The sequence below is a fragment of the Triticum urartu genome, chromosome 4A (assembly GCF_056163025.1).
Source record: "Triticum urartu cultivar PI428250 chromosome 4A, HENAU_Tu73, whole genome shotgun sequence".
Taxonomy (NCBI): domain Eukaryota; kingdom Viridiplantae; phylum Streptophyta; class Magnoliopsida; order Poales; family Poaceae; genus Triticum; species Triticum urartu.
This window is the reverse complement of record NC_141876.1, coordinates 195,572,758-195,644,846: the sequence shown is the minus strand read 5'-3', so window position 1 is coordinate 195,644,846 and position 72,089 is coordinate 195,572,758. Positions and strand designations below refer to the sequence as shown.

General features: G+C 49.8%; 1 protein-coding gene across 1 annotated transcript; it reads right to left on the bottom strand.

Moving 5' to 3' along the window:
• Window positions 1–30,510: 30,510 nt before the first annotated feature.
• LOC147975358 (protein FAR1-RELATED SEQUENCE 5-like) lies at window positions 30,511–54,691 on the bottom strand. The gene is made up of 6 exons (XM_087520377.1): window positions 54,518–54,691; window positions 32,914–33,407; window positions 32,427–32,809; window positions 32,315–32,331; window positions 31,035–31,311; window positions 30,511–30,920 (listed from the first exon to the last, which is right to left on the bottom strand). Exons 1-6 carry the CDS (start codon window positions 54,689–54,691, stop codon window positions 30,511–30,513), a joined length of 1,755 nt encoding a protein of 584 aa, XP_087376503.1.
• Window positions 54,692–72,089: the final 17,398 nt, after the last annotated feature.

The following is a 72,089-nucleotide window of genomic DNA, read 5'->3' as shown; positions in this document are numbered from 1 at the left end:
TGAACCCCTCACGTTTCTAGCGTGGAATCGACGCTAGTATTGCTGATAAATGGTCAACCGGATCAAGGCCATCTATCTTTCCTCCTCTAAGAGATCGACTGAATCTTGTCGGGCCTGCTCTGCTTCCTCTTCGGAGAAGAGATCGACTCGGGGTGCGTTGTGGAGTAGGTCACTTGGCAGAACAGCTTCGGCTCCATAGACCAAAAAGAAAGGAGTTCGTCTATTCGATCGATTGGGAGTTGTCCTCAAACCCCAGAGAACTGACGGAAGTTCATCGACCCAAGCGCCTACTGCGTGTTTGAGATCATGCATCAGTCGGGGTTTCAGTCCTTTGAGAATTAGGCCATTCGCTCTTTCTGCTTGTCTGTTCGACTATGGGTGAGCGACTGAAGCATAGTCGACTTGTGTGCCTTGAGAAGCACAGAAAGGTGTAAACTCATCAGAATCAAAGTTTGACCCGTTGTCAGTGATGATGCTGTGTGGAACTCCATATCTAAATGTCAATTCTCTGATAAAACTGACAGCGGTGCTGGCTTCAAGATTCTTGATAGGTTTAGCTTCGATCCATTTGGTACACTTCTTGACTGCTACGAGCACATGAGTGAAGCCGCTCCTACCAGTTCTCAGTGGTCCAACCATATCCAATGCCCAAACAGCAAAGGGCCAGACGAGGGGAACAGTCTTCAGGGCTGACGCTGGCTTGTGAGACATGTCAGAGTAAAACTGGCAGCCTTCACATCTGTCGACTATATCTTTTGCCATTTCATTTGCTCATGGCGAATAGAATCCGGCTCGGTATGCTTTAGCCACGACGGCCCGAGAGGACGCATGGTGACCACAAGTCCCTGAGTGGATATCGTTGAGGATCATCGACCTTCTTCTGGCGTTATGCATCTCTGACCGACTCCAGTCATGCTTTCGCTGAACAGTTGTCGTCTTAACACAGTAAAGGCCTTGGATCGACAAACGATCTGCCGAGCCTCTTCTTCGTCCTCTGGGAGTTCCTTCCTAAGGATGTAGGCAATGTACGGCACTGTCCAGTCAGGAGTAATGACCAGAACCTCCATGATTAGGTCGACCACGGCTGGGACCTTGACTTCAGTCAGATCTATGGCGCTCCTAGGCTGCGGGGGCTCTTCAGTAAAAGGATCTTCCTGAACTGTCGGTGTGTGAACATGCTCCAAAAACACATTGCTGGGAATGGCTTCTCTCTTGGAACCTATCTTTGCCAAGTCATCGGCTACTTGATTTTTCAGATGGGGTATGTGATGGAGCTCTAACCCCTCAAACTTCTTTTCCAACTTCCTCACTTCATTGCAGTAACCAGTCATAGCTGGGCTTATAACGTCCCATTCTTTCATCACTCGATTGACCACCAAATCTGAGTCGCCATAAAACCATGAGGCGACAGATGCCGAGTGAAACGGCCATACGTAACCCATATAGGAGTGCTTCATATTCTACTTCGTTATTGGAGGAATCGAAGTGAATCTGGAGGACGTATCTGAGCTTGTCTCCTTGGGGAGATACCAATACCACCCCAGCACCAGAACCATTCAACATTTTGGATCCATCAAAGAACATGGTCCAATGCTCCGAGTGAACTTGAGTTGGCAGTTGTTGTTCGATCCACTCGGCGAGGAAATCTGCCACTTCTTGGGACTTGATAGCTTTCTTTGCCTCAAACTTGATATCTAAGGGAAGGAGTTCAATCGCCCATTTTGCCACTCGATCTGTTCCGTCTCTGTTGTGCAGAATCTCCGACAATGGAGCGTCGCTGACGACTGTAATAGAGTGATCGGAGAAATAGTATGCAACCTTCTTCGTGGTCATGTAAATCCCATAAACAAGCTTCTGATAGTGTGGATATCTCTACTTTGATGGAGTCAGAACTTCAGAAATATAATAAACTGGGTGCTGAACTTTATAAGCTTTTCCCTCTTCTACCCGCTCGACCATAAGTACTATACTGACGACTTGTCCAGTGGCTGCTATATAAAGTAGTAAAGGCTCTTTGCTGATCGGGACAGCAAGCACTGGCTGGGTGGAAAGCAAGGCTTTTAGCTCTGCAAATGCTGCATCAGCTTCAGGAGTCCACTCGAACTTATCTGATTTCTTCATCAGTCGGTAAAGAGGCAGTGCCTTTTCACCGAGGCGAGAAATGAATCGACTTAGAGCGGCCAAACAACCAGTAAGCTTCTAGACATCATGCACACACACAGGGCGTTTCATCCGGAGTATAGCACCCACTTTCTTTGGGTTAGCATCGATCCCTCGTTCGGAAACGAGAAAACCGAGTAATTTTCTGCCCGGAACTCCAAACGTGCACTTTGATGGATTAAGCTTGATATCATACCTTCTGACGTTGGCAAAGGTTTTAGCAAGGTCAGCCAGTAGGTCAGAATCTTTACGTGGCTTGACCACAATGTCATCCATGTACGCTTCCACATTCCGAGTGATCTGAGTGAGCAGGCACTTCTGGATCATCCGCATGAATGTGGCTCCAGCGTTCTTCAAACCGAATGGCATAGTGAGATAACAGAAGCACCCAAATGGGGTGATGAAAGCTATTTTTATTTCGTCAGGTCCGTATAGACAGATCTGGTGGTACCCGGAGTAGGCGTCCAAAAAGGACAAACCCTCGGACCCCGCAGTCGAGTCGACTATCTGGTCGATGCGAGGGAGAGGAAAGTGGTCTTTCGGGCAGGCCCGATTGATATGTTTGAAGTCGATGCACATGCGAAGTGAGTCGTCCTTCTTTGGGACCATGACAACATTAGCTAACCACTCGGAGTGGTAAATCTCACGGATAAACTCAGCTGCCAAAAGCCGAGCCACCTCTTCACCGATTGCCTTCCTCTTCTGTACGGAGGACCGTCGAAGATGTTCTTTGACTGGTTTCACTTTTGGGTCGACTCGCAAACGATGCTCAGCTAGTCCCCTGGGAACACCTGGCATGTCCGAAGGTTTCCATGCAAAGATGTCCCAATTCTCACGGAGGAACTAGGTGAGCACTTCTTCCTATTTGGAGTCGAGTGTTTTTGAAATGTGAGTCAGAGCAGCATTGGGGTCCATCGAGTGAATGTGAATCGACTTTGTTTCGCTAGACGATTGGAATGCTGAATACGTGGCGGGCTTCTTGGCTCGCAACAAATCACTCGGATCTGCATTTTTTATATTCCTGCAATTCTACTACAGCCATCTGTGCGTCGGCGATCTTTGAGCCCTTCTGGAAGCACTCTTCCACCTTCTTCTGACTACCAGTGATAGTGATCACCCCTTTGGGACCAGGCATCTTCAATTTGAGGTACACGTAACATGGTCGAGCCATAAAACGTGCATAAGCTGGCCTACCCAGAATAGCATGATAGGCACTCTGGAAATCAACAACTTCAAATGTCAACTTTTCTTTGCGGTAATTCTTGGAATCACCGAAAACCACGTCGAGAGCAATCTGGCCGAGTGATGCAGCCTTCTTGCCAGGAATGACCCTGTGGAAACTCATATTACTTTCACTGAGTCTAGACATCGGAATGCCCATTCCTTTCCACGTCTCTGCATACAGTATATTCAGGCCACTGCCACCATCCATCAGAACCTTAGTCAGTCGGGTGCCTTCGACTACTGGGTCGAGCACCAACGCTTGTCTCCCACGGGTGGCTATGTGCGCTGGGTGATCGGACTGGTCGAATGTAATGGCAGTCTGGGACCACTTCAAATAACTGGGTGTCACCGGAGCGACCATGTTCACTTCTCTGTTGATGACTTTCAATCGACTTTTACTCTCAACGTCGACGAAAATCATCAGAGTGGAATTCACATGGGGATAACCATCGTCATCCTCTTCCTCATCCTCAACCGTGTCTGCTTCTTTCTCCTTTTCCTTGGGCTGTTTCTCTTGGAATTGTTGGATTAGGAGTCGACACTGCCGAGTGGTATGCTTCGGGTAAATGAAATTACCCTCTTCATCTTTTTTGGTGTGGATGTGGCATGGCTAATCCAGCACATCATTTCCATCTTGATCTTTTACTTTCTTGGGGTTCCACGGTCCCTTGGGCTTCCCCTTGAACTTTCCTTGAGTCACGGCTAAGGCTTCACCAGGAGCGGCTGGCTCGGCTTTGCGCTTCTGCTTCTGACTGGAGTTTCCTCCTCCGGTTTCATGGGCGACTGTTTTGTGCTTGCCACTCCGGAGTCGGTCTTCTTCTTCACTGTTTGCATACTTGGTGACAATTTCCATCATCCGAGTCAGAGTCATATCTCCTGTCTGAACGAATTTCAGATTCAACTCCCGATACTTGACGCCTTCTTTAAAGGCACAAATTGCCTGATGATCAGACACATTCTCCACCATGTGGTGCAATGTGATCCATCTCTGGATATAATCTCTCAAAGTCTCATTCGGTTTCTGAATGCAACACTGTAATTCGGTCAACCCTGCCGGCCGTTTGCAAGTACCTTCGAATGTTCTGACAAATACTCTTGCAAGATCTTCCCAAGTATAAATACTACTAGGTGCTAACTGATTCAACCATGCTCTAGCCGAGCCCTCCAACATCAGAGGAAGGTGTTTCATGGCCACTTCATCATTGCCGCCACCAATCTGGACAGCCACTCGGTAGTCTTCAAGCCAAGTGTCCGGCTTGGACTCACCAGTGAACTTACTGACTCCAGTCGCCAACCTGAAGTTGGGGGGAATCACTGCATCCCTGATGGCTCTGCTGAAGCACTCTGGACCTGAGACATGCACCCTGCTGCTGGTTGGTAGATCTCTGTCATGACCTTCTCGGTGACCCCTGTTTCTGTCGACCAAGCCCTGAACGAGAATAGATCTCGCATCAAAGCCTGGTTCTCTGGGGTCGACTGGAATCCCTCGCCCCATACTGTGAGGGCGCCTGTCATCATGTTGCCGAGGCACGTACGACCCACTCCTTGGGGGAGGCATGGGCACTCGACGACGATCATCATGATCGACTCGGTGATCATACTGCTCACGGTTTCTTTACTGATCTCGTTGATCTCCACGTCCCTCACGCCTCGGGGGCGATCTTGGGCTATGAGCCGACTGAACTGTGTCCGCAACCACGGATCTGCTATGGATCTTATTCCGTGACTGAGATACTGCTGTATTCTGCTCTCTCGCAGCACGGAGCAAGGCCCGGATCTGCACTAGACCTCGACCAGCTTCTGACTGGGAAGGTTGGATCGACTCCGCTATCAGGGCTGCAGCTACGAGATTCTGGATCGAAGTTTGGTATACCTGAGTCGGAGGCGGAAAAAGTTGACGTCGACTAGGTTCGGGAGCACGCTGCCGAGCACGCTCGTCGAGTGCGCGCTGGAGATTCTCCAGTCGAGTGCGCTCAGCCAAGTTGGCCAAGCGCGCCTCCTCCAAGGCCTGGGCCTCAGCGGTTTCTCCAACGATAAGAGTGTGAAGTGCATCCATGTTCCGGCGGCGAAGTTCTTCTCTCCGCTGCGAAGAGAGGGGTTCGGGGTGGTACTGTTCATGAATACGCGATGGATCGCCGCCCCCATCGCCTCCGTCTTGACGGGTGAAGCCAGGAGGACTGCGTGGTCCATTGACCATCAAAACTTCCACCGCTGGGTCGCTGCTGTCGCACTTGGATGCAGTCTCTACGGAGCCAGTCGACAGATCGAACAGGACGTAGAGGGTTTCGTCGGGCTCGATTGCCGTGACTTGAGGGGTGGCCGACTGGCGAGCCACCGCATGCTTCACCCACCGCTGAAGCCTTGATCGACCGTAATGCTTGCTCCGGCGGGCCACAGGGAGGGGAAAAGCTACAGGAGCCGACTGATACTGGGTCAACGGCTGCCGCAGGAGGACGCCGCAGACGCACGCATGAAAGTGCGTTGCTCCGCGTGCGAGGAGTGTGTCGACGTCGAGTGGAGCCTCCTAAAGCCAAGCGGAGTCGTCGGCGACAAACACGAGCGCGCCGAGACGGATCTCGCGGCCCTCAGCCAAACCTCCGCCTGAAACCATGATGAAGGGGATCCGAAAAATTGCAACCTCTCCAACAAGTCGCTAAGACACCTGCCCCACGGTGGGCACCAACTGTCATGGTTCTAGGTCTGACAGTAGAATGGGGGGGTAGGAATGTAGAGGCATGATCCTAGCTATGGAGGAGTTGTACACGCAAGTTTTACGAGTTCAGGCCCTTGTCGGAGGAAGTAACAGCCCTATGTCTTGGAGCCCGGAGGCGGTTGACTGGATTATACGCGTGTGAGTTACAAGGGGTGCGAACCCTTGTCCCTGAGGAGGGGGGTGGCTTATATAGAGTTCGCCAGACCCCTCCCGCCCTCAGTTACAAAGGGTTTAAGGTACATAAAGGTAGAGACATTACTGGTAGCGCCTGTAATAAAAGTACATAAATGACCATTAAAGCTATGACTTAAATCCCGACCGTTGCAGAGTGAGTGGCTCTTAGTCTTCTGGTAGTCGAGTGGTTGTTCGTATGGTCGAGTGTCTTCAAGACTGTCGAGTGTAACATGGCTTTATGGTCGAGTGGACGATGATTTTTCTTCCACTGCTTTTGGTTCTTTAAGAGATGTCCTTGGGGAGGGTATATGATCAGATCCATGACCCTACCCTAGGTACATAGCTTCATCAGTCTCCCTCGCGGACGGCGAAAACCCACTGTCGGCACGACCCTATCAGGGGTCCCCGCCGTTCTCTCTCACAAAGCCGGTGTGGTTCCCTTCGTCCCTTGCTCACTGCCGCGACATGGGCAGTTGCCGGCTCCCGCCACCCTCCTCTAGGTTGAGCTACGTCCCGATATCCCTCAAGTACAACTTCCTTGCAGCCGGCTTGCACTGTAACGCCTCGTATGTAACTTGCCATATTTGTATTCCAACTCTTGCCATTTTCGGCATTAAGTTAAGATATTCCTCGTGGTTGGGTTTTGTCTTTGTTTTGCATGTTGTCCATGTCATGCATCTCATATCATGTCATCATGTGCATCACATTCGCATACGTGTTCGTCTCATGCATCCGAGCATTTCCTCCGTTGTCCGTTTTGCATTCCGGCACTCCTACATCCTCCGGCGTCCCCTTTTGCCCCTTTTCGTGTGCGGGTGTTAAACATTCTCGGATTGGACCGAGACTTGCCAAGCGTCCTTTGTATACCACCGGTAGGCCGCCTGTCAAGTTTCATGCCATTTGGACTTCGTTTGATACTCCAACGGTTAACCGAGGAACCGTAAAGGCCTTGTGTGTGTTGCAGCCCAACACCCCTCCAAAGTGACCCAAAACCTAGCTAGACCCCCTCCATCCTCTCGGTCGTCCGAGCATGATCGCGTGGCCGAAAACCGCGCCTCATTTGGAATCTCCTAGCTCCCTCGATCTATAAATATATGCCCCCTCCGAAAATCCCGGGTCCAAACCCTAAAAATTCCCCTCCGCGCCGCCGGACACGTCCGGCCCGAGATGGACGAAGTCGCCGCCGCCCCCGCAATGAATCGCCGCGCGCCACGTGGTCCGCCGCCGTCTCCCACCGCGTCGGCCCGCGCGGCGCGGTGCAGCCCCCCGCGGCCCGAGCCTGGCGCCGCGCGGATCGCGCCTCTGCCCCCGCGCCCAAGCCGCGGATCCGCCCGCCGGCGCCGCCCCTCGCCGCGCAGCTCGTCGTCGGCCGCCTCTGCTCCGCCGACGGCCATCACCAACCTCGCCACCACCGGCCGCCGCCTCGCCGCCCGCCTCCACCGACGCCGCCTCCACCGGATCCAGCAACCCCGCGCCTCCTCCGGCCTCCTCCTCGTTCCAGCGCCCCCTTCTCCCGCAGCTCCGGCGAGCAGCTCCGGTCAACCTCGGGAAGCGTGTCCCCAGATCCAGATCCAAAATTCTAGGGTTGACCCCGTTTTCTTCCCAAGTCCCTAACATTTTCTGGCATGTTCATCGCAGCATAACTTTGCATCTGTAGATCCGTTTTGCGCGTGTGATATATCGAATTGTTCGTCTGGATTCCCTCTTCATTTTGTTCCATTGCACCATGCTTGTTTGAGTCCATCTTGATGCCCTAAATGCTGTTGCAAGAGTGCTATGTAATGTTAGTTTATGTTTCTTATCAGATTATGGAAATTTGTCATTTTTGCCATGATTAATGTGTGCCTCCTTTGAATGTGAGCCCTACATGTGTTTTGGGCTATTCCACGCCATCTTTGCAGGGGTGTATGCCATGTATTTTTGTGATCAATGTGGTGACTAGCACAAGCATGCAAAGTAGCTCTCGTGATGTTGCTGATTTCAGGGACTTAGAATTCTTCTAAGTCTTTTCCCTGATGTTATTTTTATGCCATGTATTCTTGTTGCTATAGAGTGATACATGTCACTTTTGAGCATGTTCAGTAAGGATATTTTGAGATATAGTTATGTTCTATCCATCCATGTCTTTGTTTGCAATTATGGAGTACCCTAGCATGACTCAATCTTGCTCTACTTTTGCTATAAAATGTTCCTGGCAGATTGTTTACGTGTTAATCAACTTTGCCGACGTTGTTGTAGTTGATCCTTGCATGCTATGAGATTGTTCTTCCCATGGTTAGCTACTTTAACATATCTTCTTGCTGGGTGTATTCTTAGTTTGTCATGCAATGCCTTGTGGTGAGTGCATCGAGCTTGCAAACATGCCTACGTAACTCTGTTTTTGCCATGTCCAGTTTTCTGCTAAGTCTGAATAAGTTTACATGGGTGCCGTCATATGTTCTGATCCTTTTTGGCTTATGGTCAGTAATGGACTTTTGTTATATGCTTTGAGTAGTTTGATGCCATGCCTTTTTTTGCCATGATATGTTCCTGTAGCATGTTGTTATCTTGCTCTAAACATTGCTTCCTGATGTTAATTCCTAACATGTTATTTTCACTAAGTCTGAGATGCTGCTATCTTTTGCACTTTTGCCATGCTTATTCGAGCCTGCTATTGTGTGATTTAGCCGTAGCTCAGTGTTAATCTTTTGTCAAGCACCTTGAGTGGATCACTGCCATGTGCTTTATTGCTATGTTGGAGTGCAGTAGCTTAGTTTCTTGTTGCATTCTAGATGGCATCGTGCTGTTAATCGCAGAATAGTGCCATTATTGTTTTGCTTGCCATTTGCAAACCGTGCATCCGATTCCGGTGATTTTTATATCGATTTCGATCGAAATCAACTCACCTTTCCAGCGGCACTCTTGGTTTGCCAAATTGAGGCCGTTCCAATCTTTCCTTTCCGAAGCACGCATATGCATTGCATATTACTTCTCGCATATCATGCCATGTTTTGCACCATGTTGCTTGCGCATTGCACCGTGGTTGATTGTGGTTCCCTTTGCTTGTGTTCTTGCTTTGGGTAGATCCGGGAGACGAGTACGTGATCGAGGAACCCATTGAGTACGCTTACGAGGATCAAGCTTACGTCAACTCGGAGAACTTTGCAGGCAAGATGACCATACCCTCGAAATCACTTCTATCTTTGCTTGCTAGTTGCTCGCTCTATTGATATGCCTATGATGCGATACCTACCACATGCTTTATCATGCCTCCCATATTGACATGTCAAACCTCTAACCCACCTTATCCTAGCAAACCGTTGATTGGCTATGTTACCGCTTTGCTCTGCCCCTCTTATAGCGTTGCTAGTTGCAGGTGAAGATTGGAGTTTGTTCCTTGTTGGAACCTGATTATTGTTGGGATATCATTATTATATCTTGTTTACTTTAATGCATCTATATACTTGGTAAAGGGTGGAAGGCTCGGCCTTATGCCTGGTGTTTTGTTCCACTCTTGCCGCCCTAGTTTCCGTCATACCGGTGTTATGTTCCTTGATTTTGCGTTCCTTATGCGATTGGTTTATAATGGGAACCCCTTGACAGTTTGCCTTGAATAAAACTCCTCCAGCAAGGCCCAACCTTGGTTTTAACATTTGCCACCTAGCCTTTTTTCCCTTGGGTTCCGTGGACTCAAGGGTCATCTTTATTTTAAACCCCCGGCTAGTGCTCCTCTGAGTGTTGGTCCAAACTAGAGTCCTTTGCAGTGCCCCCTCGGGGAAACTCGAGGTTTGGTTTTAGTTGTACGGAGCGCTCATCCAGTGTGCCCTGAGAACGAGATATGTGCAGCTCCTATCAGGATTTGTCGGCACATTCGGGCGGCTTTGCTGGTCTTGTTTTACCATTGTCGAGATGTCTTGTTACCGGGATTCCGAGTCTGATCGGGTCGTCCTGGGAGAATGAATATCCTTCGTTGACTGTGAGAGCTTATGATGGGCTAAGTTGGGACACCCCTGCAGGGTTTTGAACTTTCGAAAGCCGTGCCGGCGGTTATGGGCATATGGGAATTTGTTAATGTCCGGTTGTAGAAAACTTGAAACTTAACTTAATTAAATGAATCAACAGCGTGTGTAGCCGTGATGGTCTATTTTTGGTGGAGTCAGGGAAGAGAACATGGTCTTGTGTTATGCTTGAACGTAAGTAGTTCTATGATCACTTCTTGCAACATGCCTACAATGCGGTTATGCCTCTAAGTCGTGCTCCGACACGTGGGAGATATAGCCGCATCATGGGTGTTACATGCACCACTGCTCCAGCTGCCCACATCACTCCATGTGGATATTTCTCTACTTTTTTGCCCCACACGTACCTCTACTAGCCTCTACGTACTATATTTGTGATGAGTTTATGTCTCATCAACTAGTCCCAGTAATCTTATTTTAATCACGCTTCTTCAACTTCTTTGCCACCGGGATCCTCGTCTCAATTTTGGTGATACTGCACAAAATGATCCGATGGTCAAAGGGTTGCAAACTTCCTTTCTTTGGAAGCTCCAACGTTGCCAGCAAATTAAAGCATGGTTATGGTTTAAGGTTCAAGGGCTAGGGACTGCATGGATCATTTTTTTCTTTAGCTATGTCTATTCCAAAATAAGTGTCAACTTTAGTAGTAGCACAACTTTGTACTTAAGTTTGGATAAAGTTGAGACACTTATTTTGGAACGGAGGGAGTACATATTGGCTATGATCTGTCAATCATTGAGATGCAATAGCATGCATGTTAGTCTCCTTTGTATTTGATGAAATGTTACAACGGGCAACCTTGGACGCAAGATACGTGAAACAGAAGCTGGAAGCTTCATAGCATTGTACAAATTTATTTCCCTATTAAATTACAGTACGTACCATACTAGCAATATGTTAAGAGTTAGGTGTCGCACGGTGTCCAGAAAATATGGTGATAATGTGAGGTGGGCCATGTAATCACTGAGCCTGCATGTTTTCACTTCTCTCGCACTCCTCCATTGTAAGAATGGAGAAAATTGTAATCTAGTAGTACCTCCTTTCGCCGAAAGCGTGGGATATCCAGAAGTCCTACCACCTCAGTAATAATGACCAATGAGCCATCCAGTCACATAGACCCAGCAATAAGTTCGACGGACGAAGAAACCATCACTCTTGAATCCACTTCTCTGTTCAACGCAGCGCCAGTGAGAGGTTGTGTCCGCTCTGCTCGGGCATGAATACAACACTGATTCTTTGGAGCGGCGCTAACCGTTTCAGGTGGGAAACACGCGCAGGCGATGGAGGGGCTTTGGGTGGGCCAGGCCGGTCAGGAGCGGGTGTGGCAGCGGTCCTCCTGTCCCAACCGGACGCCCGGAAACGAGAGGATGCACCGACTCTTGCGGCTAAATCGTACACTACACACCATCTCTCTGTAAGAGTAGGTCGATGTGTCGCTCTCTCTAACACACACATGCTGTTAAACACACACACACACACACACGCACACACATAGGTTCATAGAATAAGAATATCGTGTGAGTTACTTAGGGAGCGGTTGGATCCTTAGCAAGAACAGTTTATAGCCTAGCCGGGCAAGGTTAGGCATTTGGAACTGTTAAAATATGTTAGCTTTTGTGGGCCAGGTAGCTTGGGTGGGCTAGAAAAACCTTGCTAGCTTAGGAGAGCCAGATCGGCTCGCTTCTGATGGCAAACTTCGCGTACTACCTCAGTCCTGGTTTATTGGTCCCCATTGTATTTCGTGTCAAATTTTGACCATAGAATGAACTAACAAAATGTTCATGCATGTGACAAAAAAATATATTAATTTGCATTACGCGTACTAACATTTTTCTTATTAATTTGTTTGTTTCACCCTCTGACTTGTGGGACCCAACGTACTACATGGAGAGAGGTAAGGTGACTAAGGCTCCATTATTTATGTACTACCAACACTGCTTTTAATCCCAAAGACCTTACCACCAAAGCCACATGACACGATTATGATTTAAATCCCAATGACTCCCACGCAAAAAAACATGGCATGCTTATCACACGAATGCATCAATGTATAAAAGGTTACTTTCCTCTCATTAAACATAATGTGAGGGTGATGTAGCTGGTTAGCCTCTTCGCTCATCAAACTAGAGGTCTCGGGTATGATAACCACACTTGAGCATAATTTTGTTTTTGTTCAACTTCTTTCTTCCACCCAATGACAGGTAGGCCCCGCATGACAGAGAGAAAGTGATCTGGGGCAGTGCCAGGAGGATTATTTGACTGGTCAAAATGGATGGATACTGAGCTATACGATCACGGCCTCGGCACTTGTTTTCTAGGGTTTGCACTTTTCACACACTCTCTCCACTATATATATACACGCTAGAGCCTCAGCGCTTGTAGTTGCTCTCTTCAGCCCTCTCCCAATCTAAACAAGACTTGGTTGGCCTCTCTCTCTCCCATCACTGCTGGTCAAAGAGCCGACATGATCCGTCTGTCGGGAAGGGAAGGAGGCTTAACGTTGTCGCCGTCGGCGAGGGAGGCAATCCACTACCGGCGCAGCTGTTCTCTTTCACCTAGTGGCAGCTTGGGAGGGCCTCCGACCCCTTCTTCCTCGCCGCCGTACATAGTGTGGGCAGAACGGCCTCCGGTCACCCACCAAACCACACCCCAAGAAACTTAAGGTATAATTACTTATTCCACTTCTGCACTCAAATCTTGGTGTTGGATCAAACAGGAAAGTAGTGGGGAAAGTTGTATAGCATGAATCTAGGACGTGGTTCAAAGAGGAAAGTTGTATAGCTGCATGGGGGCTTTTTCCACTTCTGCACTCGAATCTTGGTGTTGGATCAAACAGGAAAGTAGTGGGGAAAGTTGTATAGCATGAATCTAGGACGTGGTTCAAAGAGGAAAGGAATAGGGGGAAGTAGTGGGGAAAGTTCTATCGCATGAATCTAGGACGCGGTTCAAAAAGGAAAGGAAGGGGGCAAGTAGTGGGGAAATTTGTATAGCATGAATCTAGGACGTGGTTCAAAGAGGAAAGGAAGGGGGGAAACTAGTGGGGAAATTTGTATAGCATGAATCTAGGACATGGTTAAAATAGGAAATGAAGGGGGGAAGTACTAGTATAGACTGGCTATCCATCACCTACGTTGGTCGAAAAGGCAAAACAATGACAAACGCAGTATGCACACGTCTGTAATGAACTTATCTTTTTGTTTTGGGGGACAAGGTTATAGAGTTTTAGCAGGACTAGATTTGCTGCACTCACAAAGGGAAAGGTGTCTAAAGATAACAAAACTGGGACCAACACAAATATGCTCCCTGGTTGTTTGTTCTTTGTTGCAACAGACTATGCATCACCCCTTCATACATCGGTAGATGCACATGGTGATGGTGAGTTCATTGTCCCGTGCAACTCTTTAGCTGTTGTTAATCTAAGGCCCTGTTTGGTTAAAAAGTCCTAGGACTTTTTTTAGTCCCAACTAAAAAGTCCCTAGTCCCTACCTACTTGGTTCCAAGGAATATACATGGACTTGAGGTTATTAAATGACATGCTAAAAGACCATGTTACCCCTAGTAATGAACTAATAGAGATAAGGTGTGATGCGGGGCAGGGGCAACTGTTGGAAAAAGTCCACTCTCCCTCGGGGTCTTCTTTCTTTAGTCCCAAATGCCTACTTTTAGTCCCTAAAAGTCCCTCCTGTTTGGTTTAGATGGGACTGAAAGGGAATTTTTTTAGTCCCTACACCAAAAGGTCCCTGTAAACAAACACCCTCTAATAATGCCGCTCGAAAATTGATCCAATGCCACAGTGAAAAGAAAATTACATGTTTGACGAATTTTATTGTTACTATAATCTCTCTGTTAATATGAATCAATGCCACCATTTGAGAAATGCTACTGTCTTGCTTTATTTCCAAAGTAGATAAGTTAGATGCTTCTTTTTTTGGCTTCTGTGTCATCCAATATTATTGACCACTTGTTGTTTCCTTTGCACCTCTGTGTAAATAGGGTTATCTACTTCACCTCATTGCTATTGTGACCTTTCGTTGCACTGCCCAAAACACTTTTGTTTTAGGAGTGTTTTGTGCGGTTCAACCAAAATGTCACACCGAAAATGTTGCTTGATTGCTTGATCTTAGTGGAACTGCACAAGAGGAGATCTTACTTCCTACCCGTGTTGGCAAATTTGGTTCATATCTTCTTCTTGTGAGTTGTTTGAATTCTGCATCATGAGAGGTCAGTACTAGCCTTCTTTCACATGATTGTGCAGTGTGCTTTCATATGATGTGCTACTTGTACGGTAATGTTGCTTGATTTTAGTGAACTACACAAATGGAGACAAGACTTCCAATCTGTATGTGCACCGTAATATCCCATTGAGGTAAGATAAGGATATTGTACAACTTTTGGCTTGTATTTTGCCACTTCCATCAAGAAAATTAATGTCGTTGTTTAGTGCTATACTTGTGCTCCCTAATTGACATGCCCAATCTTACATTGAGGGAGAAGCTTGTCTGTTATTGAACAAAGTGATGAAGGGGAAGAACAAGTAGAAGAAAAACAAAAATCAACTCCTGGTGCTATAATGAAGCACTGGAACTGTGATGACACAAGTAATGATATAGTTCTGTGGTTGGAATGAGCAATTGTTTTGCCACTTATTTGATACCACTCTTAATGTAATATGTAATTATATCTACTTGTGCAAACAGGGATCTTCTTTGAAGATACCATATATTTTAGTGGAACTGCACAAGAAGATGTTGGAAACATTAAACTAATCGAGGAGTATATAGTAAGCATGGCAACCACAGTAGATAAAAACAGATGGTTCCGGAGAAGTGCTTGATCTGTATGCTCTACACAATAAGCCTCCTGACAAAGGTTGTTACTCCCCACAGATTTCATCCATATGATTGAGCTTTGTCATCTCTATTGGTGTTGTGCTACTCTTTAGACACTATCATAAGAAAGTGTTATTGTCCATGAGAAGTGCTTCATATGTGATGTTTTAAATATTTCATTTCCTTTTCTTCGAGAGAACAGGGATACTAGCATTTAGTTGTCCTCTCGTCTTTGCACTACATGATCATCCTCCTCTAAAGAAGAATATGGAGTACGTGAAGTGACTAGTTCCGATTATGCCAGGATGAAGAAGCCATGTCTATCTTCTCATCAGAAGGAGCAGTTGAAGGATGGTTACATTACTCCCCACAAGACCAAACTAACTTCAGCTCGGAAGGATTCTTTCTAGTGAGTTCCATTTTTTAAAGTGTGCTCTACATGAACCATGCGGTGCTTGTTTAAACTGTCAATTCATAGTATAGTTTTCTTTATACTAATCACTTATTTTGTATTTATGCAAAAAGGGGTGTTTAGCTTGATTTCAATGGGAACTGCACAAAATGTTCATGAATATATCGAATCATTCATTTCCACCACAAGAAAGGAGGTGCGGATATGTTCAAGGTGTTGTAACACATAAAGGCAAAATCATAAAAGATACACGCGAATTTGGTTGATTTTGGTGGAACTGCACAAAAAGAGCAGTATCGATCGATATTTCTTTATTTTTTAGTTGTGAAGTAAATATTGGCTCTGACATGTGAATCACTGAGATGCATAATCATCGATTGTTTTGAATGTTCTCTATGAATTGCCAGGCATGTGTGTTTGATTGCAATGTACAGGAACGCTAAAAAGTAGCTCAAACTCTTTATACTCCCTTTGTTCCTTTTTACTTCGCATATTAGATTTCTTGCAAGTCAGTTGATTTTACATTGTGAATGTTCATACCTTTTTCTAAAAGATTGGTCAAAGTAGAGATACTTTGACTGCAGACAAAACTTGTATACAAACTAAAAAGGACCGGATGGAGTACATGTGAAACTGCTGCAAACGAGGTGATCACCCTGGGAGTAATCCTAGTACGTATTGTTTTGCATGTTCTTCAATGCCAGTGGTACAAGAAAGCGGACTAAACGAACTAAATTCATTCATACACAGTCGTATTTCATATAGACATGTCGGATTTCATTACATTTCATACATTTTTCAACGAAAAAGGGGTGCGCTGGAGGTCTAATTAATAAACCGAATCTACCCATCTGTGTCCGGCTGTGCCGAACAGAAAACCTATTCTCCAGCGGACTAAGCTTCAGTGACTTAATTGCAGGTGCAGTTGCGTAATTGACATGTGGCCTAGATGCATGTTGGGCCCACGTGTCAGTGACCCAACTGCACCACCGGTGAAGTATCTAAAGTAGCGTCCTTCTCCAACATAGCTCTCCGACTCCACATCACCGCCAAGAAGCTAATCAGCCGTCAATGGTCCAAACAAATTTCCATTGAGACTTTTATAGGCATTTGGACCAAAGAGATCCATATGAAGTAGCTCGAGTGGTCTTCTCGTGGTCATGATGTTCTTCATGGGGTGGCTTCCTTGAAAGGATTGAGATGGACCTAGAGGGGGGTGAATAGGTACAATTACAAATTTTAATTATTACTTAGCAATTTTAGGCGATAATGCGGAATATGAAGATGAGCCTAACAATTGCAAGTGTAGTACTAAGAGCTAAGCAGGATAAACAAGTAGCACAAGTATGTAAGTAAGCAAGCATAATATGATAAAAGTAAGTGCTAAGAGACAAGTAACCACAAGTAGAGAGTTAGGGTTAGGAATAACCGCAACTCCGGGAGACGAAGATGTATGCCGATTTCACTTCCTTGGAGGGAAGCTACGTCACCATTAGAGAGGTGAATGTTACCACGAAGGCACACCAACGCCACGAAGGCTCACCCTATTCTCCCTTTGAGACAACACCACGAAGGCGTTTCTCAACCACTAGTGGTAGAACTTGAGGTGGTCTCCGAACCCTCACAAACTTTCCGAGGGTAATCACAATGGTTGATTCCTCGCCGAATGACTCCAACTGCCTAGGAGTCTCCAACCTCCAAGAGTAACAAGAACAATGGAGAAAAAGCTCAAGACTTGCTCAAATCACAAATTCCTTTGGTGCAAAGGTGGGGAAGGAGTGGATCTATCACTTGATCGGACAACTTCTCTCAAGTGCTCTCAAATCCCTTGGGATCTAAGATTTGGTGTGGAAGAGTGAGAGAGTGAGTGAAATGTGTTCTTAGCAAGGTCAAAGTGAATGGTCAAGCCTATCCCGTGGGGGGAGAATGCTATATATAGTGGAAGTGGAAAAGTAACCGTTTGAGCAACTCAAGTGCATATGAGGCGTTGAACGTCCGGACAGGACCGGGCGTCTGGTGGCACAGATAGGTCCGGACGTCGGACAGACATCAGTTGTTCAGACGATCGAGAATCACATGCCACGAATCAGCATACAGCTAACGGATGTCCGGACTGTTTCGGTCGTCCGGTGACCAGACGTCCATAGAAGACCGGATATCCGTAAAAACTATTCTGTTGAGAAAGTGTCGGACGTACGAAGGAAAACGGACATCTGTCGACCGGACATTCGGAGAAGCTCGGACATCCGTGAATATTGTTCTATGAATAAACAACGGACGACCGACGAGAGCCGAACGTCCGGACAGCTGAAAGGGATCGGACGTCCGTAACGTATCGGACGTCTGGTGAACAATGGAGTTGTGGATTTTGAGCAAATCTTTCACTAGATCCATCGATCCCCTCTTAATAGTGCGGGATTCCTATACTCAAGAACAAATAGTAAACAAAGCCAACGCTATTGTCTTGTATCTCCAATCTTGAGTTATATGCATTTGTCTTTAGTCATGATCCACACACGTCCTTTGAGACATAATCCTGAGATATACTTGATAAGCATGATTAGTCCCATACATGCATGTTTTCATCAACATCAAAATAAGATTAAGGGCATGATTTCACTTTCAATCTCCACCTTTTTGGGAGTTGATGACAACATACATGTACTTCTTAAAATAAAAACTTTGAGTATCGAAGGGATTTGTTGCGGAGCTCCCCTTAACAATGTGCACAAATAAAAATAAGCATGAGAGGAGCTCCCCCTCAGGGTGATACCAACACATTTAAGTCACAAGTTGCACATGATAACATTCAAATAGATTCATCACTCACATCATAGAACATAAATTAACAATGATCATAACAAGATTCATGGTACGATACATATCATAGTGCAATACAAGTTAATATCACATATTACAGTACTCAATGGATACTACAACTCCCCCCTGGCAGCAAGTACCCAAAAGGGGGCCAAGAGGAGCAACGAGAACATCATCATCATCAGAGTCCTGCCTCATAATCATCATGAGCACCACTACCACCGGCCTCGTCAAAGAAGTCAGAGCACTCAGGGCCCGAAGGAAAGCCAAAGTCAGAAGGGGGCTCATCAGGAAAACGGTCATCATCACTCACATCGAACACTACAAATTCTCTCAGACGAGCCTTCAGAGCATTTTTGGAGGTGATAAGGTGCGTGACAACATCGTGATTTTGGGAGCAGTTAAAAGTAACAGCTTTCATCAAGGCAGAGTGGGCATTCCCAAGAAAGTGAGCAATGCGACCAAAGGGTGCAGATCTGAAGGGAGCAGATCGAGGAGTGCTAGCAACAGTTCGGCGTGGATGAGCAGAAGAGGAAGGATCCTTGGGAACATAGTCATCGGCCATGTGTGCGGGAATGACCCATCGCTCATGCAAATGGGTGCGGACAATAGGAAACAGAGCCACACTTTCGATAAATGCCTAAAGAAAGGGAGTATGAGGAAAGGCCCGCTTGTGCTGGAAAGAAGCGAGGCGAATCTCATGCCATAGAAAATGAGGCACATTGATCTTCCCTTTCAGAGAAGCATACAGGCGATGCATGAGATAGATGCAGTAGCTACTGCAAGAGCCCTTGTCACCCATCTTAGGAGAAATGGTGCGAATGACACATTGATAGATAAAGAAGAAAGGAGCGCGCCAAAAGGAGACTTGGTTAAAACTCTTATGTTTCTCCTCATCAGTCAGGTCTGCTATGGGTTTGATAAGATCAGCACATACATTAGTGCCCTTGGGTCTATGTTCCGGGTCATCATTGTGAATTTTGAACCCGGTGTCAGGAAAACCAAGGGCAACAACAAATTGAGAATAGGAAGCCGAGAGCTTTGTGTTGGAGGGCATCCAAGTAACAATGTTATTTGGACCGAAGAAAATGTGGCATAGAATTGATGAATAGCGGCTTGGTTAAAGTCATGTTGAAATGCAAATGGAGCAATAAGATTGGACGACTCAATGAGCTCAATATCCCCAGAATATTTCTCCAGGTGAGTACAAATATGTTCTAAATCAATGCACAAATGCAGAGAAAGACCCTTAGGAATGATGACAGTGGTAAAAATGTCAGCTTGGACATTAGTGCGAAAATGATTGTCCTGGGAGTCACGAGCAACCGTAAATTGATCAACATCACGACGCAACTTAAGATAGGAAGCAACAGGAACCTCGTTGAACCGCTTAGCATGGCGGCCGAGGGGTAAAGGAGGTTCAATAGAGATATGACAAGCATCACCGTGAGTTTGCACCGGAGGAGGAGGAGGCTTGAATGTGGGACGATGAGTACCCGTCTTGAGGTGCGAACGGCGACAAACTCAGGATGCTCCAAATCATCTAGCTCATCCTCATAGTCAGAGCCCTCCGACGAGGAGTTGCTAGTAGACCTGTGAGGGCAAGCAGCATGCTTCCGAGGACGATCCCGCTCCTGTGAGTCATGGCCCACCAGTGACCTGCTTGCGTGCGGAGTGCTTGGTCTTGGGAATCTAGACCTTGGAGTGAAGAACGCGAAGGAAGATGGTGACCGGAGCAAATCAGGCAAGGGACCGCGCCAGGGACTGCGGCGACCAGAGCGATGTGGCGTCGGCGAGGGGCACGAGCAGCAAGCGACCACGACGATGGGCACGAGTGGCCGCGGCTAGGAGCACGAGCGCCGAGCGGCCGTGGCGAGGAGTACGAGCGGCGAGCAGCCGCGGCAAGGAGCCACGAGACAGGGCCTGCGACGGTGGGGGTGAAGGGATTAGGGTAAAATGACCCGAACCGCACCCCGCGCTATATATAGGTGCCCGAGAAAATCCCGGACGACCAGAGTCCTACGGACGGCCGGTGCCTGAGCTAGGAGAGGAATTAACGGACGACCGGATATACCGGACGTCCTGACTGAATGTAACAGAGAGCTTTCTATGGACGTCTGGTGCCAGTGAAAGTCCCGGACCACCGGTGTCCTACGGACGTCTGGTGCCTGAGCCAGTGGAAGAATTAACGGACGACCGGATGTCCGGACCGAGTGTAACGGAGAGCTTTTTACGGACGACCGGAGTTCTTTGGATATCCGGTGCCTGAGAATGCCTGAGCCAGGGGAAGAATTAAAGGATGACCAGATAGACCGGACGTCCGGACCCAAGGTAACAGAGAGCTTTTTACGGACGTCCGGACAGTACCGGACGACCGACACACAAAATTTCTTCTATCAAAAGACAATTTAGACGATGACTAGGGGGAGACGATGATGACAATGATGAATTGGTATAATATCAAGTAGTGAGTAACCTATGTCAATACAATAACAGCACCAAAACACAAACCGCTCATATATTGCTCTAGTGACAAGAGCAGTGGCTACGGCCACCATGTATGAGTATACGTGACATGGTTCCGCAAAGAATGGAACTTTGGGTGCATAATAACTTTTGCATCATTGAAAGATCCATAGTTAGAAGAACATGATAGCTTTGAGAGTGTTTGTTCTTTTTATGCATTTCATAGGGTGAGAGTACTCGTTAGTTGAGTGTCTCCCCCTAAATATATGCGTACATCGAGACAAGACATTATGACAATGCATGCATGGGTACTAGTTTTCACATAATGTTGTCAAGCTCCAAGATACCAAGTTCACGCCTAAGTTGACAAAACCTTGCTTCTTCCAATGGCTTTGTGAAAATATCTGCAAGTTGCATATCTGTCCCAACATGAGCAATATCAATATCACCCTTCTCCACATGATCTCTCAAGAAGTGATACATAATATCAATGTGCTTGGTGCGGGTATGATCTTTGGGGTTGTCAGCAATATTGATGGCACTTTCATTATCACATAGAAGAGGCACATGTCTATAGGTTATACCGTAATCCTTCAAAGTTTGCCTCATCCATAGTAATTGAGAGGCACAACTGGCAGTCACAATGTATTCAACTTCTGTGATGGAGAGAGCAACACAATTTTGTTTCTTCGAGGACCAACTTACCAAGGAGTGTCCAAGAAACTGAAAAGCACCAGAGGTGGACTTACGATCCACTTTGTCGCTAGCCCAATCCGCATCCGTGTACCCAATGAGATCAAACTTAGCATCCTTGGGGTACCATAGACCCAACTTTGGGGTGTGAACAAGGTATCTAAGAATATGCTTAACGCCTTATGATGACTTTCCCTACGGGAAGCTTGAAATCTAGCACACATGCATACACTAAACATGATGTCTGGTCTAGATGCACAAAGATAAAGCAATGAACCAATCATAGAGCGGTAAAAAGATGTTTCGAAAGGAATACCATTTGTGTCTTCAGTGAGTGCAATTTTGGTTGGCATGGGTGTCTTACATGGACTAGCATCAGACATGCCAAACTTCTCTAAGATATCCTTGAGGTATTTTGCTTGAGACAAGAAAATTCCTTCTTGAAATTGTTGAATTTGAAGTCTGAGGAAGAACTTCAAATCCGCATTGAGAGACATTTCAAAATTCTTGGTCATGGAAGCCGCAAACTTCTTGCACAAATGAATCTTAGGGGAACCAAAAATGATATCATCTACATAGATTTGGCATAAGATCAAATTACCCTTGTCCCTCTTAGTAAAAAGAGTGGGGTCGATCACCCCTCTCACAAAACCATCATTGAGTAGAAACTTGTTAAGATGATCATACCAAGCACGAGGTGCTTGTTTGAGGCCATACAAAGCCTTATGAAGTTTATACACATAGTATTTGTGATCAGGATCAACAAACCAAGGTGGTTGTGATACATATACTTCTTCTTGTAGAGGACCGTTAAGGAAAGCACTCTTCACATCCATTTGATGTAATGTAAAACCATTGAAAGCAGCATAAGCAAGTAAGATGGGAATGGATTCAAGATGGGCAATGGGGGCAAAGGTCTCACCAAAGTCTGAACCATCAAATTGCGAGTACCCTTGTGCCACTAACCTTGCCTTGTTACGGATGATTACACCATTCTCATCTTGCTTGTTCTTGAAAATCCACTTTGTTCCAATGACGTTGTGCTCGGTAGTTGGCCTCTTGACTAATGACCACACTTGGTTGCATTCAAAACCGTTCAACTCTTCTTGCATAGCAACAAGCCAATCATTGTCCATCAATGCATCTTGTACCTTGAGAGGCTCAACACTAGACACAAACGAGAAGTGGGAATAAAAGTTTGTCAAGTGTTTACGAGTGACTCTACCTTCCGATATGCCGGTGTCGGGTGGTTGGTGCGACATACGCCAATGGATGGCCTATCATTGTGGGAGCCAATAAAACATCGCCGGTGCCTAGAAACGGGATAAGGCGAAGACATGCACGCCAGCGAATCTTAACCATCTTCATGGCTCTCCGTGGAGATAACACCCCTAATGCTGCTCTGCGGGGTCTCCGCATGATCACTAGCTCGATGGGTAGCTACAGAATGCTCTTGGAGCTGTTCGGTGAAAGGATGAAGGAGGGCAAGGCCAGCCCGCTCCTCTTCTCCTTGTGGTGTCTAAAAACTGTCCAAAGAGAGATCTCCCTGCATGGGAACCCTGGGGGTTTATATAGGCCTACCCCCCAGGGGTACAATGGTAATCCGGCTTGGCGTGGGCCCTAGCCATCTGTGTCTACGCCCGCCGGCTTCTCCGCCGACTGGTGGGCCCGCCGACTGGTGGGCCCGCCGGCTGCCGTCCCTTTGGTCGACAGGTTACTATTGCCTTGCCCTGGTGATGATGGCTTTGTCGTGGTAAGCATGGCAACAGTGCCGCCGTGAGGCGGCTCATCGCTGTAGCCTTACCTTCTCTTGTCTCCTTAATGAAGCACCTCCTTGGAGGGAGAGAGCTGGCCGGCCATACCCTTGGCCGACTGTGGGAAGCCTGGCCGCCTTTGCGATCTCCCTGACCGAGGGGGCCCGCCACCCACGGGTCGTACTTACCGCTCGCCGTGGGTGACATCACGATCATCATGGCAACAGTGCTGTGTCGGACGGGTGATGGCCGCCCCGTACGGTGCTCTGTGGCCATGCGTGCACCGGGATTCGCGGGTGGCAGGCTTTACTGTAGCCATGCCCTGTCGCGTCGCTGTTATGTGGGTGCAGACTCCGAGGGCAAGATCCTAGCCGCCTACTGAGGGGCTGGCTCCTGGGAGTCGGCCTTTTCATGGCCGGCTTCTGGAAGTCGGCCTTCTCGTGGTCTTGTCTCTCAAGGATTTCAGGGCTGGGCCGCCCTTGCGCAGCCGGCTTGAGAGGTAGCCGGCTGGGGGAAGGCAGCCCCATGTCTTGGACGCTCGAAGGCTTGATCGGCCTATAATTTTTCTGAAGTGCCAGGGGTAGCCGGCTAGGCTACCCGTGCTCATTTACTCCGATAGTAGTCCCCGAAGCTGGTTGGGCTCCGAGGCAGAAAAAAGACGAGGATCTCAGTCAACTTCCTATCTTGAGGAGCCGGGAACTAGGAGCCGGTTTGGACTAGGCGCGCCGTATCCTAGAGATCTCGAAGCTTGGAGGCGGGTGCCAGTCGGCGCGTGAGTCCGGCAGTGAGCTGACCGTTCGTCATCTACGCGCCACGTGGCACCCACCGGCTGGAGGGGCCTGCCAGCCCACGTGCGCGACGGGACGGCGCCGCAGTCTGGGGCCCGCCACTAGAGGGCCTCGGCCCATGCACGGATCTTCTGCGGCCCGGACAGACCGCGCGCGCCCCAGCGGCGGTTTCCTCATGCCGTGATGGCGCAACAATCGCGGGCCGTGGGGGAGTGGGTGCAGTTAATCCCACGCCCCCCACGTCCTGCCTCCTCGGCTTCTCCGCATGAGGCTATAAGTAGGGGGAGAGGAGGGGAGCGCCAAACGCTCGCGCGCTCTCCCTCGCTCTGCCCCCTCCTTCTTCTTCCTCCTCTTGTCGCGACAGCTACTTGCCGCCGCTCGGCCTTCCTGCCAATCTTCTTAGCTTGCCGTCGCTTCGTCACAACTGGGTCGTGCGCCCTCCTTTCACCGCACCTTTCTTGCCGCCGCGCCGTCCCCATGGCGTTGTCGAGCTCCTGGGATGGCTCCAATGTCCACGACGACCACGTCAACTTCCTCCGTCGGACGCGGCGGCTGCCGGGCGTGGATCTCGTGCGGGTCTGCCTCACGCCGGAGAGGGAGATCTCGCCGGTGCCGGAAGAGGACGAGCGGGTAATCTTCCGCTCGCACCACCTGCGCGGTTTCGGCCTGCCGGCGAGCGGGTTCCTCCGCTCGTTCCTCGAATCTATCATCTCCAGCCGCATCACCTCACTCCCAACGCGGTGATGCTGCTGTCGGCCTTCGTCACCCTGTGCGAGGGTTTTCTTGGCGTCCTCCCCACCCTTGAACTGTGGGGAGAGTTCTTTCAGTGCAAGCTCGGCACTGTCGTCGCGGGCGTGCCCGCCCCATGCGGTGCCTTCATCACCATGCGGAGGATGAGCGACAACAACCCGTTTTCGCCCATCACGCTGATCTAGTTGGTGAAGCTTTGGCAGAAGTCCTACTTCTACGTGAAAAATATCGCTCCGCAAGGTGACTTCATCAATCTGCCGGCTTACGTAGCCGGCCCGCCGGCTGGGAGGCAGCCCTCATGGTCCTTCCGGTCCAGGTCGTTGTCTCCGGGCGGGTCCGCCTCCGTCGCCCGACTCCGGGTGATGATCCAGTCGGAGGGTCTGTCCGGGGCCGACCTGGTGGTCGCCTTCGTGGAGCGCCGGGTGCTCCCGCTCCAGGGCCGACCTCATATGATCTACCAGATGACCGGCCGCTTTGACCCGTGCCGGCTAAGCACCCAGGAGATGCCTCACGCCGAGGTGTCTTATATGGTGAATTACATTTCCAACTGCAAGCTCACCGAGGAGTGGAAGTACGGCAAGGTGCCGTACTCTCGCACCAATCCTCCGCCGGTGGTTAGTTTCTCTTCTCTTTCTCTTTGCTTGTTGCCAAGTTTATGGTGGCCGACTCCTGACCAGCCGGCCTTTCTTCGGCAGAACCCCATGCTTCCGCCAGCAACCAGGGCCGCGGGGGTGGAACGCTAGTTCCTCCCCGATCGCACGATGGATGATGTAGACGACCCAGACCTGGGGGTGGCCGCCATGGAAGACGACGTCGCGGGGGAAGGCGGCGACACAGGCGGGTCCAGGCTCGGGGCCGGCTTTGAGGACTGGCCAGATGACGACGAGGCCGAAGTCATCGCGCGCCGCCGACCGGCGCCCGATCACCATGGTGCGGGCCCATCTGCCGGGCCGACTGCCCATGGCGGCGCACAGAAGCACCGGGCCGCGTCGATCCACTTCGGCAGTCGGCCGAAGAAGCCCAAGAGTACCGCGGCGGCAACCAAACGGGACGAGGCGGCCGCGAAGGCAGCCCGCTTCCGCAAGGTGGTGAAGCAGCCACAGGCGGTCTCAGCGTAAGTGTCGCTGTTCTCATGCCTTTCTTTTTTTCTTCTTCTTCGGTTGATGTTTTTCCAAACCCTTTTTCTGAATTTATCAAACAGGGCCCCTCTTTCCCTTGGGCGAGTCCCGGCCGCCTCCATATTCGGAGCCGTAGGAGGGTCTTCAAGCTCGCGCCGGGTAGATCCCTGCGCCGACCTCCTAGAGGCAACAGAGAGGAACGCGTGGGAAGTGCGGGAGGAGCGGGAGGCAGAGGAGCGGAGGGCGGCTCGACAGGCAGAGCAGAAGTCGGCGGAGGAGCGAGCCGTCACGGCCGCCAAGGCCCAGGCGGAGGCCGCAGACGCGGAGAGGGAGGCGGAGGCCCTGCAGAACCAGCCTCCGCAGTACGTCATTCCCCTCCGCGCTGCGGCTCCCGACACCCCTATGCCCCCGCCGGAGGGAGCCGGCCGCAGCCAGAGATGGAGAGGGAGGTGGCGCCATCGCCGCCGACTGTAGCGGACCGAGGAAGCCGGCCCGAAGTGCCGCCCGTGCAGCCGGCTGGAGGCGAGCCGACCGTGGGAGGGGATCTTGTGATCTCGTCACCGCTTCGCCGGCGTGCGGGGAAGGCGACTTCAGCGCCGGACGCGCAGAAGACCGTGGATGCCGGCTCGTCGGCCCAGGACCTAGAAGCGGCCAGCGACAGCTCGTCCAGGTGGACGCCGGGCGGCGAAACGGTCGTGCTGAATGTGGCGGCGCAGGCCGTCCGTAACCGGCTTTAGGCCCAAGCCACCGCGCTGAAGCAGTACACCCATGAGTTTCTCACGACGCGGTCAATTATTCGGGTGAGTCCTCCTGCTCCTTGTCGATTGCTTTGATTTCTTCCGTGGGGGCGCGTCAGCACACCCACTGGGTGTAGTCCCCGAGTTCTGAGCCGGCTGCTGAGCAGGCGGCTTGGAACTTCTTGGAAAGCTTAATTGTTGTCTTGTTCTCACTCGCGCCCCTTGTCTTATCTGCAGGAGTACCACAACCTCCGCACGGCTGCTTTCAACCCCCAGGCCTAGGAGTTGCATCAGAATGCCACTGATCTGACCGAGAGCTGGAGTAAGTGCTTCGTTTTTCTTTTAAGTGGGGGCGCGTCAGCGCACCCACTGGGTGTAGTCCCTGAGATCCGGGCCGACTACCGAGTAGTTGGGTCGGATCTTTTCCTGATGACTTCTTTCTTTATATTTGCAGGGGCCAATGCTGACTTGAGGAGCCAGCTAAGCGGAGCCCAGACCACCCTTCGTGCCAAGGAGGCCGAGTGCGCCGCCCTGGCTCAAGAGCGTGACCCCCTGGCCAAGAGGCTGGCCGACCAGGAGGAGAGCCACAAGGCGGCCCTGAAGGCGGCGCAGGACAGCGAGGCCGCCCTCAAAGCTGAATACGAGACCGAGGTGGCAAACTGGGCCGAGACGAGGCAGGCGCTGAGCCAAGGCTACAGCCGGGTGGAAGACTTGATTGATGGTAGGCCGCCTTCTTCTTTGCTTCCTTCCCTGCCCTCTACTATCTGATTCATTTTTTGACTTTGTGCCACTGCTTTCCTCTTTGTGCAGATTACTTTCCTGGCTACTCTGTCGCCGCCACCCAAGCCATCGAGACCTACCGCGACGCGCGACGGAAGGCGGGGGCCGAGATAGCACCTGGTGCCAGCCGGTCACTCGAGGAGCAGCTTCTGGGGCTTCAAGCCCGCCTGCAGCCGGCCCATCGCATGCTCCACGGTATTAAGCACGCCGGGGCGCAAGTGTTGGCCGCCCTCTGGCCCAGCGAGGTGATCCCGCGCACCCCAAGTCGGACCACCGACTAGCTGGAGGTCGCAGTCGACCGCTTCGAGGCTTGGAAGGCGTCAGCGGCCCGGTCCGGCGCTGGGCGGGCTTTGGAGTTCGTCCGAGCCTGGTACCCAGGGCTGAACTTAGACCAGCTGAGCACCTGGTGGCAGGAGGCTGACGAGGAGCTGGAGGCGGTGCGGCCAGATATCATCCAGCGTGCCTCAGCGATCACCAAGTACACCGACACCAGCGCCTTTGCTCCTGAGGTGGATGACGCTGGCGTCGCTCAGCCGGAGGAGTGGTTCGGGTTGAACCCGACCGAAGGTGAGGACTCGGCGGAGGAGATTGCCTCCAATGATGAGGGCGAAGGGGGGAGGGAGAGGATGAAGAAGATGTTGCACCGGATGGTGAAGCGACCAGCCTGCCTCAGCCCGATCGTGCCTCCAGCAACGATGTCGAGACTTGCCAGCCGGTCACTCCTCCAGCCGGCACCGCCGACTCCGCCAACCTGCCCAACTCGCCCGTTGTACCCTTGGCTTGATCCGCCATCTTTGCTTTCCTGCTTTTTACCTTTTTGAACAATCTTTTAGTTTGCGCAATTCCACCCACTGGGGGTGTATTCAGACTATGTTGAATGCTGGCCTTTCAAAGGTCTTTTGTGTAAATATTATGCATGTGTTTGGCTTCCATTTATGTTTGCTTTTTATCCTTTGGCTTTTTCCTTTGCCGCCTTCCCTTGGCCGCCGCCTTCCTAGCCGGACAGCTGCTCTGCAGTCTATGGCCGGAGAAGGAGTTGGTCGTTTTGGGAAGGCAAGTACTCGAGCTTTCTCAGATTGCAGCAAGGTGAACGAGAAGCCGGCCAGCCGGCTGCTCTGGTAGCCGGCTGGCGGGTGGGAGGCCAGCTCGTGTTATATAAGTTCGTTGGTCCTTAGCCGTTTTTCGCGGGGGCATCCTTTCCTGCCCTTGGCTCTTGCCAGTCGGACAGTCAGTTCTTCGAGCTGCGACTTTTTGGCAGGAGGGGGACTTGGGTGCCGGCACACTACTTGTCTGATTGCAGGTGGAACTTCAGATATAACTTGAGGCGGCGAGTCCCCGGGCCGACTGGTCGAACCCGGTGCCGGACGAAGAAAGCAAGTGTAGTAACATAATCGTATGCGTGATACTTGTCTTTCATAGATAAAAGAGGGTAGTCCCCGAGCGCTCCTCGGGGCACCCCTTGTCTCGTACTTAGTACAAAAGGTAGCATGCTACGTATTGTTTTTTTTTAATTGTAAAATCTTCGGAGGAGATTGGTGTTCCACGGTCGTTCCGACTCCTTGCCAGAATCATCTCTCTTGCATGCCTTCGGCTTCTACGCGTCGATTAGGTAGTAGGAGTCGTTGCCTAAAGCTCTACTGATGATGAAGGGGCCCTCCCAAGGGGCCGAGAGCTTGTGCTGGCCGGCTGTTCGCTGGATCAGCCGGAGCACAAGGTCGCCCTTTTGAAAAGATCTTGGCTTGACCTTCCAGCTGTGGTAGCGGCACAGACCCTGCTGATAGATGGCGGACCAACTGAGAGCTAACAGCCGGCCTTCTTCCAGCAGGTCAACACCGTCTTCTCGTGCTTCCTTGGCTTCCGCCTCCGTGTACATGGTGACCCGAGGCGAGTCGAACTCGATGTCAGTTGGGATGACAGCCTCGGCACCATGTCATAATCATATGTTTCTTTATCTTTGTTGCATTGTACATGAACTTCTGCACGTTTCCAAGCAGAACTTCACATTTGAGCGCGTTGTCTTAGGCTTGCAAACCTTAGTTTATGCGGTGAAACTTTATTTTTTAAGCATATTCTTTTCCTACATCGATTTTACATACCAGAACTTCTTCTGTAAGCTGACATGAACTTCAAAACTGTATGATTATTTGCTGCTTGCTCTTTCATGCAATACAACACCAACACATCATTTCCTGCCATAACATACCAGGACTTCTGCAGTAATATTACTTGAACTTCACAGTGTATGTTTTTCAATTTATTACTGCTTGCTCTTTCATGCAATACAACACCAGCACATCACTTCCTGCCATAACATACCAGGACTTCTGCAGTAATATTACTTGAACTTCACAGTGTTCGTTACCAGGGGATGACATAATGTTCTGCACATTGACATGACACAAGTTTGCATTGTGTTAATTGACCTATTCTAATTGTTCATGAGCCTTGCGCTCCTCCTAGGCTTTGGTGGTAGAGGTTTTTGCTTGACATGTACCTCTTCCTCTTCATCATCCTCTTCCTCTTCATCGTCGTCTTCCTCTTCATCGTCGCATTCCACTTCCTCTTCCTCTTCTTCGACGGTGTCTTCATCTTCGTCTTCCTCTTCATCTTCCACCACTTTCTTGTTGTTGGCTCTAGGTCTTGCTTTCTGTTTCTTCTCTGGCATTTTGCTTGTCTTTTCAGCATCTGCGCGCTTCGGGCATGTTCTTGCATTATGTGGTTCATACTCCTTGCATATGCTACAAAGTCTGCTGCTTCCTTTCTTTGGGTGTGGTCCCTTCTTTTGTTCCATAACTTTGGACTGCTGTTTTTGAGATTTGGTTTGCTTGATCTCCTCAGCATTGTTTCTTTCCAATAGTGTTGGACAGGTCAGCTTGTTGTGTCCCACAACCTGGTTGCACACACTGCATTTCCTGTGTCCAAGTGGCACTCCGTTCTCATCATGCACGACGACTCTTCCTGCAGGTGGTGCCTTCATTTGAGCTCTCTTGTCACTTTTCTTTGCTGTAGTAATTTTCTTCCTACCCTTTGTTTCAGAATACAATGGCAATTTCATCGTCTCTTGCTGTCGCTGCTCCATTGATTGGCCATCACCCTACTTGCATTGGTTGGCTTCAGCGGCGGCGTTGAGCATTTCAGCTGCATAATAATGAAGGTCATCTTCAATTTCAGCGTCCTCTTCAGCCATCCTTTCGTCAACATCCGCTTGATTTCCTGAATGTATTGCATCAAGCTCTTCCACAAGCCTCTTGAGAACATAGTAGGCTGTGTCATATTGCTGGTCACATCTCATCGCTTTCTTGTTAACCATCAAATTCAGCTGCAGCAAGATGTCTTGCTTCGATAGCCTTGAGCTGCCATCCGATGCGGTTGTGTTGTAGTCCCTTGTATCAAAGGTTGGTTGTGATCTTGCAGTCTTTGTGTACCGTTTGAGGATATACTTGCTTGGAAATTTGTCAGGCTTGATGTAGTCCAGTATGTTCATGATGTGAAGGCAGAACAGGCCTGCATTTTTGTGATGAAGGCAGAATACATTGTTTGTGAGCCAGCAATGAGTTTCATAAATTTTGATATGATACTACTAGTCTAGATATTTAATGATCTTGTTTTTTCGCTCACCTGTGTGTGTCCAGAGCTTGCATTCACACTCGTATATTTCCTTCTCCGGGTCAGCTACAACTTGGAATTCATGCTTTGACCAGGAAAATCTTTCTTCATCATCATGGCCAGGCTTGTTGTGGTAGTACACAAGGTACTTAGTGGGCTCTGCTGTACGCTTTGCGTGAAGTAGCGTGGCCTTTCTCATCCTATTCCTCATCTCAGTGTACACGGTTCTGGTGTACTTGATAGACATGTCTTCCTCGTAGCCGTAAGTTGTTTTTGTCACAGGATTGGTCTGCACATTTCAAAAAGTGAGATATTAGTCGAAGCAGAGTCATGGGTTTCATTTTTTTAAATTCAAAGTGCACATGTTGAAGGTAAAACAGAACATGATGGGGGTGTTTTGTACTTGTCATCATACCATGCTGGTCATTGTTTACTCGTTCTCCTTCTGCATCCGAGTTTGTATGCAAGCACTGACCCGCCTAGCAAACTTGTGTAGGTTCTGGGTCCCCTTGACAAACCCTTTCTTTAGCATGTGGTTCATGCTCTCGCTTCGTTGTGTGGAAGTAATTCTAGAACAGAAAATGTTCTTGTAATATGCTGAAATCCACATCTTCCTATCACTCCAGAGCTGCATCATCATCTAGTCGATCTCCAGGTTGTATTTGTGCACGATTTTAGCCCAGGCATCTTCAAACTCCGTTGGCATTAGTGGCCAGTTTAATATAGCTGTGAACTCCTCTTTGAATGTTTTATACTTTTTGTACAACAACACGAGGTATTCCCTATACTTCTTCATGATGTGCCAATGGCATAGCTTGTGGACGGGGTTTGGAAATGATTGTGGTATAGCTTTCGCCATCGATGGGCATTGGTCTGCATGAATTAAAAAAATGAAACTTGATTCTTTTTTTGTACTGATGGTGAAATTATGTTGTACAAGTACTTGAACTACACATCTTGGCAGTATGGTATCTAAGAATGTCACATGTATTTTTTCTTTACAGCAGCGTTGCTGAACTTCTTTGGTATTAGTGCTTGAACTTCACAGTTAGTAGTAGGACAAACTAGTAGTGCCGCAATCAAATTTTTTCTTAAAGCATTGTTGTTGAACTTCTGTGGTAGCAGTGCTTGAACTTCACGTAAATAACATGCTACATATATTTATCTTACAGATTTGTCCTTGAACTTCTATGATTTATGCATTTGAACTTCACATTCATAACTAATTTTTTTGTAAACATGTGACAGATAATTTTGCTTTCTTGTACTGCTAGTTGGACTTCTGTGCTTACAGTGGTTGAACTGCATTCTTTACATTATTTTCAGACAAAACCAATGTACCCAACCAACACAGACCCATTGACTGAAAAGATGAAGAAACTTGAGGAGTTTTTTTGAACTCACCTGTTAGAATGCAAGTTGGGTGCTTGTTGTTCATGCACCGTAGAAATGTATCGAACAACCACTTGAATGACTTTGCATCTTCGTCTCTTATCAGGGTAACAGCAAATATCGTTGACTGCAAGTGATGGTTTGTTCCAACAAACACTCCCAGGGGCATATGAAATCTGTTGGTCTTGTATGTCGTGTCGAATGTTACGCAATCGCCGAAGTCTTGATAGGCTCCTTGGTAGCTTGCATTGGACCAGAAAATGTTTTTAATTGACTTGTCCTTGTCCACTTGGATGTCATAGAAAAACTCATCATTTATTGCCTTCATGTCTTTGAAAAATGAAACAAGTTTCAATACATCATCCAAATCATCTTTCCTTGCATTCATGGCTTTCCTGCAAATCACATGCAAACATGCATTTGTTTATTTTTTGCTAGAAAAGGGTTGTGAGCTAATATGCTATTTTACATTAAAGTATGTGGGTGTTTGAATACTTACTGGTTTAGCAGGTCTCGTCCGGTCATGCTTAGGAAGTAGCTTCCATCTTCATTTTCAGATAGCATGGACATGATTGTTGTGTGCTTAACATCATGGTACCCTAGGAGCTTTACGTACTCCAAAATAGTGGGGTCATAATTCTTGTGTGAGTGCAAAAATACCAGCATGTCATCAGTTTGCATGAGCTCGTGATTATGATTGTACTCAATGTCCACTACCACGCATGTGCCATCCTCCTGCACCTTCACCCTCATTCTTGCATTGCAGTCCGTCCTCTGCGATGTTTTGTTTCGCTTCCTATTGGCCTCTGAAATAGAAGATGTGTGTATCCCTTGGAAGGCGCAAACAAAATACTTGTGGTTGTCATTTCCACTCGTCTTCCTGATTCCAAAACCAGCGTGTCTGGCATATCTGTTATAAAATTCCCTTGCTTTCTCTACATCTTTGAATTGCATCTTTAGTGTTGGTATTAGATAATCCGGTAGATCTGGCGTCTGCAGAAAAGAAAAAAAATTAATCCAAATAGCACCTTAAAATGCAATTTATGAACTTGTTATCCTGGAGGGAGCAGATAATGTGCAGATAATACAAGATGCGTATATAAATATTTTTTGTTTCACTTACGTGCGTGTATGATCGCAACTCCGGCGGTGTCGGCTGCTGTCCCTCTAGGATGGGGCATGGCGGAGTAATCATAGCAGGATGCAGCAGTGGATCACGAGGAGGAAGGAGGGCTGAAGATGGCCTCTCTCTTGTTTGCGTCCTTTTTGCTTGAGGTGGTGGTGGAGGTATTGCGATCCTGGTCTTGGTTTGCTATTTTGTTTTGTGAAGCAATCCATCTACCTTATGCCCTGTAGAATTCTGACCTGTAGCAGCAGCAGGATCAAACGTTGGTAGTGTGCAGATCACTCTCCTCCGTGTGTGTGTTGCTGTTGGATTTGTCCTGGGATCCGGTTTAGTTGCTTCGCTTTGGCATTGATGAGGCACACCAGGATAACCTCCAGAGTTACATGCAGGACTTGAGCTAACCCCCTCATCCATCGGCGTGCTTGGGAGTCTGCTGGTGGATACAAAGAATCCGCGGGGGATTTCCGGCGTCACCCAATCAGGTGGAGGCGCAAACCTGTGCGGATAATGCTGTGACCCATCATCTTGGAAGTATCCGTGTGTTTCGGGTGTCATCCATTTTTGGTCTGGAGTAGGTGGGTAATGTTGTTGGTGCGTTTGAGGTGTGACCCATTGAGGGGGTGGTGCAACGTCTACAGGCTTTGGATTGTGTACTTGCTGCTGGGAACTTCTAAGCTTCTTCATGCGTCTCTCGTCTTGCTGACATAAAAGAAAAAAATGTCTATTAGCACACAAGTTATATCTGCATATACCTTTGTAACTGAACTTAGCATTATTCACAGCCTGAACTTCTCATATAAAAGTGGTGAGAGTCATCACACTATGCACTGAGCTGAGCATTTGTCGATGCCTTTGCACCTGAACTGAGCACCCTTCACAGAATGAACTTCACACCATGTTTTTTAATTCTACAGTATTTGATTACTTATATGTACCTGAACTTAGAACTCTCCACAACCTTAACTTCTTGTTTTGCAAAGGGGAAATACTATCTACAGTTAAAAAACCTGAACCTTCATGAAGTTTTTGAATGGTTGGACTGCTAGTGCATACCAACCTAACCTTCATGTCATATCACATGCATGTTCTATTTTCCTTTTATTTTTTTGCACAGAACCAGAGACATACCAACCTGAACTCTAGCACACTTACTAGTTGAACTTCACATGGCTTTTCCACATGTGAATGTGAATGCAGGAAAATTTTATAGTGGTTGTAGCCTGGACTGAGGCTCACATACTACCTGAACATCACATGCCTGTAAGCAGGCAGGCAGATTTTACAATGCTATTTTGTAGCCTGGACTAAGGCTCATACACTACCAGAACTTCACATGGTTGTAAGGAGGCAGACAGATTTAAAAAAAGCTTTTTGTAGCCTGGACTGATACCCACACACCACCTGAACTTCACATGGCTGTCAGAAAATAACAAACCGAAGGAAGGAAGAAGTTCAACCATACCCTGGCTAGAAGGTCGGCCAACCTTTTTCCAACAGCTAATAGGCCACCTTGAGAACAATTCATCGTGGAGGTATGAGAGGAATTCAGTGGCAATCCATGTCTTGCAGAGGGCACGAAGTTCATCTTCACGAAGCAAGAAGGTTAGAGAAGGCAAGATTGAAGAAGAAGGCAAAATTGGGAGGAAGTTCATGTACTGTAGGCAAAATTGTGTCTACAATAGCTTGCTGCAGACACAGCTATCACAGCCACAAACCTACGCCCCGTGATTCGTGCTGAGTGTGTGTGAGAGAGAAAATAAGGAGGGTTTTGGGGAGTTTTTGCGGTCGGTTTGCCTGACAAAGGCTGCAGGTGTGGGGGCAGTATCAGTGGCCCAGTTGTTTGCGACAGGGGAGTGACGAGGACAAGACCCATGTGACCAGCCAGATGGAACCTCTAGCCATAAGGAAAAATAGATGCGACCAAAATAAGATGACGTCCCATGCAACAAGTACTTGAAAGAGGGGGTCCTTCTGCGCATCAGGAGGGCAAGCTACCGAGCCCACCGGGCATGCTACTACCTACTCTACTCTTGATTAGTACCTATGCACATGTGCTAGTGTTTTCCATCTCATGGATGCTTGTGCTAACCCATCGTGGAAGATGTAGAGGACCAGCAAGCTTGTGCATGTGTGCTCACTTTCTTGGCTGCAACGTTTCTCTTTATTTTCTCACATGCGCTCTCTATCACTTGTACTTATAGTTTCCTCAAGAGAAAACAACTAGAAAGAAGGACATCTCTCTTAAAAAAAACTATAAGAAGCAGATGTACCTTTGTGGAACGGTCAAAATTATACTTTGAACTTGAATACAATTTGTGAAGGGCCGCCGTCGCTCCTCCACGGAACCGTCAAAATTATACTTGCAACTGGAATAGAATTTGCGAAGGACCGACGTCTCACCTCCGTCGAACCATCAAAACTATACTTGGAACTGGAATAGAATTTGCGAAGGGACAATGTCCCACCTCCGTGGAACTGTCAAAACTATACATGGAACTGGAATAGAATTTGCGAAGGAACAACGCCCCACCTCCTCGGAACCGGCAAAATTATACTTGGAACTGGAATGCAATTTGTGAAGGGCGACATCCCACCTCTGCGGAACCGTCAAAATTATACTTGGAACTGGAATAGAATTTGCGAAGGACCGACGTCTCACCTTCGTCGAACCGTCAAAACTATATTTGGAACTAGAATAGAATTTGTGAAGGGATGATGTCCCACCTCCACGGAACCGTCAAAACTGTACATGGAACCGGACATTGAAAACCTGAAGCCCCGTCGATAGGACGACCGAACCGGACGCCCATCATACCACCCTGCGAACCATTTTTATGTGAAAAGGGGCTGTCGTGAAGACCAATAAAAGGTTGAACCGCTTGATCACTACCATGGAACCGGAGGATCGCAAGGTGAAGTCCCGGTCAATGGGACGATGGAACTGAGCGACAACCATGCCAACCCACCAACCATTTTTTTGAAGAGTTGCCCATCGAAATACCAACAAAAGGGTGGACCGCTTGACCGCCATCGCTGAACCAGAGGACGAAAATGTGAAGCCCCATTCAACGGGACAATGGAACCGGCAACCCACGAACCGTTTTTTTATGTAAAGGGAAGGGCCGAAAGACCAACAAAAGGTTGGAACCGGCAACCTGCTAACCGCTCGATCACTGCCGTGGAACCGGATGATGAAAATCTCAAGCCCCAGTAAACACGAAGACTGAACCGGCCGCCGCCCATACCACACCACGAACCGGTTTTTTTCTTTTTACATACAGTTACCTGTACGTGTGTGTTTCCATAGGTAGGCGTACTTAAAAACCAGTGCTCAGGTATTTAGAAACATATACATATGTACAGTCCGTATAGACATTGCTGAAGTTTTTGATACGTACATGTACTAGCTAGCACTTGAGCAGCTTTGCACACATACACAGCTGAAAATGGGAAATATCTCAGGTTCCACACAACGCTGTTGTAGGTTCGCTTGAAGTATGTGTTTGGACCCGTCACGTCGAATGAACCGAACCTACACTCTGTGGTCCATGTATGTCACGTGCGAGAATACGAGGCCGTAACTTGTTGTCGTATGCAGCGGAACCTGCACAAGTTTTTTTGTTAAGGCATGGAACCTGGAATGGACACGCTCGTGATAGCAAAACAAAGGAAAGCTTGGACTTGGACCATAGGCCGCAGGCTTTTGTCAGCCCATGAAGCATAAAGTGGTCAGTACTTGGCCTGCCACCCCACCTCCAATAATTCATCAAAGAGACTGAATATAGAATCGGACCACGCACTTAGTTCGAATCACGAGGCAACACCAACGGTTCTGATAGCTATTTCTGGAGCAAGCTATGATAGAAAATCCCTCTCCTATATATATATAGTGATCCAAATATATATATGTTGTGGTTCTGTATGCAATCCCATCGCACAACACAAACGTCTTATTAGCACCAACCGTTTGTGTTCTTATCGGCCTTCAGACACATTTCTGATTACAGACCTGTTTGTCGCGTATCACACACATCTTGTTAAGTTGAACCATTTCTGTTCTCATGTCTCAACGCAAACAGTTCATCCGAGTGAACCGCATGCCATATATCACACACACCTTTGATCTGGCTGGCCGTTTCTTTTGAGTTGCCTAATCACAAATAGTTCATCCAAGTGAACCATATGCTATGTATCGCACACGCCTCCATCTGGCTGCCCGTTTCTTTTGTTCCTCCTCATTGCAAACAGTTCATTGAACTGAACCGTATGCCCTTCATCGCACACTCAACTAAAACTAGAACCGTGTTTGATGCAACCATCATCGCAAACGTTTTACACATTTTTGAAAGTTTTCATACAACACCGTTTGTGATTATGGCATCACACACAGTTTCTCGAAGGGTCTCTGATCGTAGTGTCGCGTTAGCAGCATCCTGCAGTAGTGCCAGTCCGTTCTTTGGTCCATCCGCACCACTGCCACCACGCCAACGGGCGAGACTCCATTCTTCCTCATGTACGGAGCCAAAGCGGTTCTCCCTCATGAGGTCCAACATCGCTCCACACGGGTCTTGGCATTTGATGAGGCACGCTAGGACGCCACGCGGGGGTTGGACCACGTGCCGGGGAGGTAACGCCGTCGTCAAGCCTCGCTCCGGGCGGTAAGGTACCAACAGGCGCTGTGATGATACCACTGCCGCAGCGTCCGCTCCAGGACGCTCGAGCTGGGTGATCTCGTCCTGAGGCAGGTTCTCTCTAGGGAGGGGATGCATAAGCTCTTAGCCATGTGGGATGGCCCGTTTAGGATTGTCGGCGTCTCCAGGCCTGGCGCCGCGCGCCTGGAGACGCAGGATGGGATCCCCATCCAGAACGCGTGAAACATCCAGCACCTCCGGAAGTTCTACCCATGAAGCAAGGCCCAGTGCCTGTGAAGGTCCCCGCTCGTGACAGTCTCCGGAGAGCCACCCTCGGCCCTCGGGAGCTCCCTCCCACGTCCTAGTGGCAGCACTTAGCTCCGCGCTAGTGAGAAGACTAGTCTAGGTGCCGGACGGGGCTGTTCATTTGCTTCCTTTCTGTAGTTGGTTGCCCCCTTTCTTTTAATGGAGTTTGGAGTTCTTGCATTTTGGATTGCCAAGTTGGATTTCCCCCTCACCTTTTCTCTTCGCCGTCGGTCTCAGCCCTTGAGGGGCGGTAGTTGCCCGTCTCTCTGGTACGCACGTCTCGTGCACAGGGGCTGGTCAGGTGTGTGCATGCATGTTGGGCCCGCCCCGCGCCGAGAACCCGCTTCGCCATAGCCCTTTCCCCCCTAGGGCCATGGCTTTTTCTATCCTCGTGAGATACCCTCGAACGAGCTCGTGATTTGCGCATCTTCTTAAGTCCGTGGCCTCGTGTACCGTGACCCGATGCACTAAGCCACGACTAGCCCACGCCTGGGGACTCGCGCAAGGAAGAACTGGACACCCAACAAAATTTTCCAACAGTTCTGTAGCTTCACGATGTCTCCTGACGCCAGCAACCCCTGAGCCAGCAGCAAGGGGACCTCATGAGATGATGGAGGGCACACCATCACGAGGCGCGAGACTAACGCGAGTGTATCAAGCTGAGTTATCCTACCGCACCTACCCACACATGAACATAACAACACACATCAGAACAATAAGCATAACATAGTGGCATAGGTACCACGGTTCATTACACGTCCCAGTAGGGCCCTCTACTTTTTAAAAATGTAGGGAAAAGGAAAGGCTAAACAAAAGTGGCCTGCGCGACCACCATAGCTCCTGAGGCCGGGCTCCGGAGGCCTCCGGGCTCTGCCCGGGCCTTCCTCCCACTTCACCGGAGTGCGTCGACGAGACGATCCACTGCCGTCCTCGAAGCAAGCCCGGCGATATGGCGGCTGGTCATAGCTGCCGCTGCTCGTGCTCTCGTTGGAGGAGCCGCCGCTGCTGAACAAGACGCGGCCAACGCCAAGGGCTAGCTCATCCTCGGCGTCGTCGCGGCTGTCGTCAAGGCCAAGCTCATCATCACCACCATCATCTTTGGGTCAGCACCCTCTGCGATGGCCATCCTCCCCAAACACCCTCATGAAGAGGGTCGCAATGCTGCAAAACTTGAAGTGGAGGGTGCACCTCCCGCTCAAGCCGCACGCGCAGGCAAAAGCCTGCCAGCCACGGGCCAGGGACACGTTCTCAGCGGCTTAAACTTCGACCCCGACCCACGAGGTCTTGCTACAACAGCCATCAGCCTGCAGCCAGAGGCCGTCAGGCCCCGTGGCCGATAGCTCGCCTACGAAAAAGCGGGGGAGAGAGAGCCAGGTGCCAGTTGGTGTCTCCGACCACACGACGAACTCCGGGAGTGCCTCAGCTGAATGGAAGCATGGCCGAGGAGGCTGGGCAACCATGTCGCGCCTCCCATTGTTGCAGGGGCTGCCTCGCCCATGGCGTGCTTGCGGAGGCGGCTCGCCCTCTCTTGGGAGGTGGCGAGTCAAGTCCCTCCTTGGGGGCCTTCCCCTACTCCGCGGCAGAGAACTTCCTCGTCGGCGCCATGAGGATTGCGGCAAGACGGAGAGGCAAGAAAGAGGAAGAAGAAGCAGGCGGCGATAAGACAGAGATGAGCAAGGGGGCTCCGCCCCTCTGCTCATTTATAGCCCGAAGGAGGCCAACCGCCGGCCTCCACGATCCAACGCAATGATGGCCTTTCCCTGCATGCGGTGAAGTCTTGTCAAGTCAGGCGGTTGTCGAGGCAGCATGGGGAAGAGGAGACGCCCACGTCCCATCAATCACCACGCGTCGACCAAGGCCGCAGGCGGTTAGGGCCCGCAGCTCTCCGCATTTGCCCTTTGGCTTCGCCTTGAAATGGGGGTACCCAGACTTGCCTGCCTGCGGCCCACGGTGTGGCTCCCTTGATGGCCCAGTACAGCCCAACTTCAGCAAACAACAACACAAGACCCTCGCCAGGGGCCAAGCCTCGGGAGGCGGACGACACGAAGGCCTCCTTGGGGGTGCAGCCTCACCGGGCTGGCTCCCGATGAGGGGAGATATCTATGCAAGATGCACCTCGCGAGGTTCACATGACGTGAGCCATGACGACCAAGACCAGGCGGCGCCAACAGGCACAGTGTACTAGTTTCCTCTTTGGCGCTAAGGAGGCAACCGCAGGCGCGGGTCCTGAGGAATCAAGCAAAGGTTTTCATATCAGTGCAACAAGACCAAGACTGCCAGGACGGCGGGACGGAGGTCATCACGGAGCCCACCGTGGTGTCACCACCAGAGGCTTTTGCAGGCGAAGACTATTTTGTTCAGGATAACTTGTATTAGTTGTCTCCCTTCGAATTTGGCCGTTGTGGGATCCCTTCCCGCCTATATTTGGGAAGAGGACCAAGGCCACTACAAATAGGACTTAGCCACCACTATAGAGAGGGGAGGATCCATTCCACCCTAACCAGCTCACCAGCTCATCAAGCACAAGAACACCTCACCTCCTGAGGGTGTTCCACCACTGTACTAGTTCATCCTCAGCCCCACGAGGCAATCCACTAGAAAGCTGGATTGGGTATTACAACGCAAGGTGGCCCGAACCAGGATAAACTGCTGTGTCTCTTGTCCCTTGGGTTCGTTTAGCTAGGCCTTGGAATCATTGAGCGGGAAGACTGGGGAGAACGAGTTTCTTCGCACGCACCCTAGAGTTCGAACCTCTGAAGGGTCTGCGGAACCCCGAATCCGACACGGTCCCCGGTATGGGACTGTACGGTAGTGCATCTGTGGGCAGGATTTGGGCAAGGCCCGTGTAAATTTACCCTTTCGCCCTCACTTACCCCTTCCTTGTGTTAGACCTATATATATCCCTCTTTCTCCTCCATTTTAGGGGAAGCTAAGAATAGATCTAGACATTGGAGCTTAGCTCATGTACCACCCCTTGTGGGACTCCTCTTGGGAGAGAAAAGACTCCATTGGAGCTCAAGGCCTTCATTGGAGACGATCATTAGGAATTTAAGACCCCCTTGAGGGAAGGAAATATCTAGATCATCAAGACCTCATCTCATTAGGATTTGAGATGAACATTACCATGTATCCTGTTTACCTTTGATTGTTCATGTACCTTGTGGATCTTGTGTGTTTGTTGGTCTAGTGGATGTGTGATTGGACTAGTAGTTGTGTGTTCCTCTTGTGATTTCCCCTCTTGGTCTTCACATTCATCACATTCTTCGTGGACCCCCTCCAATTCATGAAAGAACTCCACTTAGGGTCTCCACCCTACAACATCATGTCTCACCCTACTAATGATGAGCTGGGGGAGGCTACATCACGCACGGCTCCCTTCGTCGACAACACAGGGCCGTTATCCGGGCTTCCTTGGCCTAGGTCCAAACCTAGGTGGAGTCCCTTTGGTTAAAGAAGGTCGCAATCTTCATGGACCCCCCTCCAATTCATGAAAGATCTCCACTTAGTGTCTCCACCCAACAACATCATGTCTTACCCTACTAATGATGAGCTGGGGGAGGCTACATCATGCATGGCCCCCTTCGTCGACAGCACATGGGCCGTTCTCCGGGCTTCCTAGGCCTCGGTCCAAACCCCAGCCACCAAGGATGAAGGGCGGTGGAGTCTCTTTGGTCAAAGAAGGTGGGCTGGGATGACCAAAGTCTTTGGCCTAGGCGACTCCGGCGCAGTCACAGTAGCCGGAGGCCTCCACCCCCACCACTACGGTGGGTGGATCCGAGGTGACTCTGCCCAGCACTCTTGACCGTTGTCTAGTGTTCCATGCCGGGATTACTTTGGTACCTTCCTACCAAACTTACGGCAAGGTTTACATCAGGTCCGATACACAGCATGGCATACATGATAGACCCTATGGCTGAGGCATATGGGACGACACTCATCTTTTCTCTATCTTCTGCCATGGTCGGACATTGAGCTGAGCTCAATTTCACACCTTGCAACACAGGCAAGAACCCCTTCTTGGGCTGATCCATATTGAACTTCTTCAATATCTTATCAAGGTATGTGCTCTGTGAAAGACCTATGAGGCGTCTCGATCTATCTCTATAGATCTTGATGCCTAATATGTAAGCAGCTTCTCCAAGGTCCTTCATTGAAAAACACTTATTCAAGTAGGCCGTAATACTGTCCAAAAGTTCTATATCATTTCCCATCAAAAGTATGTCATCCACATATAATATGAGAAATGCTACAGAGCTCCCACTCACTTTCTTGTAAACGGAGGCTTCTCCATAAGTCTACATAAACCCAAACGCTTTGATCATTTCATTAAAGCGAATGTTCCAACTCTGAGATGCTTGCACCAGCCCATAGATGGAGCGCTGGAGCTTGCATACCTTGTTAGCATTCTTAGGATCGACAAAACCTTCCGGCTGCATCATATACAATTCTTCCTTAAGAAAGCCGTTAAGGAATGCCGTTTTGATGTCCATTTGCCATATCTCATAATCATAGTATGCGGCAATTGCTAACATGATTCGGACGGACTTCAGCTGCGCTACGGGTGAGAAGGTCTCATCGTAGTCGACCCCTTGAACTTTTCGATAACCCTTAGCGACAAGTCGAGCCTTATAGATGGTAACATTACCATCCACGTCCGTCTTCTTCTTAAAGATCCATTTATTCTCTATCGCTCGCCGATCATCGGGCAAGTCCGTCAAAGTCCATACTTTGTTTTCATACATGGATCCTCTCTCGGATGGCATGGCTTCAAGCCATTTGTTGGAATCTAGGCCCGCCATTGCTTGTTCATAGCTCGAAGGTTCACCGTTGTCTAACAACATGATTTCCAGGACAGAGTTGCCATACCATTCTGGTGTCGAACGTGTCCTTGTGGACCTTCGAAGTTCAGTAGCAACTTGATACGAAGTACCTTGATCATCATCATTAACTTCCTCTCTAGTCGGTGCAGGCACCACAGGAACATCTTCTTGAGTTGTGCTACTTTCCGGTTCAAGAGGCAGTACTTCATCGAGTTCTACTTTCCTCCCACTTACTTCTCTCGAGAGAAACTCTTTCTCTAGAAAGGACCCGTTCTTGGCAACAAAGATCTTGCCTTCGGATCTGAGGTAGAAGGTATACCCAATGGTTTCCTTAGGGTATCCTATGAAGACGCATTTTTCCGACTTGGGTTCAAGCTTTTCAGGTTGAAGTTTCTTGACATAAGCATCGCATCCCCAAACTTTTAGAAACGACAGCTTAGGTTTCTTCCCAAACCATAATTCATATGGTGTCGTCTCAACGGATTTAGACGGTGCCCTATTTAAAGTGAATGTAGTTGTCTCTAGAGCGTATCCCCAAAATGATAGCGGTAAATCAGTGAGTGACATCATAGATCGCACCATATCCAATAGAGTGCGATTACGATGTTCGGACACACCGTTACGCTGAGGTGTTCCAGGCGGCGTGAGTTGTGAAACGATTCCACATTTCCTTAAGTGCGTACCAAATTCGTGACTTAAATATTCTCCCCCACGATCTGATCGTAAGAATTTTATCTCTCGGTCACGTTGATTCTCTACCTCATTCTGAATTTCCTTGAACTTTTCAAAGGTCTCGGACTTGTGTTTCATCAAATAGACATACCCATATCTACTTAAGTCATCAGTGAGAGTGAGAACATAACGATAGCCACCGCGAGCCTCAACGCTCATTGGACCGCACACATCAGTATGTATAATTTCCAATAAGTTGGTTTCTCGCTTCATTGTTCCGGAGAACGGATTCTTGGTCATTTTACCCATGAGGCATGGTTCGCACGTGTCAAATGATTCGAAATCAAGAGACTCCAAAAGTCCATCTGTATGGAGCTTCTTCATGCGTTTGACACCGATGTGACCAAGGTGGCAATGCCACAGATATGTGGTACTATCATTATCAATCTTACATCTTTTGGTATTCACTCTATGAATATGTGTAACATCACGTTCGAGATTCATTAAGAATAAACCATTGACCAGCGGGGCATGACCATAAAACATATCTCTCATATAAATAAAACAACCATTATTCTTGGATTTAAATGAGTAGGCATCTCATATTAAACGAGATCCAGATACAATGTTCATGCTCAAAGCTGGCACTAAATAACAATTATTGAGGTTTAAAACTAATCCCGTAGGTAAATGTAGAGGTAGCGTGCCGACGGCGATCACATCGACCTTGGAACCATTCCCGACGCGCATCGTCACCTCGTCCTTCGCCAGTCTCCGCTTATTCCACAACTCCTGTTTTGAGTTACAAATATGAGCAACCGCACCGGTATCAAATACCCAGGAGCTACTACGAGTACTAGTAAGATAGACATCAATTACATGTATATCACATATACCTTTAGTGTTGTCGGCCTTCTTGTCCGCTAAGTATTTGGGGCAGTTCCGCTTCCAATGTCCCTTTCCCTTGCAATAAAAGCACTCAGTCTCAGGTTTGGGTCCATTCTTTGGCTTCTTCCCGGCAACTGATTTACCGGCCGCGGCAACTCCATTGCCGTCCTTCTTGAAGTTCTTCTTACCCTTGCCTTTCTTGAAACTAGTGGTTTTATTGACCATCAACACTTCATGTTCCTTTTTGATTTCCACCTCCGCTGATTTCAGCATGGAAAATACTTCAGGAATAGTTTTCACCATCCCATGCATATTGTAGTTCATCACAAAGCTCTTGTAGCTAGGTGGGAGCGACTAAAGGATTCTGTCAGTGACCGCCTCGTCTGGGAGGTTAATGTCTAGCTGGGACAAGTGGTTGTGCAACCAAGACATTTTGAGTATGTGCTCACTGATAGAACTATTTTCCTCCATCTTACAACTGTAGAACTTGTCGGAGACTTCATATTTCTCGACCTGGGCATGAGCTTGGAAAACCATTTTCAGCTCTTCGAACATCTCATATGCTCCGTGTTGCTCAAAATGCTTTTGGAGCCCTGGTTCTAAGCTGTAAAGCATGCCACACTGAACGAGGGAGTAATCATTAGCATGCGACTGCCAAGCGTTCATAACATCTTGGTTCTCTGCAATGGGTGCTTCACCTAGCGGTGCTTCTAGGACATATGCTTTCTTGGCAGCTATGAGGATGATCCTCAGGTTCTGGACCTAGTCCGTATAGTTGCTGCCATCATCTTTCAGCTTGGTTTTCTCTAGGAATGCGTTGAAGTTGAGGTTGACATGAGCGTTGGCCATTTGATCTAGAAGACATTTTGCAAAGGTTTTTAGACTAAGTTCATGATAATTAAGTTCATGTAATCAAATTATTTAATGAACTCCCACTCAGACAGACATCCCTCTGGTCATCTAAGTGATACATGATCCGAGTCAACTAGGCCGTGTCTGATCATCATGTGAGATGGACTAGTCATCATCGATGAACATCTTCATGTTGATCGTATCGTCTATATGACTCATGTTCGACCTTTCGTTCTTCCGTGTTCCGAGGCCATGTCTGTACATGCTAGGCTCGTCAAGTCAACCTAAGTGTATTGCGTGCGTAAATCTGGCTTACACCCGTTGTATTCGAACGTTAGAATCTATCACACCCGATCATCACGTGGTGCTTCGAAACAACGAACCTTCACAACGGTGCACAATTATGGGGAACACTTTCTTGAAATTATTGTGAGGGATCATCTTATTTAAGCTACCGTCATTCTAAGCAAATAAGATGTAAAACATGATAAACATCACATGCAATCAAATAGTGACATGATATGGCCAATATCATTTTGCTCCTTTTGATCTCCATCTTCGGGGCGCCATGATCATCATCGTCACCGGCATGACACCATGATCTCCATCATCGTGTCTTCATGAAGTTGTCTCGTCATCTATTACTTCTACTACTATGGCTAACGGTTTAGCAATAAAGTAAAGTAGTTACATGACGTTTATGTTGACACGCAGGTCATAAATAAATTAAGAGAACTCATATGGATCCTGCCGGTTGTCATACTCATCTACATGCAAGTCGTGATTCCTATTACAAGAACATGATCAATCTCATACATCACATGTATCATTCATCACATCATTTTGGCCATGTCACATCACAGGGCACATGCTGCAAAAACAAGTTAGACATCCTCTAATTGTTGTTGCAAAATTTTTACGTGGCTGCTATAGGTTTCTTAGCAAGAACGTTTCTTACCTACGCCAAAACCACAACGTGATATGCCAATTTCAATTTACCCTTCATAAGGACCCTTTTCATCGAATCCGATCCGACTAAAGTGGGAGAGACAGGCACCCGCTAGCCACCTTATGCAACTAGTGCATGTCAGTCGATGGAACCTGTCTCATGTAAGCATACGTGTAAGGTCGGTCCGGGCCGCTTCATCCCACGATGCCGCCGAATCAAGATAAGACTAGTAACGGCAAGTAGATTGACAAAATCAACGCCCACAACAACTTGTGTTCTACTCGTGCATAGAAACTACGCATAGACCTGGCTCTGATACCACTGTTGGGGAACGTAGCAGAATTTTAAAATTTTCTACGCATCACCAAGATCAATCTATGGAGTCATGTAGCAACGAGGGAGAGGGTAGTGCATCTACATACCCTTGTAGATCGCGAGCGGAAGCGTTCAAGAGAACGGGGTTGATGGAGTCGTACTCGTCGTGATCCAAATCACCGATGACCGAGCGCCGAACGGACGACACCTCCGCATTCAACACACGTACGGTTGGGGAAGACATCTCCTCCTTCTTGATCCAGCAAGGGGAAGGAGAGGTTAATGGAGATCCAGCAGCACGACGGCGTGGTGGTGGAAGCAACGGTGATCTCGGCAGGGCTTCGCCAAGCTTCAATGAGAGGGAGAGGTGTTACGAGGGGAGAGGGAGGCGCGAGGGACTTGGGTGCGGCTGCCCTCCCTCCCATCCACTATATATAGGGCCCCTAGGGGGGCACCGGCCCTAGGAGATCCCATCTCCAAGGGGGGCGGCGGCCAAGGGGGGACTTGCCCCCGAAGTCAGGTGGGGCGCACCCCACCCCTAGGGTTTCCAACCCTAGGCACAGGGGGAGGCCCATGGGGGGCGCACCAGCCCACCAGGGGCTGGTTCCCCTCCCACTTCAGCCCATGGGGCCCTCCGGGATAGGTGGCTCCACCCGGTGGACCCCCGGGACCCTTCCAGTGGTCCCGGTACAATACGAGTGACCCCCGAAACTTTCCCGGTGGCCGAAACTGGACTTCCTATATACAATTCTTCACCTCCGGACCATTCCGGAACTCCTCGTGATGTCCGGGATCTCATCCGGGACTCCGAACAACTTTCGGGTTACCGCATACTAATATCTCTATAACCCTAGCGTCACCGAACCTTAAGTGTGTAGACCCTACAGGTTCGGGAGACACGCAGACATGACCGAGAAGACTCTCCGGTCAATAAACAATGACGGGATCTGGATACCCATGTTGGCTCCCACATGATCCTCGATGATCTCATCGGATGAACCACGATGTCGAGGATTCAAGTAATCCCGTATACAATTCCCTTTGTCAATCGATACGTTACTTGCCCAAGATTCGATCGTCGGTATCCCAATACCTCGTTCAATCTCGTTACCGGCAAGTCACTTTACTCATACCGTAATGCATGATCCCGTGACCAAACACTTGGTCACATTGAGCTCATTATGATGATGCATTACCGAGTGGGCCCAGAGATACCTCTCCGTCATATGGGTGAGAAATCCCAGTCTCAATCCATGTCAACCCAACAAATACTTTCAGGGATACCTGTAGTATACCTTTATAGTCACCCAGTTACATTGTGACGTTTGGTACACCCAAAGAACTCGTACGGCATCCGGGAGTTACACGATCTCATGGTCTAAGGAAATGATACTTGACATTGGAAAAGCTCTAGCAAACAAACTACACGATCTTGTGCTATACTTAGGATTGGGTCTTGTCCATCACATCATTCTCCTAATGATGTGATCCCGTTATCAATGACATCCAATGTCCATAGTCAGGAAACCATGACTATCTGTTGATCAACGAGCTAGTTAACTAGAGGCTCACTAGGGACATGTGATGGTTTATGTATTAACACATGTATTATGATTTTCGGATAACACAATTATAGCATGAATAATAGACAATTATCATGAACAAAGAAATATAATAATAATCATTTTATTATTGCCTCTAGGGAATATTTCCAACATTTAGGACTTTGAAGCCACTATAATGAGTGCATGAAGGCTTGAACGAAATATACAAGATGCCACTTCACAAATTTTGTCCATAGTCTATTATAGGTGTTGCGTCACCTTTTAATTGGGTCAGGCCCATGTAGTTTCGAAATACTTAAGTATAGGCTGTTTTTAGAGTTTGTGTGTGTGGGGAAGGAATTTAGGGTTGGTTTCGGACCCCTCCTACAAGGGTCCACGAAATCCCCCTACTCCTCCATATATATAACCCTTAGGCATCGTTTAGACTTTGGGTTTTATTTAGATTAAAAGTTTCCCATAGCTGCAACTTCACGTACTTCGTTTGTGTTCAACGACCAGACCAAGACGTCATAGAACCCCACTTTCATCAATAAAGTTTTCCTCTTACATTCGCAATATCTAGATTGCAATCTTAGTTTCTTTCTTGTTCTTCATTTGCTCGGAGGAAATAGACCCTCGTGGTCAGGTTGATCGTGCTCCAGCATGGTCAATAATCCCTCAGAAGTTAGTTTAGCGATCGCTAAGGCACGACGTCATCACATGTTCATAGTCGGATTGTCAAAGTCGACTCCCACAGAAAATGATAGCTATCTCATCGAAACATCGGGACACCCCTAGGTAGTTTTTAGGCCAAAATTTCAGCAGGTAAAAATATTTATTCCCAATCCTGTTTTAGGCTTTTCTGAGTCTTTTGAGACACGTGGCATCATTGTAATTTTTTATTGCACTTTTTGGTCGTCTTGCCCTGATTTCCAAAAAATAGTAAAACAAATCGTGTCTATCCTATTATTTTGACTTGGGAAGAGTTTTCCGACACCCGCCATTACAATGATTCTCGGCAAAAAAAGGAGCGCAAAAAAACAAAGAGCGCCAAAATAAATCTAGAGTGTGCTTTTCCCTTGTTTATGTGCCGCGCCGTGTTTTCGTTAGTGTTCTAGGTTTACGGCTCTAGCACGGTCTAGCCTAGGACCCGCGCAGTACAATCATTGAGCGTGTATTCAACCTTAGATCTCTGAATTGATTGTTGCTAACATTTTTGCTACAATGTCATAAGCCTTCCCAGCTCCACATTCATCTTCATTGTGCGTTTGACAGCACCTGGCAATTTCTCTGTCCAAGATTTGGGAGTTCTGAATACAATGGTCACCGATCACCACCTGCTGCTGGGTAAGAACAGGTTTTGAGATTTTCTTGACGGATTTGTGACACACCACTACCACCACTTTCTAGTAGTCTGTAGGATCATATTCTTGTGTGAATCTATTTCTGCTAACCATGGCAGGACGACAAGCCGACGAGATTGACTGGGAGAACATGACGAAGAAGGAGCTTCATGATAAATTTTAGCAAATGCTCGGTCAACAGGTGGAACACGTGATGGCCAGCTTTGGAAAGGCACTGGATAGGATTGATGACATTGAGAAGTCAATTGACACCTAGTTGGATGCCAAGTTCGATGAAGTACTCGTGTGTCGGAGAACATGACGAAGAAGGAGCTTCATGATAAATTTTAGCAAATGTTGGGTCAACAGGTGGAAGACATGATGGCCAGCTTTGGAAAGGCACTTGAGAGGATTGTTGACATTGAGAAGACAATTGACACCAAGTTGGACGCCAAGTTCGATGAAGTACTCGCGTGTCTACCACAACCACCACCCGCCTCTGCTCCATCATTGCAACAACATCAACAACCACCTCCACGTCGTGATCCAGTAGCACTACAAGAAATACGTCAACTAGTGACCTTCTGTCAGTGACCCTGGAAGAATTTGTCATAGATCTATGACCATTTCAGACCAATTGGTCAAAAGCTGTTCGGGGGGCTCCAAATCCTAAACTATAACGACCATTTTGGTCAGAAAGGTCGTAATTTCCTTATACGAAATGGTCATAAAGCAAACATCGCTGGTCCGCTGCCTTATCTCTAGTTGTTAACGACCAATATAGATGGTCATAGCCTTGTAAATTGTGGTGGGTTGTGATGACTAGGCGCCATCTCATCAATTTTGCCTATGTGTCATGTCCATGTGTCAATTTTTGCCATAGGTTGTGAAGCAACCTATATTTCTGTCATTCCCAAAATTCCCCAAAAAATCTCATAAGTTCTTTGGGTCATATCTTCATCAAATATGTAAAAATCCTTCCTTGCCTAGTTCAAAAATCATTCAACAATTTTTCCTATTTTGTTCACAACAATACTTTGTGAAGGAAGTGCTATTTATATATTCTTGATTGCCCTCGAAATTTTGGGGCACTCTTTCCTATCCAAATCATTTCCTCGTGACAAAATTCAGCTCCATTTGCCCAGTAAATCTTCGTCGGCAAATTTCCAAAGTTTTTTTCTACCTAGAAGCATTGTGAAGGAAGTATCATTTTTATATATCCAAATGACATGAAATTTATACAGTTCCTTCATATGCCCAAATTATCACCCTCCTCCAAATTGCAGCTCAGTCAAATCATCTATGTGACCCCAGGTTCAATTTATATTTTATGGCCAGATTGGCACATTGCAAAGCAAGTGTTATCCAGATCCCTCCTATTACCCTCAAACTTTTTTGACACTCTTCCATAGCAAAATCATTACCACATGATAATATTCAGCTCCATTTTCCTGGTAAATCTTTCTTAGGAAATTTCCAAAGTTTCTATCTCGAGTGTAGCTTTGTGAAGTAAGTACTAGCTAGGCTTACCCAAATGATCTGAAAATTTACCAGGGCATGACCATACCTATGTAACTTATCCCAAGTTTTTGTCTAGGGAATAGCATTGTGAAGTACCACTTTGGCATGTCCAAGTGGTATCAATTTTCTACAATGCTTTCCTATGCCCAAATAACCATCCCCCACCAAATTTCAGCTCAATCCATTCATTATTTTGAGCCCAACTTCAACATTCATATTTCTGTCCAGTGTGGTACTTTGCAAAGCAAGTACCACCTAGGCTCCTCCTTTTGATCTAAAAAATTGTGAAGACAATGTTCTTAGTAGATGATCATCCTCAACCAAAACTCACGCCCATTGGCCATGTGCATTTCCCGTATCGCTAATCAAACACTTGGTTGCTAATTCATGTTTGAGCATAGTTCGGTCTCCTCATGAGAATATTATGTTGTAATTTTATTCCTAGCACCTTCCTGAGGAGTACCCAACCCCCTAGACATGCCTAGGCTGCCCAGAACACATGGCAATGCCACGGTCACGTGGTGACCACGTGGCGGGCATGCGAGTTTACGCGCTCTGGAGTTGGGGCCCTCGTCCACCATCCAAACCTCGATGTATCGCCACCAAACCATGTATGTCTGATTAAATAGATACTTATATACCTAGAAATAATTTTTGGAAAAAATAAAGAGCAAACTATAAGGTAGATGCAGTTCAAAATCGGCAGAAATTTGTCTTTTTCACAAGTGGTGGATCAAAACTTTTGACACCCAACCATTTTGTCAATTATGCATTAAATATGGCCTAATATTTTAGAAAAATGATTTGGTCCAATTTTGCAACAAATATATGGTAGGTCCTTCACAAAAAGAACTCAATTCGGGCACTCGAAAAATGGAAAATGAATTTTCCGTGCAAAGAAAATAAAAACTCCCTTAGGAAACATTGTTTGGAATTCCAAGATGCACCATTGTGCACAATATGAGATCACTTGAACAAACTATACCATCAATGTGGCCATAAGATTGATCATTTGGCTTGAAATCCATTAATCTTCACGCATGATAGCTCATTTCTGAGAACACTTTTTTAAAATAATTGCTGTATTACAAGTTTATTATTTTTCCTGGAAACTTGGTCACATATATGACACAATGCAAATATTTTCCAATTTTTTGCTTTTTTTGAATTTTTTATGCCCATTGCGAAATGCGATCAAAACGGCGGGTTTAACCGTTCCTAGCTAGTGGTTTAATCTTGGAAAACTTTTGATGTTTCTCTCATTAAATATATACTTATGTATCTAGAAATGATTTTTTGAAAAAATAAATAGCAAACTACGAGGCAACTGTAGTTCAAATTTCACCCGCTTTGTACTAAATCAGCGGAAATTTGTCTTTTTCACCAGAGGTGGATCAAGGCTTTTGACACCCAACCATTTGGTCAATTGTGAATCAAATATGGCCTAGTATTTTAGAAAATTGATTTGGTCCAATTTTGCGACAAATATATGGTAGGTCCTTCACAAAAAGAACTCAATTCGGGCACCCGGAAAATGCAAAATGAATTTTCCGTGCAAAGAAAATAAAAAGTTCCTTAGGCAACATTGTTTGGAATTCCAATATGCACCCTTGTGCACAATATGAGATCATTTGAACAAACTATGCCATGAATGTGGCCATAAGATTGATTATTTGGCTTGAAAGCCATGAATCTTCAGGAATGATAGCTCATTTCTGAGAACACTTTTTAAAAATAATTTCTGTATTACAAGTTTATTATTTTTACTGGAAACTTGGTCACAGATAATGACACAATGCGAAGGTTTTCCAATTTTTTGATTTTTTTAAATTTTTTATGCCCGTTTCAAAATGTGGTCAAAACGGCGGGCTTGACCGTTCCTAGCTAGTTGTTGAATCTTGGAAAAATTTTGATGTTTCTCTGATTAAATAGATACTTATGTACCTAGAAATCATTTTTGGAAAAAATAAAGAGCAAACTATGAGGCAGCCGCAGTTCAAATTTGGCCCGCTTCCTACTAAATCAGTGAAAATTTTTCTTTTTCACCAGAGGTGGATCAAAACTTTTTACACCCAACTATTTGGTCAATTGTGCATTAAATATGGCCTAGTATTTTAGAAAAATGATTTGGTCCAATTTTGCAACAAATATATGGTAGGTCCTTCACAAAAAAAGCTCATTTCGAGTACTCAAAAAATGGAAAATGAAATTTCCGTGCAAAGAAAATGAAAACTCCGTTAGGCAACATTGTTTGGAATTCTAATATGCACCCTTGTGCATAATATGAGATCATTTTAACAAAATATGCCATGAATGTGTGCATAAGATTGATCATTTGGCTTCAAAGCCATGAATCTTCACGCATGATAGCTCGTTTCTAAGAAGACCTTTTAAAAATAATTGATGTATTACAGGTTTATTATTTTTCCTGGTAACTTAGTCACATATAATGACACAATGCGAAGGTTTTCCAATTTTTTGAATTTTTCATGGCCATTTCAAAATGATGTGAAAACGACGGGCATGGCCATTCATAGCTAAGGGTTGAATGTTGCAAAAAATTTGAAGTATCTCTGATTAAATAGATACTTATGTACCTAGAAATTATTTTTGAAAAAAATAAAGAGAAAATTATGAGGCACCTGTAGTTCAAATTTGACCTGCTTTCTACCGAGTCGGCGGGAATTTGTTTAAATGACCAAAAATAGCTAGAAGGATCGAAAATGCATAAAAATTGGTAATCATCCATAAAATGTGGTCTATATTAAGTGAAAAATTTAGTGATGGCAATTTGCAAAATAGTTTTGGTAGTTGCTTCACAAACCCCCCTGTTTTTAGCACTAAGAAATAATTTTATATTTTTGAACCAATCAAGAGGCAGCCCACGGATCACCCCCCACTGTAGTTGATCTGAGTCATCCACACCCTCCGGCCTCCCTCAGTCCCTCGATCCAGCGTCTCTCGCTCACCTAAACGCACACGCACGACACATCTCCTCCCTCAGTCCCTCGATCTAGATCTAGATCCACATCGCCTCCGCCTCCCTCTCCCCAATCCAGATCGCCGTCGCCGCCCCTCCGCCACCCAATGCCATCCATCCTCCCTTCCTTTGCCGGCGTCCCTTCCTCCCAACAACCTCTTTGCCTGCGTCCATGGCAAGGATCCAAAGCAGTTCAGCCGGCGGCAGCCATGGAGCATCTCTCTTCCTCACCCCATAGCCGGCGGCAGCCATGGCGCATCTCTTCCTCACCCCATAGCCTGCAGCGGCCATGGCACATCTCATCCTCACCCCATAGCCGGCAGCGGCCATGGCAGGTCACCAGAGACGGCCGGTGCGGGAGGGCTTCAACTCTTCTCAGGCAGGGCGGCCGTCGTCAAGGTCAGCGCCAGTGGGAAGACCCAGGTGGGAGGGCGGCGCGAGGAAGAAGCCCCCGTTCCGCCTCGCAGCGGACGACACCAAGCCCGTGCTCCGCGAACTGGTTAGTACGTCCGTCCGTTCGTAACACGCACAGATTTGTCACTGGATTTTTCATGGTGGCACTGCTGAATGGATTGGGTGCTGCTCTTGGTGGTGTGCAAATCCCGCGTTCTGAACACATGGAGACCGAGTAGGCCGTGCTGCGGCTGGCTCCCTTCCCCTGAAGTCCGGCCGCGTCGCCCCGCCCCTCTGTTAAACAACATCATGTAATTTTCCTTAGTGCCGTACCTGCACTTGTAGGGTGGCTCTGTGTTTTGGGAGTCCAGTGGTGGTGAGCTAGTGTCTACTGACCGCATGATCATGAGTGATCAGGGCTGTGTGGGGTGTGTCAAACGATTAGGCATGGTCTCTGCCTTCAGATTTTGGGTCAAGCATGTCAGCTGAGAAATAAGTAGCATGTGGTGCTTTGGCCTTCTGATTTTGTACACATTACTACTGAATTTGTTTCATGTATGTGTCTACTAATCATCAATTACTACTAGTTGGCTTTTGCATGCTGACCACTGTTGATAATTAGATACTAGGTATGTGATGCGCTAATTGTACAGCTGCATTTCCAAGTTAATTCAGTGTCGGTGTTGATTTGATGCCCATGTTCAGAAACAAATTACAATAGGCTAAGTAGGTTAATCTTTTTGGTTTGTTCTCGTGCAGGTGATTGACGAGCTGATCTTCTTCCACTAGTGGTAGGGGAGTGATGCTGGAGCAGTACATCGATCAGCAGATCACCCTGCCATTTGGGCAAGGAGAAGATGGGATGGCCCTAATGCAGTAACATCACCATGTGGCAAATCCAGGAGATGGACACACCATTGGTGCCTGGGTGATGGGATAAAGTAATTGTACTAGTGACACGATATTTGTGCTTCCCATTGATGTTATGTGTGAACTGCTAAAATGTGTGCTTCTCGTCCAATCTATGTTGATGTGCGCTCGTGCAATTGTTGGGTTTTTTGCTGTGCACTTGCACTTGTAGAACTATTTTTTGTGGACTTGTTGGGCCATGAACCCTGCTGTGTAGAGGAGATGATTGATGATTTATTGTATTTCGTGTGATGTCTTACTAAAATGAAATATATTGAAATATAGTATCATATTGTATTTGTTTTCTAATGGGCCTATCCTGAAATGTGCATGCTTTTGACAAAATAATGTGGCAGCCCAAATAAATCAAACCAATTCAATTAAGAAAATAGGTATTGGGCTGGGCCTATGTCTGCTAGATTGGTAGATTGGGCTGTGAAATTCATGATAATCGGGCCAGGCCCATGTAGGCTATTGGACCGGGCTATGAAATATATGATGATTCCATTTGGTCACTAACAATGCCACGTAAGCTCAGCCACGTCAGATCCTATGTGGCTTAGGCAAATGGGTAATGACCTTTCTAAAATTTTGATCATTAGTCTATCTATGACAAAAATTCCAAAAAGGTCATGTTTGTTCGTTCTTGACGGCCAACTGTTGACCTTCTGAATTTGGTCAAAAAAGGTCAATAAATGATAACTATGATGAATCAATGACCAAAATGGGGAGTCATAATTGACCGTATTTCTTGTAGTGTAGGACGAGCGCAACTTGTTCCTCTTGAGCCAGGACAAACTTCTGGTGCCGCTACTACTGTTGTTGATGCTTCTATAGCAACTGCTGCTACTGCAGAGGAGGAAGACCATTATGAGGATGAGGTTGATGAAAATCAGAACTACATGCAACCACTACCACCACCACCACCAGGTCGTCCTCATGCATATAATCGCAACGGTAGGGATGCACCACTCCCTCGGGTACGAGATCAAGACCACATCCCTAAACTAAAGTTGCATATCTCGCCATTCAAGGGTACATACATTCTTGATATTTATGTTACTTGGGAGTTAGAAACTGAACAACTCTTTACACGCTAACAATATCCCGAGGATAGACGTGTTGTTGCTGTTGTTTGTGCTTTCACTAGTTTTGCATGTGTTTCATGGTTTGAACATTGTAGATTATATCCTATTCTAGCTACTTGGGCTGCTTTGAAAACTGCTATGCGTACTCGTTGGTTCCACCATATTATCAACGTGAATTACTTCAAAAATTGTAGCGTTTAAGACAAGGAAATAATTATGTAGAAGAATATTATCAGTAATAACAAACTGGCATGATTAGATGTGGTATTGTTGAGGATAATGAAGCTATACTTGCATGTTTTATGGGCGGGTTAAATTGAAAGATTCAGACCATTGTAGAGTATAAGGAGTATAATAATATCACTCGTTTATTCCTTCTTGCTTGCAAAGCTGAACGTGAACTGCTTGATCGACAGGCATTGGCGCGAACTATTTTTTTCTGCAGGTCAATCTTAATCATGGACACGTCGTACATCCTCTACTTCCACACGTCCTACTGCAACACCACTGACTTCAGCCGCCAATTCCAACTGAGATACAAGAAAACAGGCACCACCACCATCTTCCAGGAGCACACCTTCTGGTCCCGCATAGATTTCGTCTTCATCCATGGCATCAACAGGAAAACACATGAGGTTATATGCTGTCATTTCATGGGTGGAGGTCACTATGCGAGCAAATGTCCATCTCCGCATGTAATGATTGCTACTAAGGATGGTGGGTATGAGTCTGCTAGTGACTATGATGAGGAGACTTTGGCTCTTATTAAAAGTGAAGAACACAGTGAAGATGATTCTGAGCATGAGATGCCATACATGGTTGTTGAACATGCTAACAAGTATGAGAGTTTTGTTGCTCAACGTGCTTCGAGTGTGCAGGTAACACAAGATGAGTAAAATCAAAGGCATAATTTGTTCCATACAAAGGGAGTTGTGAAGGAACGTTCTGTCTGTGTCATCATTGATGGACGGAGTTGCAACAACTTGGCTATCATGGAGATGGTGGAGAAGTTGTCTCTCACCATAAGACCCCATCCACATCATTACTACATCCAATGGTTCCACAACAACGGCAAGTTTAAGGTAACACGTACTATTCATGTGCAATTTAGTATTGCTACATATGATGATTATGTTGATTGTGATGTGGTACCCATGCAAGCATATTCCTTATTACTTGGTAGACCATGGCAATTCGATAAAAATTATGTACACCATGGTAGAAACAATCAGTATACTCTTGTTCATAAGGATAAACATATTAGTTTGCTTCCTATGTCTCCTGATTCCATTTTGAAAGATGATATTAATAGAGCTAGTAAAGCAAAACAGGTGCAAACTAAGAGTGGAAATCAGATTGTGCCAAAAGAATTTGAGCAACAAATGAACCCTAATAATAAACCGTCATCTAGTGTTGCTTTTGATATTAAATTGAAAGTGGATGTTTACTTGCCACCAAATCTGATATTGATGATCTAGATTTTAGCAAATCTGTTTGTTATGCTTTCGTGTGCAAAGAGGCATTATTTACATTCGAGGACATGCCTCCCTCTTTGCCTCCTGCTGTCACTAACTGTCGGTGCACAAAATGAGGGGTCCTATTTTGTATCCCTTTACTTGTGCGCGGGCGGTTGGACTCGCGCCTGCGGCCACACCTAGTGGGGCAGAGGAAGGAAGCAAAGCCACAACACAACAGAGCAACGCGATGCCAGAAACACTAAGAGCAGAAGGGCGAGGTGAGCTCCCCGGGCAAGGCCCTTGCTGGGGCGGCCTCCACAGCCCCGGCAAGAACCTTGCCGGGGCAACTTGCCCAACACCAGCAGAGCCGCCACCCTTGAGCCCAAGATTTCCAGCACCATCAACCACTTTGGAACCAAGGCTCGGGAGGCACCTCCATGGTGGCATGCAGATCTTTGCGGAGACTAGAAGCACACAAGACTACATGATAACCAGAAGACGACGATCCTCGGCAAGATCCTTTTCAAGGATACCCACGAGACCCCCGGCAAGACCCCTGCCGGGGACGACCACGACGCCACGGAAAGACCCTTGCCGGGGCCCCGGCAAGATTCTTGCCGAAGACATCCACGGGGCCGCAGCCAGGCCCACATCTGCAAAGACTCCACCGCCGTTCCCATGCAACTGCCCGCCCACCAGCTAGGCAAGCACCTGCATGGCTACGTGCGTTCTCTAGGCCGACTCAGCAAGCACCTCCGTGGTGGCATGTAGATCTTCGTGAAGACTCTGCCACCGCACCAAGTCAGCAGCTAGCCATCGTGGCGCTACACGCCTCGTCAGTGCAGACACGCGTCGAATCCAGGCGAGGCGGCGACATCTGGGACGAGCTTCCTTGCCGTCCCCAATAAAGCAAGAAAGGCACATCGGTAGCGCATTAAATGTGTTTGTCCTACGGTGCCAGGAGATAGACTCGACTACTGTATAGCTTTCCACCTCCTGTGTGCCACTATGGCAGCCCCTTTGGCTATAAAAGGAGGCCCGCGGCATACTGAGGGCGGATTCAGATTTTCTGGACCGTGCACACCTTGTAGCTAGTCCAAAAACATCAGATAAACACAAACCAGCAGGAGTTGGGTATTACGCATCAGTTGCGGCCCAAACCTGGATAATCCCCCCTGCGTTGATCTCTCAATCCCGGTCTTTCCACAGCCCCGCACCCGCCAACCGTAGTAAAAGGGATTCCCCGTGATCCCGTAGGTGTCGTTTCCCCCGACATCTTTGGCGGCCTTGCCAGCCTTCGTGGCCCTGCCGGTTCTCTCAGTCCTGCCGTCGCTGCCCACGTCGAGCTAAAAGAGCCTTTGACAGAAATGGGCATGCCCCATCACCGTGAAGTTATGCTTCAGGCCACGGCGGAGCCTCATGATGTCGGCCGCATTCCTGAAGTCTCAGGCCGGCCTCCCCTTGTAGTGCAACAGGGCGATTCAGCGACGGATGAAGTCCGCCCCAATCATCTCGAGGGTGAGCCCGACCATGGTGAGGCGATGGATCCTGGTGGTGGCGATCGAGAGCTTCTTGTCATTGGCGTTGAGGTCGCTCCAGTCCGTGCGGCGGGTCGGCGGGCTCTGACGAACCCGACAAAACTCCTGCGGGTCCTCCTCGATCCAGCACCATCGGCCCCGTCACTCCTCCCACCTCTCCTTCTGGGCACCCTCCGGGTACGTGCCTTTCTCCTGGGTCCTTGGTATCCAGGCGATGCTCCCAGAGATGGCGCCCCCTAGTTGGATTCGAGGGAAGAAGTAGTGGCAGAAGAGCGTCGTGCTAGGGAGAAACCCGGCAAAGCCCTCGCAGAGGTGGGCGAAGAGAGCCATGAACGCCACTGCGTTTGGCACGAGATCCAAAAGATGGAAGTTGTAGGTGTGCATGACGTCGTTGAAGAAGTCAGAGAAAGGGGGGTAGTGCCCGCAAGAGAAGTATTCGAGAAAGAAGGGGTACCGATTTGGGCCACCCTCGGCAAAATCGGCGGGGATGACGCGCGTGGCAGGGTGCCCCATCGTCTTCCTTCCCCATAGGGGCAAGAAGAAGTTCTTGAGGTGAACCGCATCAACCATCGACGGGAAGTAGGCGAGCTACGTCTACCGCACCGCTGACTCGCTCTCCGGCGCCTCCTTCTCCCCGGCATCCTTGGCCGCTCCCTTGCCCCTGCTGGTTTTGGGCGCCATGGCAGCTGGGAGGGGGCGAAGGATCAAGAGCAATGGGGGCGTGGCGGCAGCAAGCAGAGGCAAGAACTTCAAATCTTTCGCCCAAGGAAGAACAGAGGAACGGCGGTTCCGAGATTGGAAGAGACGCAGAGGGTAAATGAGCAGCACGCATGCGGTTTTTCCTTTTTTATGGGGAAAGCGCGGGCCTCTTTACCATTTACCATGATGTGACGCATGAGGGAAGAAACCGCCCCACGCATGACCACCACGTCATGCATGACCCCCCATGTCACACATTCAACGCGGGTCGTGAGGAAGTGCAACTGGCGAGGGAGTTACTATAGTACAACTCGGCCCCGCATGCCCGCGCACCGTTTTGGGCCTATCCTAGCATCGCATCGCACTTATGTATGGCCCAGGCCCAGGGGCTCCTGTCGGTGCACAAAAGGAGGGTTCCTATTTTGTACCCCTTTACTTGTGCGCGGGCAGTTGGAGCTGTGCCTGTGGCACACCTCACAGGGCAGAGGAAGGAAGCAGAGCCACAAGACAACCAGAGGAGCGCCAAGCCAGAAACACGAAGAGCAGAAGGGCAAGGTGAGCTCCCCCGGCAAGGCCCTTGCCAGGGCGGCCTCAACAGCCCCGGCAAGAACCTTGTCGGGGCAAATTGCCCAACACCAGCAGAGCCGCCACCCTTGAGCCCAACAGTTCCAGCACCATCAACCACTTTGGAACCAAGGCTCGGGAGGCAACTCCATGGTGGCATGCAGATCTTTGCAAAGACCAGAAGCACACAAGACTAGATGATAACCAGAAGACGACGATCCTCGGCAAGATCCTTGCCAAGGATACCCACGAGACCCTCGGCAAGACCCTTGCCTAGGACGACCACGACGCCACGGCAAGACTCTTGTCGAAGACATCCGCGGTGCCGCAACCAGGCCCACATCTGCCAAGACTTCACCGCCGTTCCCATGCAGCTGCGAGCCCACCAGCTAGGAAAGCACCTGCGTGGCTACGTGCGGCCTCTAGGCCGACTCAGCAAGCACCTGCGGGGTGGCATGCAGATCTTCGTGAAGACTCTGCCACCGCACCAACTCAACAGCTAGCCATCATGGCGCTACATGCCTCGTCAGTGCGGACGTGCATCGAAGCCAGGCGAGGCGGCGACAGCTGGGACAAGCTTCCTTGCCATCCCAAATAAAGCAAGAAGGGCACATCGGCAGCACATTAAATGTGTTTGTCCTACGGTGCCAGGAGATAGACTCGACTACTGTATAGCTTTCCACCTCCTGTGTGCCACTGTGGCAGCCCCTTTGGCTATAAAAGAAGGCCCGCGGCGTACTGAGGGCAGATTCAGATTTTTGGACCCTGCACGCCTTGTAGCTAGTCCAAGAACATCATATGAACACAAACCAGTAGGAGTCACTACAAAAAAGGACACATTTGTGACATTTTGGGCCGAACGAATTTTTTTCTGTCATACATATGACAATTCTATGACGATAATTGTGACAAAACCCGGTATCATCATAGATGTGGTGGGCTCCTACTTCTATGACAAAAAATCATGACAGAAAATGGGCTTTTCGTCCTGGGCGGGACGGAGACAAAGCTGCATGACATTCTTTGGGCCGTCCATGACGGAAAAAACCATGGTAGAAGCGAGGGGGAGGAATATTTCTGGGAGTTCCCGGTTACGGTGGGAGGTTGTGTCGGCGTTCTGGGAATGGGGGTCCCCAGACTTGCCTGCCTACAGCCTGCGGCGTGGCTCAGAGGGGGGCCCAGCGCGGCCCATCTTCACCAACACAAACCCAAGACCCTCGCGAGGGGCCAAGCCTCGCGGGGCGGACGACGCGGAGCTTCCTCAGGCGCGGCCTCATCAGGCTGGCTCACAAGGAGGCGGAGAGATCAAGGCGGGGCACCTCACGAGATGCCCGTGACGCAAGCCATGACGACCGGGGGTGCCAGGCGGGTGCGAGCCTGCGCAGTGTCCGCCCTTCCTCTTTGGTGCAAAGGGGGCAAGCGCAGCCGCGAAATACCGAGGCATCAGGCAAAGGTTGCCATTTCGGTGCAACGAGACCAAGACCAGGAGGACTACGAGACGGAGGTCACCATGGAGCCCAAGACGGCGTCATCACCAGAGCTTTGCGCAGGCGAAGACTACTTTTGTCAGGATAGCTGATACCAGCTGTCCCCCTTCAAATTAGCCCGCCATTGTTGGATCCCTTCCCGCTCGATATTTGGGAAGAGGACCAGGGCCTCTATAAATAGGACCAGCCACCCACAGAGCAAGGGGAGAAAAAGAGAGGGGTTTCGATCAGAAAGAGAGAGAGAGAAGGGTGACTAAGCTCCTCCCGGCAGTTCATCGCCCGAGCCAAGAACAGACCCTCGCGAGGCTGTTCTTCCTTGTATTGTTCATCATCATCATCCCAAGAGGCAATCCACCACACCACACACTGGAGTAGGGTATTACACCACAATGGTGGCCCGAACCAGTATAAACCCTATGTCTCTTGTGTTGTTCTTTCCTTAGTTTAGATCCTAGCAAGGCGGAGGAGTGCAGGTAGGCAGGAGGCGAAATCTCCGCACGCACCCCAGTGTTCGAACCTCAAGGGTCTGCCGGAACCCGAAATCTGACTTTTAGCGCGCCAGGTAGGGGTGCGCCGAGATTCGTCTTCCACCACCCCGTTCTCCTCCGACCATTACGCCCATGTCTGACGCTCGTCGGGCCCGTGCCGAGCGCCGGGCTGCACTCGCTTCCCGCGTCGCCCAGACGGCCCCTGTCAGCGGGCGTCCTCGCCGTTCCCCATCACCTGCCATCAACGCCGCCACCGGCCCGGCGGGGGACGAGCAGCAAGCATCGTCCCAGCATCTGTCCGTGCGGCAAGACGGCTGCACCGCAACTCCCTCGCTCACCCCAGCTAGTTCTTCGTCTCGCGCACTCCGCACGCCCATGGAGCCCCGCAACCTCTCCCCCGCTCATCGCGCTGCACCAACACCCCCGGTCGTGGCGGCCCTCTTGGGCGGCTCACAGGCGCCGCCTACAAGTCACCACGTCAAGCCGTTCATCCGCCGGGTCAGCGCCGCTTCCACGCGGCAAGGGGCTCCCCTGGACCGGGCGGCGCCCGAGACCGGCCTGACCTTCAGCTCGGAGGACCACCCCTCCAACTCGGCCTGCTCGGGTGCGCTCCCCATGCTGTGCACCCCCACCATCTACCAGGTGGCCGTCACCAGAACCCTCATTGATGGCGGCGCGGGCCTCAGCATGCTCTCGGTCGAGGCCTTCAACCTCCTCTGCATACCCCTGGAATGGCTGCAACCCAGCCGGCCCTTCTCAGGCGTTGGGGGCACGTCGTCCAGCTCCTTGGGACAGATCCGGCTCCCAGTAACCTTCGGCACCTACGACAACTTCCGCACGGAGCTGGTCGACTTCGACATCGCCCCCATCGGCCTCCCCTACAACGCCATCCTCGGCTACCCAACGCTGGCCGAGTTCATGGCCGCGACGCACCCGGCATACCACCTCATGAAGATGCCCGGGAGCAGCGGTGTCCTCACTGTGCACGGGGACACCGGGGACGCGCTGCGGGTGCTCAAGCTCGCCTTCAAGATGGCGGCGTCGGCACAGCCCGCCGACTTGGAGACCCCCGGGCCCAAGGGGGCTGCACCCGCCAAGAAGAAAAGTTGTTCACCCAAGACAAGGCAGAAACCAAGCAAATACTCGTCGATGAGGACGGGTCCACCAACGCCACTTTCACCATAGGCGCCCACCTCAAACCCGAGCAAGAGAAGGCCCTGGTTGGGTCCTGCACGCAAACAAGAAGGTATTCGCTTGGGAGCCTGACCAGTTGGCAGGGATCCCTAGGAGTGTAATCGAGCATCACCTCAACGTGTGCCCCAACGTGCGCCCTATGAAGCAGAAGGCCAGGCGGCAGTCCACAGAAAAGCAGGCCTTCATCGTCCAAGAGACCCGCAAATCAGAAGCCGCTAGGGTCATTCGCGAGGTCCGATACCCGAATTGGTTGGCCAACCCTGTCGTTGTGCCAAAGAAGGGAGGGAAGGAGCGCATGTGTGTCGACTTCACCAACCTCAACAAAGCATGCCCGCAAGATCCGTTCCCGCTCCCCCGCATCAACCAGATCGTCGATTCCACTGCGGAATGCGACCTGTTATGCTTCTTGGATGCCTTCTCTGGGTATCACCAGATCAAGATGGCGGTAGAAGACGTCGAGAAGACAGCCTTCCTAACCCCGTGTGGGGTGTACTGCTACACATGCATGCCATTCGGGCTGCGTAACGCAGGGGCGACCTTCCAGCGGCTGATGCACATCACCTTGGTCCCGTAGCTCAGGAAGAATGTTGAAGCTTACGTCGATGACATCGTGGTAAAGTCTCGGGAGGCCAGGACCTTGATACAAGACTTGGAGGAAACCTTCGTGAGCTTCAACGCAGTGAAACTATGGCTCAACCCAGAGAAGTGTGTGTTCGGAGTCCCCTCGGGCAAGCTCTTGGGTTTCCTCGTGTCTCACCGAGGCATCGAGGCTAACCCGGAGAAGGTCAAGGCGGTGGAAGACATGAGCCTGCCAAAGACCCTTAGAGAAATGAAGAAGCTCACGGGGCGCGTGACCGCGCTAGGGCGCTTCATCTCCAAGTTGGGGGAACGAGCACTGCCCTTCTTCCAGCTAATGAAGAAAAAGGGGCCCTTCGAGTGGACTGAAGAGGCCGACAAGGCATTCCAGGATCTCAAGAGATACCTGACCAGCCCACCGGTCATGGTGGCTCCGCGCCCTCAAGAGCCCCTGGTGCTTTACCTCGCCGCCACTCCCTACTCCGCCAGCGCGGCCTTGGTGGCAGTCAGAGAGGAGCGCCGAACCAAAACCACGGCAGCAGCCCGGGACAAGGCAGAATAGGGACAAGGAAGGCCTACAGAAACTGCCACCGCGGCTGAGGAGGATCAGCCGCCGCAGAGGGGCGCACCGGAGGCGGAAGAGGCCCCTCTTCCAGATGGCCAGTCTCAGGAGGCCTCATTGCCTCAAGAGGCGCCATGGTCTCCGAAGGGAGCCACCAGCGCTGACGCACTCCACCTCGTTGAGCACCTAGTGTACTTCGTCAGCACGGTGTTGCAGGATGCAAGGGAACGGTACCCCATGCCTCAGGAACTCCTCCTCATGCTACTGGTGGCCTCGCGCAAGCTGCGGCACTATTTTCAGGGTCACCCCATCGAGGTCATCTCGTCATACCCCCTGGAGAGAGTGCTCAGGAGCCCTAATTTAGCTGGAAGGGTCGCTGAGTTGAACATAGAACTGCAAGCGTTCCAGCTTGAATTCAGCACGACCAGAGTCATCAAGGGAGCAGCGTTGACGGATTTTGTGTCAGAATGGATGGAGGCGCCAGGCCTCAAGGACGACGAGGATCGGTCCCTGTCCCCGGGAAGCGAGGCGCCAGAAGGCTGGGTCATGTACTTCGATGGGGCATTCTCCTGGCATGGCGCTGGGGCTGGGGCGGTGCTTATATCACCCACTCAGGACAGGCTCTATTACGCCGTGCAACTCTGTTTCCGGCAAGGTGAAAAGGTCTCCAACAACATAGCGGAGTATGAAGGTTTAATAGCGGGCTTGAAGGCCGCGGCTGCCCTGGGGGTGAAACGCCTCACCATCAAGGGAGATTCGCAGCTCCTTGTCAATTTCTCCAACATGGTGTACGAGCCGAAGGATGAGCACATGGAAGCCTACCTAGTGGAGGTCCGCAGGATGGAGAAGCAGTTCTGGGGGTTGGAGTTGCAGCATGTGCCCTGTGGCACCAATCAGGAGGCCGACGACATCGCCAAACGGGCGTCCAGGCGGTTACCTCAGGAGCCTGGCATTTTCGAGGAACGGCTTTTCAAGCCATCAGCCCTACCGTCATTATCGAACACGGCTCAGCCCCGGGAGGAGCTCCCCCAGCCACCTACCTCAGGGGCTCCGGCCTGTGGCCCGGCCTCAGGAGCACGCCTGCTCCTGACGATGGAACCTCAGGAGGGATGTTGGATTGCGGAGCTCCGGAGTTACCTAACGCAAGGGACCCTGCCGGAGAAGGAGGAGGAAGCGGAGCGAGTGGCACGCCAGGCCACGGCATACTCCATCAAGGATGGAGAGCTCTACCGGAAGCGGCCAAACGATGTATCCCTGCACTGCATCTCCAGGGAGCAAGGGAAGGAACTGCTGGAAGATATACACGGCGGAGACTGTGGACATCATTCATCATCACGGACCCTCGTTGGCAAGGCGTTCCGCAGTGGGTTTTATTGGCCCACCACGCTCAATGACGCAGTCGAACTAGTGAAAGCTTGTGAGGCCTGCCAGTTCCACGCCAAGTAGATCCATCAGCCAGCAGGAGGCTTGTAGACTATACCCCTTTCGTGGCCATTCGCGGTCTGGGGGCTGGACATCTTGGGCCCGTTTCCTCGGGCGCCCGGGGGCTACCGCTACCTCTACGTCGCCGTGGACAAGTTCACCAAGTGGGCTGAAGTAGAGGCTGTCCGCACCATCCCTGGCGGTTCCACGGTCAAGTTCATCAAGGGCATCGTGAGCCGGTTCGGGGTGCCGAATCGCATCATCACGGACAACGGTTCGCAGTTCACCAGTAACCTCTTCAAAACATACTATGCTAACCTTGGAACGCAGATATGCTACGCTTCGGTGGCGCACCCCCGAAGCAATGGCCAGGCCGAGCGAGCCAACGCGGAGGTCCTGAGGGGCCTCAAGACCAGGACGTTCAAGAAGAAGCTGGAGGCCTGCGGCAGGGGTTGGTACGACGAGCTTCAGTCCGTGTTGTGGTCCATCCGCACAACCGCGACCAAGCCAACTGGAGAGACCCCGTTCTTCCTGGTCTACGGAGCCAAAGCGGTCCTCCCTCACGAGGTCAGGCATTGCTCCGCATGGGTCCTGGCGTTCGACGAGGCGCAGCAGGATGCCATGCGGGGGATGGACCTCGTGCTGGGGGAGGAACGTCGCCGAGAAGCCGCGCTACGAGCGGCGAGGTATCAACAAGCACTGCGGCGATATCACTGCCGCAACATCCGCCCCAGAACTCTCGAGGTAGGAGACCTCGTGCTCAGGCGGGTTCTCTCCAGGGAGGGGCTGCACAAGCTCTCTCCCATGTGGGAGGGCCCATTCAAAGTTGTTCATGTTTCCAGGCCTGGCTCCGCGTGCTTGGAGACTCAGGAGGAGGTGCCAGTCCAGAATGCATGGAACATCCAGCACCTCCGTAGGTTCTACCCCAGAAAAGGCCCAGAGCCTGTGAAGAAGGCGAACGCCTGTGAAGTTATTGCGTTTTGGAAAAGGCCCAAAGCCTGTGAAGAAGGTGAATGCCTGTGAAGCTATCGCGTTTTGGAAAAGGCCCAGAGCCTGTGAAGAAGGCGAATGCCTGTGAAGCTATCGCGTTTTGGAGAAGGCCCAGAGCCTGTGAAGAAGGGGAATGCCTGTGAAGCTATCGTGTTTTGGAAAAGGCCCAGAGCCTGTGAAGAAGGCGAATGCCTGTGAAGCTATCGCGTTATGGAAAAGGGCCGGAGCCTGTGAAGAAGGCCAACGCCTGTGAAGCTCGCCGCCCGTGACACTCTCACGTAATAATGAGTTGGGGATGTACACGCCCCGGAATCTTAGGAGCTCCGGCCTCAGGCCCTGGGGCTCCCTCCCATGCCCAGTGGCAGCACTTAGCTCTGCGCTGGTGAGAAGACATCGAGGACTAGATTAGGTGCCGGATGAGGCTTTTCATTTGCTTTCCGCAGTTGGCTTGTTCCTTCTCATTCGAAGTTTTATTGAAGTTGTTGCCATATTTGGCTTGTGGTTCTTCGACTTTTCACTCTCCTGCCTCGATTTCTCTTGTGCAAGGCCTCGCGAGGGGGGCAGCTGAGCGCCCTCGCGAGTGTTCCTATCCTAGTCATTCAGAGAGTTCGTGACCTGGGCCCATTATAGGAGCACCCCTCCAGTCCGTGCCCCACGGGCACCGCGACACAAACAAAGAACCTGGGTCGGTCGCCCCCCACGGCCGGGGCCGAGAACTATCCACGCTCGGGCACGTAGCCAGAAGGTACGATAACGAAACCAAAACGATGATTAACAGCAATAACCCAAACACGCCCCCGCGGGGCTCCACACTTCTGTCTTTGTTATGCAGGAAAAAGGAAAAGAAGGAACAAATATGATGCAGCTCGCCTCACAGCGGCCTGCAGGGAAGGCCCGAGCTGCCTCCGGAGCTCAGGCGGACTCCCTCTCGCGCTTCACCAGGGCGCGACGGCGGGCGGACACGTTGCCACCTCCCAAGCAGATACGACGGCGTGGAGGCTGACCGCGGCCACCGCTAGAAGAGTTGCCGCCTGAAGAAGAACCGGAGAAGCTTGAGGAACCCTGAGCGTCGCCAGCCGTGTGAGCGCTGCCCTCTCCATCATCGCCGGAGCTGGGTTCCCAGCCGCGGTCGTCACCCTCGGGGCAACACCCTGCGCGGCGACCTTCTTCCCCAAACACCCTCACGTAGAGGGTGGCATCGCCGTCGAACTTGAAGTGTAGGGTGCACCGACGGCTCAGGCCACGCGCGCGGGAAAACTTCTGCCAACCGCAGGCCAGGGACAGGCTCCCGGCCACGGAGACCTCCAGTGAGACCCATGAGGCCCGGCTGCAGCAGCCGTCGGCCTGGAGCCAGAGGCTGCCCGGGGCGCCGGCCGGGAGCTCGCCGGGGAGGAAGCGAGGAAGTGGAAGCCGGGTGCTAGTTGGCTCCGCCAACCACACGACGAACTCCGGCAGCACTTCAGCAGCGCGAAAGCGCGGCCTAGGGGGACGCACAGCCGGAGCGCGCCCCTCGGCCACAGCAATCCGCCCGTCGCTATGCTGAAGATCGCCTCCATGGCCGCGGGGAGCCACCATGGTGGCCACAGGATGTTTGCGAGGGCGCCCTCGGCCGCGCTTCGGCGGGGGAGAGGCGGGCTCAACCTGGCGAGCCTTCCCCTTCTCTGCGGCCGAGAACCTCCTCAACGGGGCCATGAAGAAAAAGGAGAAGCAAGGGGGGATGAACTGGAAGGGCGCGCGCCAGTCCGTACTTATAGCTGGTGATAGCCAACCAACGGCCCCCACGATCGCAGATAATTATGGCCCGCTTTGCATGCAGGGACTTGTCCAATCCGTGCAGTTACCGAGGCGCCATGGGGAAGTGGAGGCGCCCACGTCCAATCAACCGCCATGCGGCGCCCAAGGCTGCAGGCTGTTAGGGCCCGCGGCGCTTCGCTCTTGCCCTTCCGCCTCCCTGCACGGCCAAGTCCGGGCGCGCCTTGGGCCCGGGGGCTACTGTCGGTGTTTTGGGAACGGGGGTCCCCAGACTTGCCTGCCTGGGGCCTGCGGCGTGGCTCAGAGGGGGGCCCAGCGCGGCCCATCTTCACCAACACAAACCCAAGACCCTCGCGAGGGGCCAAGCCTCGCGGGGTGGACGACGCAGAGCTTCCTCAGGCGCGGCCTCGTCAGGCTGGCTCACGAGGAGGCGGAGAGATCAAGGCGGGGCACCTCACGAGATGCCCGTGACACAAGCCATGACGACCGGGTGTGCCAGGCAGGTGCCAGCCCGCGCAGTGTCCTCCCTTCCTCTGTGGTGCAAAGGGGGCAAGCGCAGCCGCGGAGTACCGAGGCATCAGGCAAAGGTTGCCATTTCGGTGCAACGAGACCAAGACCAGGAGGACTACGAGAAGGAGGTCACCGTGGAGCCCAAGACGGCGTCATCACCAGATGTTTGCGCAGGCGAAGACTACTTTTGTCAGGATAGCTGATACCAGTTGTCCCCCTTCAAATTAGCCCGCCATTGTTGGCTCCCTTCCCACTCGATATTTGGGAAGAGGACCAGGGCCTCTATAAATAGGACCAGCCACCCACAGAGCAAGGGGAGAAAAGGAGAGGGGTTTCGATCAGAAAGAGAGAGAGAGGAGGGTGACTAAGCTCCTCCCGGCAGTTCATCGCCCCAGCCAAGAACAGACCCTCGCGAGGCTGCTCTTCCTTGTATTGTTCATCATCATCAGCCCAAGAGGCAATCCACCACACCACACACTTGAGTAGGGTATTACACCACAACGGTGGCCCAAACCAGTATAAACCATGTGTCTCTTGTGTTGTTCTTTCCTTAGTTTAGATCCTAGCAAGGCGGAGGAGTGCAGGTAGGCAGGAGGCGAAATCTCCGCACGCACCCCAATGTTCGAACCTCAAGGGTCTGCCGGAACCCGAAATCCGAGAGGTCGGGGGCCGAGCGATGCGCGTTTCTCTCGTACACGTACACGCGTCTGTGCTAGGCGTTGGCTCTAACTGAACCCGAGTGAGGCGTTGGGCTCTAACTGAAACCGAGCGATTGCACTGCAGGCTACGTGTTACTAAACCCGAGCAATCGATCGATGGCTGTTAACTGAACCCGATCGAGCGATTCCTTCGCTACTGCTTCCTTAGGCACGGCCTCATCAGGCTGGCCCGCGAGGAGGCGGAGAGATCAAGGCGGGGTACCTCACGAGGTGCCCGTGACGCAAGCCATGACGACCAAAGGCGCTAGGCGAGCGCGAGCCGCGCAGTGTCCTCCTTTCCTCTTTGGTGCAAAGGGAGCAAGCGCAGGCGAGAGCATCAAGCAAAGGCACCCGTTTCGGTGCAACGAGACCAAGACCAGTCCAACGGTAGGGAGGAAGTCATTGTGGAGCCCAAGCCAGCGTCACCACCAGAGCCTTTGGCAGGCGAGGACCAACTTTAGTGAGGATAAGTGTACCAGATGTTCCCCTTCAAAGTGGCCAATTGTTGGCGCCCTTCCCTCTCAATATTTGGGAAGAGGCCCAGGGCCTTTGCCTATAAATAGGACTAGCCACCCACAGGGTAGAAGAGATCGGATCGCAATCGAGAAGAGAGAGAGAGAGAAGGGTGACTGAACTCCTCCTAGCAGTTCGTCGCCCCAGCCAAGAACAGACCCTCGCGAGGCTGTTCTTCCTTGTATTGCTCATCATCATCAGCCCAAGAGGCAATCCACCACACCACACACTGGAGTAGGGTATTACACCACAACGGTGGCCTGAACCAGCATAAACCCTATGTCTCTTGTGCTGTTCTTTCCATAGCTTAGATCTTAGCGAGGCGGAGGGGTGCAGGTAGGTAGAAGGAGGAATCTCCGCGCGCACCCCAGTGTTCGAACCTCAAGGGTCTGCCGGAACCCGAAATCCGACAGACGGGGAGCCAGGGAAGACGCGGCAGCGGAAGCCCGTGCAGAGAGGAGTATGAGGGTTCACTGGTTTGGCTGCGGTGCGAGGCTGCCGTCGCCGCAGGGCCTGGCCAGCGGTGGGAATACTAGGGGCGGTGAGGCCTCCACGGCAGCACAGCCGGCCACGGGAGGCAGGAGCATGCGGCACGACTCGCGCTGCTTTGGGCGGTTGGAGCAAGAAGACCAAAGGTTGAAGAAGCACTACAGCCGTTGGATGGACATCTACGGTCACTAGAGCTAGAATCGTTCATTTTGACTAAAGTTGACAAAGGCCCCCGTCCCAGTCAACTTAGTAGGCCCACAAGTCAGCCTCCCACCATGATGGGTCCCAGCTAGCAGGGGGAGTATTCATTTTTTTTGTGCGTAATAAGGAGGCACTTCCGGTGGGTCTGAGCTGACAGCGGGGGGAACGTTTTTTCGCGAAATATGCTGGCCCGTCCGG

Excerpts from the sequence above, each read along its gene's own strand:
- LOC147975358 (XM_087520377.1), bottom strand. The coding sequence starts at position 54,691 with ATGGCCGCTGCCGGCTATGGGGTGAGGATGAGATGTGCCATGGCCGCT. Across the intron at positions 32,810-32,913 it reads GGACGAGACCTGCTAAACCA|GAAAGCCATGAATGCAAGGA; the intron begins GTAAGTATTCAA and ends TGTGATTTGCAG. Across the intron at positions 30,921-31,034 it reads CAAGCTCTGGACACACACAG|GCCTGTTCTGCCTTCACATC; the intron begins GTGAGCGAAAAA and ends ACAAAAATGCAG.